This window comes from Taurulus bubalis, assembly GCF_910589615.1.
Source record: "Taurulus bubalis genome assembly, chromosome: 12".
NCBI lineage: Eukaryota > Metazoa > Chordata > Actinopteri > Perciformes > Cottidae > Taurulus > Taurulus bubalis.
The window spans coordinates 17,774,444-17,831,168 of NC_136600.1; the positions used below are offsets into that span (position 1 = coordinate 17,774,444).

Consider the following 56,725-nt stretch of genomic DNA (forward strand, 5'->3'; position numbering starts at 1 on the left):
CCTGGATTGTATATTTCCATGACAAGAACAACCATAAACCCCATTTAAGAAGACCAAAGAGACTCCTGATATTAATTGTTGGACAGTGAAATGTATGATTAGGAAGGACATTGTTATATATTCCGTTGACTGTTCAGCTTCACATGAATGAAAAGATGTGGGCTCCAAGGACCCCGTCCAGGCCAACACGTCTCCATATTAATATTCAGTAGCATGCAGGATAAGCCCCTCATCCCATCCCACCCCCTTTCCAGTCACACACTCCTCTCCCGTTGACTCAGACACATCAAAGACTACAGTGAGCAGGACAGACAGCAGAGAAGTTTGGAGGCAGATTATCGCCACATATTCTCCTCCAGGAGATATAATCATAATCTCGTGTCTGAAGTATTCAGACGGATATTTTATAATGGGAACGGAGTTTTTTCACCAAACTAATCCATGGAATATTACTTTTTCAGTGCCTCGGATTTGACTCTTTTAAAGTAGGTCTACATTTTTAGAAACATAAAGCGGCATAATTATTTACGGATTCATTGAATATTTACGATCAGATCTATAGAAGTAACGTGTAGATGATTGGCCTAAAGGACGGCATGCGCGTCTTGGGCCCAAACAAACACAGTAACGTACCGGGTAAAACGTTCAGATGATTTACATCTTACTAGGAAACCACTGTTCTCTCTTAATATTTTAGGTGGTCTAAATTGTTTTTTTTGTTAATTTTTTTTGCCAACAGTGCGCCCTTTTCAAAATCATGTTGAATTTGCCCGCGTACGGATTTATTTAGCGTTGAAGTTGTAGCAGGCCTTGTTTTATTGATAATATATTAAACTAATGCATAAAAACAGATCAACAGATTACATTTAATTCGTATGATTTGGTCTAAAGGTGCCGCCATGAATAGCTATGACACAGCTGTTATTTGAAGGGCCGGTGAGGTGGAGGCGCGCGGCACCGCGGGGGCTCGGCTGCTCCTGCACAGTTCAACAGGAGCTCTTAACCCCGGTGCAGCCAGCAGGGCCACCATGTGTCTCCAGGCCGCTTCTGTCTGCTTTGATGTCTCTGTACATTACATTTTGTAGGAAAATCAGTCTTGGTCAAAAAGTATTACAATTGTCTCGCGACTGCCAAAAATAATATAACAAACACATCGTAAAAATATATTACACTCTATTATTCTGGGGCTGCAAACATTAAAAAGGTCAGTTTATCTTTGAAAATAAAATGATATAAAGTCAAACAGTTCAGTCCTCCCCGTTGCGCCTCTCACGCACCGGTCCACATCCAAACCACCAATGCGCAAACACGCGCAACATAAACTCAGAGATCTAAACTCAAACTTGACCATTTGTATTTCATTTGCACGAAAAAAACATGTTTTCTCTTTAATATTGTGTCCTAATTAGCTTAATTGTTGTCCAACTGCTGACCTTAAGAAGGAACCGGCTTTGGGAGTTTCTAGATTTACAGCCTTTAGTCGAAGCCCTCCTACTCAGAAAATCCAATTATTTTACTAAAACCATGACAGCCCGCCTGGCTCCCAGTGAAACTATAAAACTGTAAACGCCGTGCCAACCAGAGCAGGTTTCAGCTACAACATAAACCATCCTGGTTTTGCTGACATTTTCATTTCTCCTGCATGTTTATATGACTTTATTTACTTTATCTGTGTGTTATGATTCACATAAATCACCTTGCAGCACCCCCAGAGATCCAAATCAGTTTCAGCTTTGTTGTCTATAACTCATTAGTCAAACAAATAAGAGCTCAAGAAACCAGAGAGTTTAAGAAGAAAGTATTTATGAAAACTAACCAAATGTATTTTTGTTCTCTTCTCCATCAGTTTCTTCCTTTTAAACCAACCCACCTCCTTCCTCTTCATTTTGTCATCTTTTACTTTGCATCAACAGACCATCTAACATTTACTGGCTGCCATCTTTGTAACATTGGAACCGTTCTAGAATTTTACATTATGAATCTTTCAGGTTCTTTGCCTCCACCATCCCCGTACACCTTCTCTATTAGTCCCAACTTCTCTGTGCCCTCCTCCTCTCCCTCCATCTCTCCGTCCCCCAGCTTGGCATCCACAGCTCTCTTCTGCTGCCTCCTCTCCCTCCTCTCCTTGCTGGGCATCACAGGAAACCTGTACACGATGGGCCTCCTTCTGAGGCGCAGGAGAAGTAGGAGAAGACGTGGAGCGGGACCGACCTGCTGCCTAATGAGAGTACCTGTACCAGCCTGCCTTGCCAACTCCTCCTCCCCTTCCTCCTCCCCCATCTCCTCTTCCTCCCCCACTTCCTCTCTTCACCTCCAGGTGCTCAGCCTTGCTTTTGCGGACCTGCTCTACCTTTTTACCGCTCCCTTCATTGTGTACGACAGCCTGGCGTCCGGCTGGGCCTTTGGCGAGCCGGGCTGCCGCCTCCTCCTGAGCCTGGACCTCCTCACCATGCACGCCTCCATCTTCACTCTCACTGCCATGAGTCTGGATCGCTACCGGGCTGTGGCTCATCCCCTTCACACCTCCTCCTCCAACTCCTCTGGCCTGCTGCGCGTAGGCCTGGCCTGGGGGCTGGCTGTGGCTCTTAGTCTGCCTATGATGATCACGCTGCACCTCGAAGATGGGGACAACCAGGAAGGCCAGCTGTGTGTGCCTGCATGGGACGAGCAGAGCTCCAAGGCCTATCTGAGCGTGCTCTTCTGCACCAGCATTCTTGGTCCCGGGCTGGCCATTGGAGCACTTTATGCTACTCTAGGCCGGCTTTACTGGGTGTCTCAGACCAGGCCCGCTTGGGCCAGTGGAAGCAGCACTGCTTGTCCTCCTCGCGCTCCCAAACCTAAAGTCCTGCTCCTCATCCTGGGTATTGTCCTGGCCTTCTGGGCCTGTTTCCTCCCTTTCTGGATCTGGCAGCTGCTGCCGCTGTACAAGCCCGACATGCTGCGGACGGTACCGGTAGGGACACAGGTGACAGTTAATCGGATCCTAACAGGACTGACGTACGGGAACTCTTGTGTGAATCCATTCTTCTACACACTATTGACTGGAAAACGAAGACGCAACCGGCAGACACTGACATCAGCAAATCAGCTCTCCCGTAAGAGCAGTCCGCTGCAGTAGTATGTGTCCCCAACAGTGTAGACAATAATGTGAGTGTACATACATGTGTGACAAGGTACTCTATATGAATGCTTTATGAGTTTAATTATAGGCACCAAAGACCATTGATTTATCCTTAGTCCACAAACTAAGGAAATAAGCAAATGATAGCACTTTTAAATACATGCTTGTTAAAATAACTTCCTGTTAGGAGACAATCAGAAAGACAATCTCCGTAAGATGTGTCACCTAATTAATGCTTTATCTGAAAATCTTTTCCAAACTTTGCTGATCAATTTTACATATTGATTATTTGGATTTAATGAGATTATAATTGCGGCTATGGTAAAGTAATATAATGCATTCTACAGTAATTACGTGTGCAAAGTAATTTACACAAATCAACAGATTTACTAACAGAGAGTAATGGTTTATTTAGTCACTGATAAACCTAAACTCTACAGTTATATTAGGAGTGCAAAGATGATGCTATATGTTGTGCATGCTAAAGCATTTCCAGTAAAACCCTGATGCACTTCTGCTTGTTTTCAGAGAACGATCAAAGACAATGTTTGTTTTTCAACAACGGGCTGTAACTGGTCAGAACCTCATTAGGACATTTTTCTGAGACATTGTTTGTTGATTTAATGATTTATGTTTAAATGGGTCAACAGTCTTTTGTTTGCCTCCCCTGAACCCCAACATATCTAAAACAATATAATTTGTTATGATCATGACCTGCATGTTGGGTTTGAACATGTATTATTATTTTGGAATCATGCAATGCTTTGCATGGCCTCAACTTGTGTTGATTGTAATTGATGTTTATAATAATGCATAATATATAGCCTTGAATAAAGAATATGCTTTGTGTAATTTAGTGTGTGATTGGATCTTTAACTGGGAGGAAAAAAAAGGAGAAAGTGACAACATTTAAATGTTTGGTGCTGAACAATAACAGACATGAAAAAGAAGAAAGATTTGCCAAAGAAGGCTGAGAAGGAGATGTAAAAGGTGAGGTATGTTAAAACAAAAAAGAAAGAGAAAAACCTTGTATCCATACTTTTTGTTTGTGTGTCTGTGTCAGCGTGTCAGTGACTCTGGAAGGTCTTCCCCGTCCTTGTGTATACACTCGCTGGCTGTGTGTCTGTGTCTCCCTGTAGCAACGGCCCGTCTCAAAGGCTGCACTGTGCTGCATCGCAAACCCTGCTGCTCTTTGACGCAGATGAGCAAATATTGTTGTTCGACAGAAAGGAGTAAGGATGAGGATGAAATGGTGGGACTAAAGGGGGCGGCTGGTATCATCAGAGCAGACATGGTGTTCCTTGGGGGTCCTTGAGATCTAGGGGTTTAACATGCTGACCATGTGGTTGTATGGGTCCCTGGTTCAGGTCCGACAGGTCTTTGTTGGACGTCGTCTTCCGTCTCTCTCCTCTTATTTTTCCCATGTGTTACTTGTTGGATATACCACATACTTCTAATTAAGTTTGTTTTAAATGCCATAAAAAGAACAGAAAAAGGTTTAGAATAACTAGGAAACATGTAGAAAGTTAACCAAAATGAAGAGACAAGCCTCAATATAAAACATCAGTGTGTCATGAATCACACATTGCAGAAATCCTACTCTGATTAATAATGGCAGTAGATGTTATGGCTTGTAATTCAAATACAATTCAGTTCATAGGCTCACTTTCTAAAGCTTTTTTGCAACTGTTGATGGATGTGAACGTTTCTTTAAAAAGAGTATGCATTTAACAATTTCTTGTTTACGGTGAAGATTTTTAATTTTTAATTTTTTTTTGTCATTTTTTTTTGTAAATTAAAATGTATTAATTTTTAAACACAGTAGAAAACCTGAGACGGCTGTAAAAAAAAAATCAACTGGTGTAAATCATGAGAATAAAAAAAATGCACAATGTATTCATCCTCATGACAGCAAACATGGCAGATTCTGAATGATAATCCAGACCTACTATTAATAGGTAATTTTGAGACAGCGCAGATAAAGAGTTGTTCAGTGATCCGTTAACATTTTTTTATTTCAGCGCTGGGTAATGGTGCTTTTCTTCGGCCAACCAAATCTCACAGAAGAACCATTAGGCTCTTTTCACTGTGGTTAACTGTGTTTTGACTTGACATGCAATAACTTCTGTGAGTACATAATCCCCAGGTAATGGAGTATTTGAGTGATTCCATATTAAATGTATTGTAAAATGAGACTTGAATTATGTGAGTAGAGCCAACTTAAAGTAATGGTTTATTCATTTGCACATTAAGTGCATGGAAACAATAGCTGAGGAGAGGAAAAGCTGAGAGCGGCAGGGGAAGCTGCAGGTTGAAGAGACGCATACCAAAAGCATTTGTCAAGGCAACTTTCTCTGCACGGTGATGCCATTACTTCTAAAGGCTGTAGAGCCATTCGGTAGACTACGCTGCCTAGCATGTGTTTCCATTTACCTGTCCCGGCTACCTCTGAGCATAACGTCCCCACTGCAGTTATTATCCGGAGCCCTGTGCGGTCACACCACAGGGGGCGCTTCTGTTGTGAAGTTAATGCAATATCCATCCACCTCTCACAGACAACTGTAGCCCTCTCAGCACATTTGTCCATTTAAATGGAATTCCTTGCAGACAAAGAGCCAGCTCCAGATACGTTTGAAATCATGAGCCCTCATATGAGACGTGGTGATTCTTAGACCCCTGGGTCGCACCAAAATGACAGAAGATGGAGGGTGAAGCTTGTGTAAAGACGAAACCTTTCCAAAAAAGACACTTAGCAATGGATATTAAAGCACAGAGAGCTTGTTGTTTAGTTTTCCGAGTCTGCATAGTGGACTGGTTATGGGTGTCTGCGTATTCTAAAACTCAACATATCAGATGATTAAGTCCTCCCTCGGATCTGCGGGGATGACTGAGTGTTTGATAAACTTCAAAATACGTGGTGTTTGGTCAACCCAACCAAATGGATGGAAAATATTGTCTCAGTTGGCAGGCTGGTCGATCTATAAACTTTGTGCCGTTTGTGATGGTATTGCCAGCGCCGACCGACTCGCTCCAATCATAACTTTTGTCCTTCTTTGCAACAGACGCTTTTTTTTATTTCATCAGGCTGTGTCCTCCTCCTCTCTAGTCCACAGGGAAAACACAAGAACAAATAAATTTCTTTTAGGAGCGTCGTTATGTTCTACCTGAAGATTTCATAAATCCAGCACATGTCCGTTTCCTGGAACTGCCAAGCATCTTTCCATCCCAGCACCCCTCGCCCCGCCTCTCAGCCTCTCCTCTTGACCAGTGTCTGAGGCTGCTGCAGGTGCCCCTCCCCTGGGCAGCCCGCTCAGGAAAGCACCCCGCTGTGTAGACGAGACGAGCCCGGCGCCCGGGCCAAATTCACGCTGTGAGGTGTATAAGAGGCTCTCATTCTCTCCAGACATACACAAAAAAGATTCCCTTCGCACTCCTCCGCCTGCCATCCTCTAAAATTCAATCTTCCCATCTGTTTTCCCTCTCTCAATCACTTTTTGTCCCCTCCACACTTTCTGCCGTGCCTCATTCCTCTGCACGGCCTCACCTTATGTGGCGTTAAGGACTATACGTTTCACAACTACTTTTTGGATTATGAATAACAAAATATCTCATGTGGTACTCAAATGTCCCAGAACTAACTCCGTCAATTTAACGAACTTCCTACTTTCATCTGTAACATCAGCCAACATCAAACACATTTAAGCTTCATGATACCCGCATAGGTCGACACAGTATTAAAAAAAAACATGTTTGTAATGTTGGTTTGACAGCAAACACTGAAACCAGGAGCTCACAGTGTTTCTTTGTTCAGCCCACCATGAGGCGCCCCCCACCCAACCGCGTCCCCTGGCTTCACACCTCGGTGTCAGCCGCCAGGATCAGGCGAGACCCAGGCTTGCGTGGCCTGAAGGCCGGAGGTTACATCAACCAACATACACATTACGGTTCACACTTGGGCTCTTACTAGGAAAGACAGTAAATATGGCACGTCTGCCCTTCTCGCTCCTTTTCGTTCTCCCTGTTTCACAGTTTCTCTGTGCTCCTCCTCCTCACCGCCAGTAAACAGTCATCCCTGTCAACTGAGGCGTCCAAGCTCCCCTGACCTCTGACCTGCTGACACTTCACGCATTTAAACCCCATGGTTTCTTCATGCAGGATGGTCATGGCAGAGGAGGAACATTACATGACACTGCTCAATATCAGACGAAAGCCTATGCAGAGTAATCTTTAGTGTGATTTTCTGACATTTCAAATCAAGAATATAATTTGCAGATTAATTGATGATCTGAAAAATTATCCGTTTATTGAAACCCTAATATGTATATTAATACTAATAGACTAGTGTCATTACTTCCTAGAAGACTAGCAGCTTGCTGTGCCAAATGTGCATTTCAAACAAAGGAACGTTTGCTATGAGCGACTTCCTTCAGTCTTGAAGTAAAATGTAAAAAGCAAGTTATGGCCTTTAGTCTAAACTGGTTTGTACAGCTGTAACATCAATACCACTTCCTTATGTAAAAGGTGGACGAGTGAACATTATGGTGTTTAGAATTATAGCGCCACCCGCAGGTGAAATATAAGAAGTAAACTTCATATTTGAAACCAACCTCGCTGCTGTTCAGTAGAGTCCAGTTCAGACATAGTTGACGCCTGTTTGTCGCCACAAATTTCTCCCTTTCTTTTCCTCAAAGCAATGCACTAACAAAAAAAGAAAACTTGTATTATTTGTTTATTTCCATTTTGCATATCTTCGATTTGTGTGTTATAGAAATGCCAAGTAACCAAAGACAGAAGGATGACAGTACACATAGATATACTTCACATTAAATACAATGGCTGGACATCACAACTAAAACTGAATTAATTTCTTTCTCTAATGACACTAATATGGATTGTGTCTGAACTTTCTCTTTCTGCGTCTTCTCTGCCTTACCTCTGACTGTGTGTAGACTTGCTTATTCTACAGCAAGCATTCGTCATGTGTACAAAGTTAGTGCTTTGGTTCACTATTGTCGTGGTGCAAATATAATACTGTGTACTTGAAATAGTTTTATACTCAGTTGCTAGTAACACCTAGAAAGTGGCTGCACGTGTTCCTCGCTACACAACATGTTCTTCCTCTTGTCTGTCTTTGCACTGGCTGACCTTCCAGCTCAGGTGGCCCAGTAACTGACCCATCCCAGTAACAGAGACACCTCCCATCTCTCATCCTGAGGGCTCATCACTGGAGAACAACTTCACCCAGAAAGGAGCAAACATCCTTAATTAAAATAAATATGACTTAATTCCTTTGAATACTGAGCTATTTCCATCTGCGGTTTATGACCAAGCATTTCACAGCACAATGTAGAGTGACAAATACAAAACTTTAAATATATACACTTTTTTTGGCGTAGGATCAAAAACTCCACATTTGAAAAGGAAACCAAAGAATCCTGCAAACTCTCCATCACTTTGAAGGGTGAAAATGAAGAGAAAAAAACACTACATTTAGTTCAAGTTGATGACACCTGTTGAGCAATAAAAATGTCTCCACAGTTGCCAAATCAAACAGAAAAAAAACATACTCAAACCATAAAATGTATCAATTCAAAAATGGCAGTTTAATTTACTGAAAACAATGAATTACTTCCACTCTCAAATTAGAAAGCAAACTAAAAACAACTCCAGTCATAATAGATGAGCATGAACAGAGCCAGTGCTGTGATTGAAAACGACGACTGAGCCATTTTTTTTTTTACACAAGCCATTTCCTCTGACGTACACATGAAAGACCTCGATCCTAATCAAAGGTTTTGCAGACTGTTGTCAACACACGGGACAAAAGAAATCCAACTAGGGCTGCTGGTTGTTCAATCTATTGATCCATGTCGCCCCCACACAGCGTTCTCACCTTCCACAGTAACCTGCACCTCCTCATGTCTCTACTCCTGGGTGGTCAGTAACTCAACACCTGTACCGGAGTACAGAGTGACTGAGGCATGATGCTGTGGTCTGTCTCTGCACAGGAAGCTGCATGTGGCGTTATGGCCTTCAGGACTGTCAGCGCTAAGCATATTGTACTGTGAGCGTACAGCTCGGACAACTCTCAACAAGTTCAATGAGAGAGGCTAAGAGGTGTAATCTATTTGCCAGAGAAGTGTTGATCATGTCTACATCAGCTCAAATGACAAATAAGGCCAGTTAATCACATTAGAATACAATGAAGAAATTGAGGAACTTGCATTTAAAAGTGAAAGGCAATTCCTTCAGTTGAGAACACAAGTCGTGTCTCGTTTATGAAGTCACAGTCACTACAATATAATTAAATATACAGGCCTTTTTAGAATTAGTGTTTTTCTTTAGTTTAGGCTTGACTTTCTAGTTACAACTAATCTAATGAGTTAAACTTGCCACACATACATACATTTTCCCGTCAGCAAACATGCTATTTGAGATTACTCTATGAGAAGACACTATAGTTCACTTTTTTGAAAGAGATTGGTTTTCAAATTCTGTAAGATATGGCCTAATATATTGAGTAAATAAGCAAACAGTGGGTCACATTTAATTCAGAAGGATACAAACTAAATGCTTCCTTGCATTTGTTTGCACTTAAAGAGTGACGCAAACAGCAAAACCCCCATCTGTTAAAACACGTCAAGGAGCCACAGCACAACACAAACTAAATCCTGACAGCTGATTTAAAAGCTACACGACACACGGATTCGTGCATTTTACAACACATCTTGAGAAATAGGGCACTTTTAGTCGCTCAAACCTACCTCGGACCGTCATGACGCGTGTCCTTCAGCTGAAGGCTTCTTCCTCCACTGGACACTTTGATGCCTCCTCCGGAGAACGTCGCCAAGGGTGGCACGGAAGTGCTGAAAGGTGGAGGACAGGTGAGGCGGCAGCGCCACACCTGAACCCTTCTGGATGCCATGCAGGAGAAATATGTGCTGGTATCTGGCGCCCCCTTGTGGCGCGAAGGCCAACAGACACGGTTAACCGGAGACGGAAACAGTGAGGTACGTAGCAGTGGCTAGCCGCCAGCACAGCCTCCTGTTCACAGGTCCGGAGGGTTTCCCCGTTATTCTAACACTGAGAGGACAATTTGCAAGACATTGATGTCATTTTGCGGAACTCAAAACGGCGGGTGAGTGTGTGAAAACGGGCTGTTTATTTATTTATCTGCGGCATTTGTCTCGCCGCTTCAGGTCCTTTCTTTTAGGCGGCCAGCTAGCCGACGTTAGCCCGTTTATGTAATCATGGCGGAGTGTTGTTGCTCCTCCGCACTGGTTCATACTGGTGGTCCTGTTGTCACACGAAGAGACTCGTTATGGGAGATACTGTAGAAAAGTGCACGCGAGCTCACAACGGGCCGCTGCTTCTGCATACACGGTCACGCGGAGAGGGACAGATAAGGGAGACAAAAACAACAACACATGGTCGATTCCCAAGACATCTACAACAACAGTCAACGGCAGGTTTCTTCTTCTTCTTCGGGTTGTTAATTCCCCTTTTCTCTGCCATGTCCTTCTGTCCTCCCAGTCGTCGCAGCAAGTGGGACCAGCCGGGTCCTGGTCCTGGTCCTGGTCCGGGTGGGATGGGGGAGGCGGAGGCGCCCACCGGGGCTCTCGATGCTGCGGCTGCGGTGGCGGCCAAGATCAACGCGATGCTGGTAGCGAAGGGCAAACTCAAACCCTCGCAGATCGGCGTGCCAGGACCTCCTGACAAGGTGAGGAGGACCACAATATTATTTTATGCAAGAGTCTTTCATAACAAAACCGGCTCTGATGCAGGAGCATCACAATATGTTGGTAATGTGTGGTTACCCATATTAAACTTTCACATACACCTACAGTAGTTCTGTTATCTGTTTGTCTGTGCACTTTATTTTCTATTGTATGTTCTATTGTAAATTGAATGTTTCTATTGTACATGGAATTTGACTCCGGTTTCACGTTGCTCTCGTCGTACATGTGTACATATGATATACAAATAAACAAGATGAATATAAAAAAGACGTGCAAGTAGTGCCGATGGAGGTGATTAATTGTTCATCAGAGTGACGGCTAGACATATCACTTCCAGTGTGAGCAAAATGTAAAATTTTGGTTTGAAATCTCTGTTTCTACTAAGCCTTTGTGGCAAGTCAAATTTATTTAATATTTGATTCTAAATATTATGTTTTTGCCCCAGTTTAGTGACCGTGGCCCTAATAAATGTGGAGCGACAAATATTTCATCTCTTGATTCCCTTCCTCTCTCAGGCTCTAGGTATTGGGAAGCCTCCAATGCAGGCAAAGGCCAAAGATGACCTGGTTGTAGCCGAGGTGGAGATCAATGACGTGCCGATCACCTGTCGGAATCTGTTGACGCGTGGGCAAACGCAGGATGAGGTCAGTAGCAATATGGACAATCGTATCTCCAGAATTAAGTTAATCACGAGTCTTGTGGAGTATTTATGGACATATTTCACTTGTTTGTCTGCAGATCAGTAAAGTGAGCGGTGCTGCGGTTTCAACCAGAGGGCGTTACATGACGGCAGAGGAGAAGGGCAAAGCGCTTCCAGGGTGATTTCTGTCGGCTCTCATTTTCAGACACTGATCATAGTCGACTTGGTGCTTTATTGTTTATGTTAACACGTCCTTTCTGCTCTTTCCTTGCAGGGATCGACCTCTGTATCTGCATGTGCAAGGACAGACTAGAGAGCTCGTCGACAGTCCGTACCTTTTCAGTCGTTTTTTTTAAATGAGTGTATGTCTTTGTATATCATGTGATTAGACTGATGGTTTTCTTCCCTCGTTCTGCAGGGGCAGTTAATAGAATCAAGGAAATCATCACCAACGGTGTGGTGAAGGCTGCGACCGCTTCGTCTTCATCACCTTTCTCCCCTAGTGGGGCTTCAGTCACAGTTTACCAGCAGCATAACCCACCTCCTCCCTCACTGCCCCCCATGACCCACCACAAACCACACTTTCAGTCTGGAGTAAGACGGTTTCCTTTGGCTTTTCATACCTCATGAAGTTAGATTATACTACTATAAAAATGTTGCTGATAAAGCAGGCGTCTTTTGTTAGAATTGCCTACAGTCATGCATATGGTTGTATTATTGACATTATGTTTTTATCTTTCTTTCTCTAGATGCATTATGTTCAAGATAAAATATTTGTGGGCCTGGAGCACGCTATCCTGGGGTTCGTGGTCAAAGAGCGGGTCGAGGGCCCCGGCTGTTCATACCTGCAGCACATCCAGGCTGAGACGGGGGCCAAAGTCTTCCTGAGAGGAAAAGGATCAGGCTGTTTAGAGCCTGCCTCTGGCAGAGAGGCCTTTGAACCCATGTACATCTACATCAGGTGGGTGTTGTCCTTTGATTGAGGAACGATTAAGAACCGCTGCTTCTCAGAAATTATTCCTGCTTGTATAATAACTAATGAATGAGCTAGACACAAAGGTGTTTGCAGCATTGTAGGCTCAGAATAACTAAATTAAGTCTGTTCTCTCTCCAGTCATCCTAAACCAGAAGGACTTGCAGCAGCAAAAACCTTGTGTGAGAACCTGCTTCAGACAGTGAGTGATTTATTGTTTGTGTAAAAAAAAACATGGTACTTTGTCCAGGCCTGTACGTTTTCTATTCCAACTACAATTGACATTCATCAGCTTACACAACTCCAAATGCATGCTTTGTTGGTGAACACTGCCATTGTTGACTGAAGAGCTAGCTTGAGGGCAGCTCGCAGTACAGCGTCATTTAAACCGCTTTGAAATTTGGCATGAAAGACCCACACATATCAAAGCATATATTCCAGGGATGTCCATCAACTTGGTACAATATATTATTGACTAATCAGATTATTAGCCATGAATAGGTAATTAATCAATACAATTGCTAGTGGCCACCTCTGACATTTCCTAATCGTGTTACGCTGTCAAACTAAATCATTGATACCAACCGACTGTGGCATGAATGGCCTTCACAGCTTTCACAGCAGAGTAAAAAAATTAATTGGCACACATCAGTTACACAACTGTAGATAGTAGTGCAAGTATTACAAGTTTGGTGCAGAAGTTTGAGACACTGCTTCCTGCAGAAAGTACAAGACACCGGTAGAAGCTCAAAGGAAGTTTTTATTTCTCCCAAGAGGGATCGATGAATGACATTTGATAATTTATGGTTCTAATTATTATACTCAAGTTGTATTCAATATTCTTATCTATAACATAGTGACAAGTTACATTTGTTTTTGCCGTCTTAATAACATTTCTTCCAATAGTACATTTTCATAATTCAGTTCCTTGATCCACTAACATTATGTACAATGTTTCTCCCTCTCTAGGTCCATGCAGAGTATTCTCGCTTCCTCAATCAAATGACCTCAATGATGCCATCACAACAAGGTAAGATATAGCCGGTTGTCTTTCTGTGGTTTAGATTTACTTGATTTGTCGATTGTCGAAGTCATTGGAGGAGCCTGATTTGATCTGTTTCCCTCCCCTTCCTTCTCCAGGCTTTGCACAGCCTCCAGTGGTGAACGGGATGCCTCCGCAGCTTCCTTACTACCCGCCTGCTGGATACCAGCCAGGCTACGCGATGCCTGTACCACCACCTCAGCCACAACCTGTCTCTTTACCTTACACTGTCCCACCTCCTCTACATCCCACAGTGCCTGCAGGTGTGCCTCCTCAGTACTCCCTCCCCCCTGCCCCCATCCTTGCTCCCGCTCACACCCTCGCTCCAACGCCAGCTCCTGTCCATGCTCCTGCTTCAGGCACTATGCCACAGGTAGGACCGAGCCATCAAAACCACTTGTGAATAGCATGCAAAGCAATAATACTTACTACATATCCTTCCGTCCCTGCAGACTCTTCCTCCTGTACCTTTTCCTTCATCAGCTGCAGCACCACCAAAAGCTCCGACTCCTGCCGCTCCAGTTATACCAACGCAGAAAAGACGCTTCACAGAGGAGGTCCCAGACGAGAGGAACAGCAACCTGCTCGGATACCAGGTGATAAACAGCTCTTCCACCATTACAGCCCCTCTTCCTTCTGCAGGTTTTTTTTGTTTTGTTTCCTTCTTTGCTTTTCTCCACCTTGTTTGTTTATTTCGCCTTTTGTTTGTTTGAGTGCAGTGTGTGACGAGTCACTGTTTCATCCAATCTGTGTCTAGAGCCGCTCTATTACTTCAATTCATCCTTCCTTTCTTCAAATGTTTTAAGTACATTGGTTGAGATGGCTTGGCTTGCTGTTGCTGTTCACTTACAGTTTACCTGTGTCTTTCTACTGGTAGTAAGGAGTTTCAGGAAAAGGTATTATTAATACTGATAAGCATCAAGTATCTTTCATAGTTGCTGGGGAAATTGTCAGTAATCAGACTTGTGGTAAGCTATTCACAAGGACAGTTGTTTCACTTTGGTCCTGGTATAGTTTTAAATATAGTCATATTAGGACAGGGTCTAGTAGAGGATGTCTGCTAATCGCGCCTGTGTGTTTTTCTGCTCATAGCATGGACCCATTCATATGACTAATTTAGGTGCAGGCTTCCCAGTGGGCAGCCCAGAGATTACAGGACCCCCACCACAGAGTTCCTCTGGCCTGCCGAGTGAGAGGGACAGGTACAGAGATTTTTTGAATAAATATTAATAGCATACAAGGGCCAGTAGGCAAAGTTAACTTAAAGTTAACCCCATTTCTCTCTGTTTCTCCAGTCGGCAGCTAATGCCTCCACCTCTGCTGCCTGTGAATGGAGTGAGACCCAAGATGGAGGAGCGAAGGGCAACGCAAGGCCTCGTGGGTAAGGGCATTAACCTGTGGACTGACAAATCCCTGCCCAAATCCAAATCTGCAGTTCCGTACTGTGGACTGTGTCCTTTAAAAGCTCAGCCTGGATCTATTCACAGCTTCAATGTCGAGCTGCAAAGAGTCGAATATAAATCCTCTCTTGGGCCACGAGTCTGTCTGAATTTAAGTTGTTCCACTTGAGATTAAAGAGGTATATCTGTTACATAAAGGCTAATCGGATGCATCAAGACGCAGAGTTGGTCAAAAATGTTTGTTTCTTTGGATTTGAGTACTTCCGCTTCAAACATGGCCTCATGCATCCATCCCACGATTCTGCTTCTGTGACTATAAATCCCCAGATAGTGAGGAAGAGCTATGACTCAACATCTTTTGTGCGTTGTTCAACCGTTTGTATAAAAAAAAGAGAGCAAGAAATCTGATATATCGAGTCCAACTTACCGTCCCGTTCTGATGACATCATCAGTCTGGGGTTGTCTGTTGTTTGTTTGCTTTCCTCACTAACAAGAATCTCTCCTGTTTTTGTGTTTTTCTCTTTTTCTCTGTGTTTTTCTTCTCTTCCATGTGTCTCTGGGGCGATGCTGGATTCTGATTGGGGGTGGGGCACGACTCGTCCTGTCACGCTGTCCTCCCGCTCGATTGGACGGCCATAACACTGTCGCTCCCCACCAACCAATGACTGCTTTCAAATGGCTGCCCCCTCCTCTACTCTTCTGACAAACTATATTTTGAATCTATTAACTATTTGTTTCTCCCAAAATGTGTAACGAATAATTAACTTGAACTTGTCCTATTTGAAACATGTTGCCGCTGTTGTTTTGTGTTTTTTTCTCTCTCCATGCTTCTCTCCCTTTCTCCCCAAATGTCCCAACCTCTTCCTTTCTTCTGCATGCTTCCCCTTTTCTTCTTTCAGAGCCCTCAATGAAGAGATTGAAAACTGGTTTGGTGGCGTACGCCGGCGACTCTTCAGATGAAGAGGAAGACCACCTAAGCTCCAAAGCCTCAGGGCCAGGTAACCCTGGGGCAGTTCCTCCCACCTCCTCAGCCTGGACACACGGCTATCGCTGCCCTCCCCCACCACCCCGTGCTAAAACACAACCACAGCAGCAGCCTATGCCTTTCTGGATGGCACCCTAAAACAGGGAAAATCTCCTCAGTGCTTTGTGCCGAGTCTTACGAGATGTTCACCCAAACTAAGCCTGTGTTTTTTTTTCCCATCACTCATCACGTGGATGATGCTTAACAGCTACATGTTGGTTGCAGCATAATCTTAGTGCTTCGGTCCAAATGGACATTCTTATGTTTTGGAAAACTACTTTGTTCTTTTGGTGCACACATCATAGTTTGAAGATGAACATTTGCAGGACTGATGCTTTAGCTATTTTGTGGATGTATAGACGGTCAGATGAGACACATTCTGCCCCTTTGAATGGTTTGAAAACAGATGCCAGGTGTTTAAATATTGTGTTGTTGTAAAAACAATATCACAAGCCGATGATCACTGATCACTTTTCATTTAATCCCTAGTACAGGTTTTTGTACATTGTCCCCTTTCCTTTGTCCCTGTCCAAGTCAGTGACACCATTCTTTCCTATTCTGATCTTTTTGTACAGATCATATTGGATTTATTCATGCTTTTATGAAATAAATAAACTTAATTTATTGCAGTGTTTGAGCTTGTGATTCTTCCTATATTTTACCTTTTTAAATCTGTTTTGTCATATTTCATCACAAACCAAGTTGGTCACATCTGCCAATTAGCTGTCAACAGCTCTGCCTGCCAAAATAGAAAGTGACCACCCTGCTGCAGAATTTACGACGAGTCATTCTCTTATGAAAACCTTTGCAAAAACATTCCTATGCTTCTGCAATTATGATACATTTTAGATTTAAATAAGTTTAATTTGAAACACAGCCGTTTGCATTCTTAATCTGTACAGAAATATTTTCATATTAAAACAAATGTACACAATGTCGTATAACACAAGCTATTATTAGTTATGAAGGACTGAATGCTGACATGGACACCTGCACAGTTTCAGATCATCTCGATGTCTGGCTCTCTTGGAGGGTTTTTCTTGTTATACTGAGCGATGCGACTCTCCATGACCGGCCGGAAGTGGCGGATCAGTCCCTGTAGTAAAATGAAAGGTGAAAAGGTTCAAATGTAAATTAGTTCATGTTTGAACTTGTCACCTCAGTCAATGTTTCAATGACAGCTTCATGTTTTGGAGACCGGTTAAAAGAAAAGAAAGCAGAGACGTCACCTGCACAGGCCAGGCTGCTCCGTCTCCCAGGGCACAGATGGTGTGTCCCTCTATCTGCTTGCTTAGCTCCCAGATCATGTCAATCTCTGAAGCTGCTGCTTCTCCTCCAACAAACCTCCACATCATTTTATCCATCCAGTCGACTCCTGAGGGAGGACAGGGAGAGGAGCGGGGAATACAGTAGAAAAGTACTCTTAACCTTTGAGCAATGTTTTGACCAAACACAGATTTTATTATACACATATCAAGAAAATACTTTCCATTTAGTTTTTTGCAGGTCATTAACTTGTTCAAGAGTATTTTACATTACAGTAGCGTTTACATTTTCTAAATATATTACTTCTCTCATAACTCAAATGTGTGAGAAAGATTAAAAGAGCTTTAATTCCAGTGTGCAGCTACTAGCTTTGTATTCATTGTTTTCCATCACCTGCTATCTCACAAAGGTGTTGTGGATGTGCACACGACTATTCTAGCCTATAAAAGAGAGTAAAGGCCACGAGGAAAAATATTGAAAGTATTAGTTTTAAGAAATATCAAAGGATGAGGTGATGCATATTCAGACCAACTCACTGCATGGTGACTGTCTTGTATGGATGGCTGGATTACTGAATGGACCTACCGGGTACAGGCCCAGAGGCCTCAAAGTGTCAGGGCCATATAATGCCAATCCAACAAACAAGCACCAACCAAGAGACTCAAAATGACCACAAATAAACATGCAATGACCTCAAGAAGACACCAGAGGGACCAAAACAACTAGAGAGACGCAAAACAGCTGCAATGAGACAACGAGATCACAAAGAAACCTGCAACGATCATGAAAAGGGGTAAAGAGATGCAAAAAAACTATAAAAAGGGGGAAAACATGGATGAAGTCTGTGTCTTGCTCCGATGTAGGAGAGGTGGTGGAGTTAAACGTCTGTGCTCAGGGGCCCATTGTCTCATAATCCGCCCCTGCTATCTTTTAGGTGATAGATACATTGTGCAGTTCCTTACCCTCTCTGCAGGGGGTGCACTGGCCACAGCTCTCATGTTTGTAGAACTCAACCAACCGTGCAATGGCTCTGATCACATCAGTCTGAAGGGAAAATGCAATTATCACATGTATCTCTCCAGACTGATTGTTACTGAAGCTGCAGTGCGTTTTCTCATCTACATTTTTCAGGGATCTGTTTACCGACTTATCCAGGACTATGATGGCGGCTGTTCCCAGTGCGGTCTCTGCACGGACCAGGTCATCGAAATCCATCAAAACATCGTTGCACACATGCTGAGGGATGATGGGAGTGGAGGACCCCCCTGGGATCACTCCTAATAGATTGTCCCAGCCGCCCCTCACTCCTCCTGCACCAATCACACCAGAGGAGAGAGGAAATCATGTCAGCATCTCATGAAGTCAACCAGCATCAACACAGCCTGGACTGTAAACACACACGCACACACACACACACACACACACACACACACACACACACACACACACACACACACACACACCTGCGTGTCTCTCTATTAGCTCCCGTAGAGGAATAGACATCTCTTCCTCCACTGTGCATGGTGTGTTAACGTGACCGGAGATGTTGAACAGCTTTGTCCCAGAGTTCCTCTCCCTCCCAAAGCTGGCAAACCAAGCGCCGCCTCGACGACAGATCGCAGGCGCCACGGCAACCGTCTCCACATTGGCGACTGTCGTTGGGCATCCAAACACACCTTGAGGTAGAGATGAAGCAGTGAATAATTACTCAGGAGCTGTAATTACAATACAACTCCAGTAGGAAACCAGATGTATCAGGCTGTGGTGTTGACACCTCACCTATGTCTGCAGGAAATGGTGGCTTGAGTCGGGGTTTTCCTTGTTTGCCCTCAAGAGACTCGATGAGGGCCGTCTCCTCTCCGCAGATGTAGGCTCCGGCCCCCCGCATCACAAACACGTCAAAGTCAAACCCAGAGCCACAGGCGTTCTTACCTAGCAGCCCTGCGTTGTATGCCTCATTTATAGCCACCTGTTTGACGAGTAACAGTAAGAATCATACAGCATCTATAGATCAACGAGTCACCCATCGGGCCTTCGCCTACCTGTACGTTTGAGGACTCATTGTAAAACTCTCCTCTGATGTAGATGTACGCTGCTCGAGCGCCCATGGCTCTCCCAGCGATCAGGCAGCCTTCTATTAACTTATGGGGGTCGTGACGCATTATCTCACGATCTTTACATGTGCCAGGCTCCCCCTCATCAGCATTCACCACCAGGTACTTAGGTCTAAGGACACAGGGAAGAAGGAAACACTCAGACTGATAGGCGGCATCACCAGAGTGTCATTGTGAGTGATGCTAACGCGTTTCTTCCCCTCTCCTACCTGCCATCGCTTGGCTTGTTCATAAAGCTCCACTTCATGCCGGTGGGGAAGCCGGCTCCTCCTCTGCCACGAAGCCCTGAGGTTTTCACCTCATTTAAGATCCAGTCCGATCCCTTCAGCATGATTTCCTTTGTCCTATACCAGTCTCCTCGTCTCAGTGACCCCTTGAGTCTGAAGAGAGAGAGATGAACAAGCATTTCTAGTTTCAGGTCATTCAAAACTTTGGAGGAAAGTTGTTTTTCTCCTTTTATGGTTTTACCTCCAGTCATGCCGACCATATAAGTTGGTGAATATCCTGTCTTCGTCACTCAGAGGGCCAAATGTGGTCTTTATTGGCTTCACCTGGTGAGAGTGAGAAGATGAAAGAGAAATATAATTGATGAGGCGCTGATGATATATGCATGAAAATTAGAGATGCCATCACTTAAGGGCTGAAACCGTTGTTTTCATTATTGATTGATAATGAAATGATGATTAATCAAATAATCGTGTTGTGTATAAAATGTCAGAAATTAAGGAAAACTCCAAGGTGACTTTTCCAAATGTCTTTTTTGTACATCCAAACAGTCCAGAGATGTTTAGTTTAATAATGTTTACGACAAAGAAAACATCAAATAGTCACACTTGAGAAGCTAGAAAAGACCATATTGGGGCATTTTTGCAAAGAAATTATTTAAATTACATTTTCAGCTGTTCAAATAATCGTTGCAGCTCTACATCATTTATATAATTACGTTGCTGACATGATAGTTAAACCTAGAATTAATGATATGGAAAATCATTTGAATTTAAGATATATTATATATTTTGTTGTCAATATGTGGAATTCTGTTATGACTTTGGAAATATGCTTCTTTAGTTTATATGTGAAATAGTACAATTTATTTCCATGAATTGTCTAAATTTGGGTAGTTTAAAATTCATGATTAAAACATTTTCCAATTCTCACGGTTTTAAAATCACCACTCTATGTTAAAATAAATGAAAACACGAAAATAACATTTAAGTAATATGTCTGGCTCACAGCATATTGAAAACGCTGTGCAACATAAATACATTTACAGGAATTAACATGGAATGTGGTTATAACTGGTATATTTACCATATAATAAAATGTACGCAAGACATGTTTAAACATGTAATTAATTATATTCTACCCATTTGATACTTTCTATGATCACAAACAAAACGTAAACTATATTAGAATAATCATACATATACAGCTACAGACACTTATGTCTATCCAATATTTTTGTATCTATAAAACAATGAAAAAAATACAGATTGACCCAAAATAGCGAATTAAAGAATATCATCATGTTTATCTTTGTAGCTCGGTTGCATAATCCCCTTATTTGGCCACATCAATAATCTGGCATGCCTGTATTTGAAAGTACGTTTATAGGTCAGTGTGCTGAGATGTAGAGTATATCGCGTGTTGCCTGTTTCAGAGTGTGTGTGTGTGTGTGTGTGTGTGTGTGTGCCTACCTGTGACTGTGCTGCAGTGCTGTAGGTCAGACGCTGAGCGACATGCCGCCCCACAGCGCCCCACAGCATCCGCCGAGGCAGCATCCTGCAGGAGACAGACACCTCCAACCCTCTTTACACACTTTTATACTCCAAAGCCTTTTCTGCCTGGATTCTCCGTTGGACTTCTACAATCAAATTGATTTCTGAAACTGAGCTCCAGTGTGGGCCTGCGGGTTTAGCTTAATTAAACTAAGAGGATTAGCTAATGCACTGCGTCACATCCGATCCCATCTGCCCGTGCGGCTCCCCACAGGTACCCAATCTTTCACTGGTGCGTGCTCGTGCCCATGCAAACAAACTAACAATTCATTGTTGAGGTCACACACAGACGCTATCATAAAAGGGACTTTGTGCATGATTTACAGGCTTAGAAATGGAGTGTTAATTTGAAGATAACCAATAAATATATCAAAAGGTCCACAACTCATTGACTAACTCATCTCACAACACGCCTTTTTCACAGCAAACATTTAGACTCATATCGTTAAAAGGCCCTGTTGTAAGAGTTAAATCGACAAGGTACATTATAAAGGGGTTATTAATTATATTATACAGTGTTACTAATAAGGTGTTATAAATAACATTAATTATGGCTATATTCTAAGTGACCCAAGTGTGATAGTGAATATGCAAAAAGTATGCAATTTGGGTAGCAGTGTGTTTAAGATTAAGAAAGTAGTATTGGGCAGGATGTGAGCAGTCCAAAAAATATGGAGTATTTTAAAATGGTTTAAATTAAAATAATGTAATCTACTTTCAAGGGGGGCTAGCATTACTAGAGATGTATGTACATCTAAGTTTATTTTAAAGAACATCTGCTTCTAATAGTCATATTGTCATAACTTACTGTTTGTCCACCAGAGAGCACAAGTCAGCTGTAAAATGTTCGACTCTGCACACATGTTGGTAAAAACGTTTTACTAAAGCCCTGAAAGAGTTGTTTTTGTAATATAAATCAAAACAGAAACATTGAAAAGATCAAGCTTAGATATGTTTATTTATTTTCTTTACATTAACTGAAACAAATGATGGGAAAATTAATTCATATCTCTGAGAAGGTTCCACTAAAAACGGAAAGACAAAAGTGTATCCCTGATAGCGGGGTCTCTACCCCATGTCCCTTCACCAAAGCCAAGAAAACAAACCGCTTAAATAGAAAGACACACTTCACAGCTGGCATCAGTTAACCCTCATTCATTCACAAAGCTCCGACCGGGAGCACCAACACCCTTCATGAACGAGACCAACCGTCACACTGCCATTCCAGTAGGACTCGTTCCAGTAAGGCCAGTAGTTTACCGTCATGCCTATTATTTCCCTATTTGTATCCATCAAATGATAACAAATCTACAAAATCTCTCATTCATTTTGTTTGCCAAGTATTTATGCACATACAAGGATTACAGAGACTTTAATAACATACATATTTTAAGATATTCTTATATATTTGTTTGATTTCATATTCTATCGTAAATTTCCACATTCTTAATTATGTCTTTTTACTATTGTATTTTGTCGTTCTATTTCTTGTATGTGCACACTTGGCAGTAAACCATTTCTGATTCAACTGATTCTGATGAAACTACTGGCCGTGTACTTTCACCTGACAGCACCAAACGATTGCTTCCCATTTTATATTTGTATAATCACTTAGTGCATTGCTCAAGATTTCCTGAGAGTAGTTGCAGCACAAACAAAAAAAAAAGATCTAAGGCAACTTCATCCCAATATATATCATATGGACTATAGACTCTGTACTATTATGCAGAAGGAAGAATATTCAATTTATGCAGGTTTTAAAGAAGTATTTCAATCACAATCTTAAATGTTATCGAGTGAGTTAATGAACTAGATATGGAAGGTCCGACAAAAAGGCTCAAAGCTCTGAAATCTCATTGTGCAAATAAACTACAAATAAAAATAAAAAAGATTTCCTACACAAAAAAGGAGCGGATAGTGCACACAAGGCCAGACCAGCGTGACTGCTACACCATGTTCTGACTGCATGGGTTTCAATAGAATTGGGAATAAAAAGACAACTGCCGTTGTTTAAAGCCATAAATGATTGCATCACACCCTGCGGAAGGCCTTAATGTACTGGTCTCGGGAAAGCATGACGAAACTAAAAAGATTTTTGGTCAAAGATAGATCAACAAAAAGGATAATGGCCCCTTTAGACACAGCGGTGGCTGATCTATAAGAACTGCTATGTTAACATATACAGGACCATATATGTTAAATTAACAACAGAAAAGCATGCGGAAAATGTCAAACAAAGTCATTTTGCGTTCCAGTTACATCAAAAGGTTTTAAACCCCCTGACTTTTCCCTTGCTCAGTTCCTTTCTCTTTACCCCGGATGGAATGTGCCTGTATTATTGCAGTACCTGACAGGGTTTAATGTGCAAAGAATGCATTCGAGGACGAAAAGAAGACAAGCAGCCCATTAAAAAAAGGCGGTAAGTTACATATGTTGAGTCAAAATCTTTAGCGCAATGCAGTTTTTTTTGTAAGACTTGTGATCTGTGTCCCCTCCTTGGATTTGGTCTCACGAGAGTTTCAGCAGAAGAACCATAATAAATAACAATAAATAAATAAGTATAGAAAAAGGGGCGGGGCGCATTCATCCCCTCACTTTTTTTGCCTCCTTTTTCAAACCAGGAATCTAAATGAGCGCATTGAAAGACTGAAATCCACAGCCTTTGGGAAAAGAAGAATTGTCTTCAACATAAATCAACATCAACTCATTGACCCAGACTTTGTCTCTTTTGGTCAGGCATTTAACACAGAGCGCCACGGCTCTGAAACACTCAAACATGGAAGCAGATTCTTTCTCATGGCTATCAAAACCGTTGGGAAGAGTCTTCTCTTAAAACCCAACATTGGCTACAATTCACCTCTCTCCTCTCCTGTTAACTGAGGATTTAAGAAAACAGTTCAACTAAAAATCTTTGGTTTAAGCACCAAATCAAAGCAGAGATTAACAACTAACAAGAAAAAACAAACATTATTGCTTTCAATGTACTGGATGAGTTTGATTACGCTGCATTTCCACTGGTAACCACCAGAGGACAGCGGGCATACAAACTCATTGTTGTGATCTAGGTGATATGACTTCTGAGTTGCACCTGAATCAATACATTTATGTTGAAACTACAATCTAACATCTTCAAAATTCCCTTCATGTTGCAGCTCTGGATTTTAGTTTGCATAGTGAAAAGCATCCCAGTTACCACACACTCAGCACACGCATATCCAGCTAGAAAAATCAAACGGCTCAAAACTTAAATACATCAAATTAAAACAGCAAACGAGAAATAAAACCTAAAAGACAAATGAAATAAAAAAAACGAAAAGAGCCAGAAGACAAACATTTAAAATAACTAAGAAAACCCGTTTTCCATTGTATTTTTTTTAAATATGATTTAGTTTTAGTTTTTATTTTGTAAGCGCTCTATGTGGGAGCAGCAGGTCATTAGTCCAGCCACCTGAGTGAGATTTTTTTTTACTGTGGATGCTCAACCACACAGACACACACACACACACACATACACACAGACACGCACAGACACGCACAGACACGCACACCCTCTTTTTTTTTTACTATTCCTCTTCCTCCTCTCCAATTTCCTCTTCAACTTCATCAGCCCATCGGTCCCGCTGCGCGGCCGGCGAGTGGGTTCCTCCTGGATCTTCTCCCTCCGCCTCTCGGCCCCCTCGCAGCTCCAGACTTCGCAGGAGGAGCTCAGGATAGCCGGCCAGCCTGTGAGGCCCGAGTTGAGCCAAAGCCTGAAGGGCGAGGGATCGCTCCCTCTCGGCATCACCTGGAAACATGAGCGGGGGGCCGACACCGGATCCACTCCCACCATCCAGCACCATGTGAGGGAAGAACGCAGAGGAGTGGGCCTGTAAAGACAAGGCCTCCAGAGGGTTGGACTGCTCCCTCCCGTCTTCATCGCCCGTCCCATCCTCCCCAAGCTCAGCCCCACGTCTGGGTCGACGTGTGCGTAGCTCCAGGCAGCTGTGTCCCTTGCGGTGACGCTGGAGGTGGTCCTCTCGGGCAAAGGCCTTGTGGCAGAGCGGGCACTCGAAGGGCCTCGCCCCGCTGTGGAGGGACAGGTGGTTTTTTAGGTCGTACGAGTGGAGAAACCGGGCGGGGCAGTGAGGGCAAGGGTAAGGACGCTCGCCTGTGTGCTTCCTCATGTGGATCTTCAACTTATCGTTCCTATTTAGGGGGAAGAAAGTGAGAGGCAGAAAGGGAAACGTGACAAAAGAAGAATGAAAGATTAAAATCAGGCCACAATACATCAAACTGTTTTCTTTGTGCACATTTTATGTGAGAAGTTCCTGTACCGGGTAAAACGGACTCCGCAGGCAGAGCACTGGAAGGGCTTCTCTCCAGTGTGTGTCCTCATGTGTCGGGGCAGTTTTCCGGCTCCGTGGATGATCTTCTGACAAACAGGGCACTGCTGGGGCATCTGAGACTTCCTCTTTCTCCCAGCTCCCGCTGCCGAGGCCACTGCTCCTCGATCAGCGACAGAGGAAGGTACAGAGGTGCTTTCCATCAGCGTACCATCGTCACCGAAACCCTCCATGTCCTCCTCCTCTGACAGCTTGTCATTCGAGGGCGGGGCAGGAGGTGGCTGGGCTATATGGGGGCGCTCATGCAGCCAGTGAGGAAGCCCTCCATTTGGTGTGGCCCCTTTCCCCGGCTTTCTGATCCCCTTGGGATCTCCGTTCTGCCTGACGCGAAGCTCCTCCTGTTCGGGGCTGGGAGGCTGGGTAGACGGCAGGGAGCGGAAGCTGTCGGATGAAGGCGAAGGGTGTGAGATAGGAGAAGCTGGTGGTGGGTTAAAGACTGAGGAGTTGATGTGATGTGACCCAACTCTTTTCATCTTCTTTTTGTCCATTTTTCTTCGAGACCCTCTCTCCACCCCGGCCACCCTCTCAGTAGCTGTGTTTTGGGCTCTCTGCTCCTCCGCTGTCACCCCCTCCGCCGTCTCCCCCAGGATGTCTCTGCACGCGTCAGCCACACACTGGATGCCCAGAAGCTGAGCCCCTCGCAGCACATCTCTCATCCCGGAGCCTGGGATGGTCAGAGTGGCGGTGTAGGCGAACTCCAGAAGGGCGTCCAGGGCGTCGGGTGCCACGCAGTCGAGCTGGCACACGCTGAAACCGCCTCCGCCCTCGCCGCCCCCCTCCTCTGCCCCGAACAGCCCGCGGAAGTAGAGACTGACGGCAGCCATGACAGAGCGGTGAGTTGGGTAGCGTGCCCCGCGGGATGTCAGAGTGAGGTCACAGAGAAGGCCTGTCCTCCTCTGGTCATTTAGGTGGGACAAGAGCTCGTTGCTGTGCTCCGGGAAGGGGATCCCAATCAGACCGTCCTCTCCTGGAGACATTGCCACCTAAGTGAAAGAAAAAAGAAGATGAGGTAAGTGGAGGAAATGAGGTCTGAGCAAACGGCGCAATTGACAGATTTATGCACGTCACAATCAGCCTTTAATATGAATACAATATTTTGCAATGACTTCTAGCATCTATTATCTATTCTTTCAGAGAGCCAAGCATAGACCGAAAGGTACTGAAAAGCAAATCTTCGGTAGCGTGACTGACACAAGGAGTTTATTTCACGTGAGGGACAATTTAAACCAGATTACTAAATCGGGAGGCGGGATTTTGGTCAGTGAGATGGGGGTTGGTGCACCGTAGGACGATTGCAATGGAAACGACGGAGCTAGCAGGACCAGCAAAAATACAACAGCAAGAAGGAAAAATCATCATGAGAGCAGCAAGATAGCGAGACAGAGACAGATAAAACCAAACGATCGATTACGATGTGAAAAGGATGCAGGATTATGCAATGTACGGTATGTGCTGCAGCCAAAGGGCAGTAGGTTAATTCCCGTGTGAAACCTTTATAGCATTAGCTGTTTGATTAAAATACCTGGGGAAGACAGAAAGGGAGAAATGGAGGAGAGCGACTAGAACGAAAATCAAGTGAGGGACAGGGAGGAAGTTACTGTGGGTGAAAAGGGGGAGTACCAGTGAAAGAATGAGGAAGGAAGAAACAGCAAGATACTAATTACAATCTTCACGAGGACTGGAAGAAAAGTACGTCACTCACAAACTTGATGGCCAATATATGCACTGTATACACCATACGGATAGTTAAAATATTTTATTTATTTCAAGCGCTTTTTTCAACCCAATAAAAAATATTTTTACGAGCAACTTTCTTCGATGCAAAAGTAGAAGTTTTAGGTAGAAGGGGAAATATTGTACTGCAAGTCAAATAAGGACAATAACTTTCTTTATTTCTCTTTGTGAGACACAACAAGTCTGTCGGTAATAAGACCCAACAACTCTCTTCTTTGACTCCCTAAACTCGCACCTCACCCTGTCCACACTATACCTGCTCAACAATCGCTCACACACACACACACACACACACACACCTGAGCAGACCAGATTTTCCACAAACAACTCACCCTCCAGATTCCCCCTCCTTACCCTTCATCTCCCTCCCATAGCAACTGGCAGCCCCCTGGCCATCCAATAACAGTGTTCACACAGAGCCCAGAGGGCTCTGCACAACGACGGTACATCCACCTGACTAACCTGCTCCAAAACACACCCTATTAAACACACACACACACACACACACACACACACACACACACACACACACACACACACACACACACACACACACACAGAAGCTCCCCCTCCCACTATTGTTATATTTAACCTGTTCTGTGATGATCTTAACATCAGTCTATTTAAAACACATACTTGTATAAATGTACTCCACCCATCAACGAAAAAAACAAAAAGACCGTCAGTTAAATAATTACCTCTCACGAATTTACCAACACTTTCAATATCAAACCTTCCTTTCCTCATCCCTAGGAAGAGCTAAAGAACCCAAATGTTCAGCCTACCTTCTCCGTCTTCATGGGCATGGGCACAGTCAGCCGGAGACGAGGCAGCGTGCGTCTCATGGCATCCATCTTTCTGCGCTTTACAACTCTTCTCCCTCTGCCGTCTTTGAAAGCAACTTTTTCTCTATTTCCTCCAACCCTTAGATGTTTAACTTAAAGGACTGATCTCTGTCAGAAGTCGGGGTAAAGCGTTCATCCTTGGGGATGTCTACCTCTTTCGCACACTTTCTGTCACTCAATCTCCTTCCTGTTGTATCAAAAGAGGGTTCATAATGACGAAGGCAGATTCAGAGATACCCCTCCCCCGCCCAGGTCGCCTACGCGCCCCCCTCTCGCCAAAACCCAACGGCCCATTTTCCGAACACTTTCCGATAAACACCATCTCCTCGTCGATCTCTCCCTGTTCAGAAAGAGGCCGACAGGTAGATCAGTAGCAGTCCATCTAAGGTCATGGCAGGACGGTGGATGATGCAGAATAAATAACCTTCAGGCTTCAGACTAAACACAAAAATGGAACTGGCTTGACAGGAAGGAAACCAGCAAATGCAACCAAAGCACCTCAGAAATACCAATATTTTTTGTTTTAGTCAACTGACATTGTCAAAGTTGAACAATCATGTAAGAACCAAAATCATATTGCCATTATGAGTCATCTTACACCCAACAACAAACATTCAGGTAGGTGCAATATGAGTTAAACCATATTGCACCGTACTACAGAGACAAACTGGTACAGAAAGCTCTTCCTTTGTAACATGCAAAACGTCACGCAGTGCTCTTTATATAAAAGAAAACAACACCACGCTTTCCAACAGATATTTGCTTTTACTTTTCAAGCCAAAACGGTTTTGTAAGAGTTCTCTCTACAACTTGAGGAAACAAGGACGGCATGCGTTTCTGCAGCCATTGATACAAAGAGTGAGGAAGTTTAGGGGCATGCGTTTGCTTTGTGACGCGCACACGCACACGCACACACACACACACACACACACACACACACACACACACACACACACACACACACACACACACACACACACACACACCTATCATTTAAGTCCCTTTTCAAGCAAAGACTCCAAAAATGATCTGGTTACAAATTAGACGGTTGATCTGCTTTCTTTCTGTCTTATACGATTATAAACTAAATATATTTTTGGATTTTTTGAACAAGATGTCCCCCACTCCTTAAAGAAAGTTGTGATGGGGCATTTTTTTTTACTATTTTATGGACAAATCTTCAACAGAAAAAATGATGTGTGGATGAATTGTTAGTTGCAGCCCTGCATAATACACATATGTATAATAACATGCTGGAAAAAAACATCACAGGGGGAAAAACCCCATCGGAAAGTCACCACCTTAGCCTCTGTAGGACAAAGTGTAAACGCATCCCTTGACCTTGCGTGCGTACAGTTGGTCTCAGTGTAAGTAGACACGATAACAGACCTGCATGTCTCACAGAAAGAAGACCATCAAAAGGTAAGCATTGTTTAAATGCATCCACAGGAAAACAGCATGGTTGCTAATAATTATTCTGTGCATAAATACACAAAATATCACGTTTTGCACAATTTCTGAAATCCCCTCAATGAGCGAAAAGTCACTAAAACACAAAAAAACTGAAATCTCGAGCAAAGCGGTGCCGACAAGCGAGACACAAAGGGGTTTCAGGAGGAGCGCACAACAACGCACTTTAAATTTCCGGCGCAGGGGAGAGAAAAAAAAAAAAAAATCAAGGGTGGTTGGTGGTTCGAGCTTGTTATTTTAGGCATATTCCTCAGAACACAGGCGTGTTCGGAAAATAATAAGATTGCAAACAAGTTGCAATGATTCCCATCAATTTTCTGTCTGTCAGTGAGTCACTGAATACTGACACACGATGACACGCGCAACCACACACACACACACACACACTGTTCATATCCCCTCTTCTCCTTCCTCGTTACCTCGTTTCGTTTTTTGGTTTTGTCGCTAACCGAGGACACGTCTGCAGAAGTTGTCCAATCTTCCGAACATATAGCAACTCGTGTTAAAACCGCAATACCGCAAACACATTTTGTCTTTCAAACTAAATGTTAGTTTTCAAGCCCGTATTCGACTATGATCATAAAACGTAATTAGTCATTTTATAGTTAAGTTTATTAATGTTAATGAGGGATCAGTACATTAAAGTCAAATAACTGGTATCGTCGTTTGCCTTTAGATGTCATTTCAAGTCATTGTTCATCTTTCCAAAACATGAAACCACAAAAAAAGCTCACTTAAAGAGTATTTTATCTTTTCTTTATCTAAAACTGCCATTTTAGAATCACTTTGTATGCATTTAACGGTACAGATGTTAAGATATTATTATTCAACTACTGGCTATTATTATGTTTTTTGTTCTCACCTCCTACTCTTTTTGTCGACGGTGGAGGAATTCACCTCCTCTGCAACTCTACGGTTTCCTCATCCCTTGCTTTCATTATGTGCACACTCTCCCTCTCTCTTAACAACAAGGATTGGTTCGTAACTTGATTTGAAACAAATGCCAATAACATCTGGACGTTTTTCTATGATTTTTAAGTTCTTCTATGAAGTGTCACAAACCCAAAGAAACCACTTTAGTTGTACGACCGGACCGTAAAAGTAAGAAAAATCTAATGAAACACGGAGAAGAGAATCCATCGAGGATTGGTTTTTACTGACGAGGAAATGGAAACTTAAATCCACCATTACTGTCCACTTCCACGACTCGGTGTAACTCATTTGACACAAATTTGTTTGGAAGCCAGGAAAATTACAGCAGCAGGATTGAGCAAACCTGCACACAAAGATGTATTCTTCAGTATAAAGGAGGTTACAGTATGCATCGTCTATATCATGAAATCCCTCTGCTCTCACTCAGTGTGTGATGACTGGAACTAGAGCTGCAAGTGTTATTTTTATGGGTCTTATTTTCCGTTCAAGGTTGTACGTTTTCCCAGTCCACCTCAATTATATCAGGCTGCAGCTCTAAAAAGGGGGAAAATATGACTTTATACTATTCACAGAAAACTGCGGGTGAGAGGAAGAAGGAGAAATGCTTTGTGAATTCTGATGTCAGATGTTTTCCAAAGTGCCTGTTTGTGACTGCGTGTGCGTATGTTGGTTAATGTGAGTCTACGGCTGGTTTCATGTGTTGTGACAGTACTCGCAGTACTAGAACAAAGTTTATGGAGAACTCTTAAGAGTTTAACAAAGTCATGAATTACTTTGAATGTAAATGGTAGTAATAAGAAAATCTTAATAGCAGATGTAACAACATTTAGCAATGTGTCCAAAATGTTATGTTATAAAATGCTAGTATGGAGATACATTTGTAAACATTATAAGAGCTCAAATACATTAAAGAATGTATTATAACAGTAAAATGTTCACAAATAAAGAGCAGTTGTCCATTCTGTGCAACACATTAAATAACTGTTGTCATTCAGGTAAAACCCACTCCTTGAGAAATTATTCATAACTACCACATAACAAATTATGATGCTGAAAGTAAGATGCAAGCTCATACCGTATCTCCTCGACACATTCGTCTTCCTCTCACCACTGTTCTTCTGTGGGACAGACTGATTTTAAGTGTGAAGAAAGAGTCACCCTCTTTACGTCTCACTTATTTTGGGGTAGTGAGTGTGGTGCTGGGATACCTTCTCTGAGGAAGAGCAGGGGAGGAGGAAACGTGGGGGATGAGAAGAGATGGGAGTGCACACGTCTGCCAAACCAAAGCTGCCCAACAGAGCACTCCCTCAGGACCGTCTGAGGGCGAAACGTTCATGTTTAAGCAACGAATATACTCAAACTACACCAGAATATGGCACAGCCAGGTCTTCTAATAAAGCAGCACGTCCCCGCCAGGACATAAAACACAAAGCTCTACCCGTTCTGCGTCCCATCAGTTCCCTCCAGACTGAACATTTGCATCCCCACCAGGAGATAAAAAAAACAGATGCAACCGAGGAGAATTTGAATCTGCATTTGAATTTGTCAAAGACCAGACTTGAGACACCATCATGATAATTGGAATGATTACACCCTGCCATTACAGGACATAAAGAGCAATGTAAAGATACAAGAGGAGAAGACCAGTGGGCTGATGTTACTCAGCAGAAGTTCCTACTTATATTCACAAAGACCCTGCAACCCAGCCCTCCTCTGTCCTTACAGTAACTGGGGCATTATATGGGGTGTGTGTGCGTGTGTGTGGACACATGCGCACATTGTGGTCTTAGTTCCAAGAGCACATTACATTATTCATCTGGCTGGCAGAGCAGAGGCCCTTATCCCCTCGCCCTCACACACCACAAACTCTCCACTGCGAGCTGCAGCAGCAGCCAGTTTGCATGAGCTGAGCACCAAAGTGAGGATGTCAGTTTGTCCACATAAATGGGGTATTTGGGTGCACATATACACTCTGTCCCAACACCTTCACCAACTTCTAACCTGAATTTTAAGTAAATAAGAAATCCACTCTTTGTAAGGGTAACAATTATCCAAAACATTTTAAATAAACGCCTTCAATTGAACCATTACGTTTATTTTTGAGGACGAATATTGGGGCATTGTGAAAGATGTTTTCTCACAAGACAACTTTGTAAGTAATTAAACTCAAGGGTTGAATGACTGCAGATAACCATTATATTTGATTGTAATTAAGCCTTTAGGACCAGTCAAGAATCCCGTGCCTCATATTACAAAAGGATACATCATAGATTATATTGATATATTACCCTGGTCTATGTGCAACCCCACATACTGGACCATCAATCTCTCATTTATTGCTTTTTTTTACTAAGATATTACAAAAGGTTAAACACATGACATTGCTCACTAAACACCATCTTTGAAGTTTTTTTTTATAAATACACCGAGTAGGATGCATCCCTTATTGATTGTTTTTTCCTAGTTCTTTTGTATTTTTACACAATGTAAAACCATTTCTTCTTCACAACTTTTTGATTCTGAAGAGACTTTGTATTCTTTGTAATCTAAAGCAATATTTAACATTCCTGCCCTGTTTGCCACTGCGAAACTATGAAAGAGCAGAAAAAGGAATAAATCTGAGGTTGGAAAGAGGTAAAAGATTTGAAAAGAGACCACAAAAGGAACATGAGTGAGGTATGTTTTCTAAAAACACACCTGTTCTTAGAAATCACACAAGAAAAAGGAGGTATGTGGGAGGAGAAACACATGAGAGTGAGTGAACGGGGAGTGGGTGTAGAGAGATACTCTGAGAGATAAAGTAAAGAAGAGGAGAGGTTAACAGGAAAATCTAGTCCCGGCCTTGAACAATCTGTGTTAGTGAGGAGACATGAAACAAGAGGAGACAGAGTTCGGTTACAAGGGGAGCAGGGGGGAGACAGAAAGAGAGAAGGGAGAGAAGCAGGACATGACGACATGACGACTGGGAGATAAAAAACATGCATGCAGACACAGGAAGTAGCAAGAGTCCTCGCAGGGGTGTGTGTGTGTGTGTGTGTGTGTGTGTGCAGATGTCTGAGGGAGAGATGTGGTAGAAGCCACCTCTATCATTAGCGTTGCCAAAAGCGAGTTTCACCCTCGGTCAAAATCATAATCCAAAGTAATTTTACATCGGGTATTTACATGCAGAGGAGAAAAAGTTCATGTTTTGTAGAAACATTTAAAGATTTTCTTGAAGAATATTTTTATTAGATAAGAATTCAGTTATCAGTCAGACCTTCTTTCAAGGCCAATATCAGACTCCTTCAAAATATGTTATCCATGTTATAAATACATATTTTGTATTTTTAAATACACAATTATCTTGTTTCACAAATTTGATGAAGCTATGAAACTTTCAAAAAAAGTCACAGAGGAGTAAGTTGCAAAGTTAACAATTTTAATGTTATTTTCCTATCTTTTTTAATTTATTTGGTTCATGAATTACTGCAAAATTATATGAAGGTTTTTTCATATTCTGAGCCGTTGCCATTTTCTAGAAATGTTTTGCCGAGTGCTCTCTTTATAATTGAAATAAAATGTGAGTAAGCAATTAATAAAATAATTTAAATGGATTTCACATGAACAAAACAAAAACATTTTAAGTAGCATCAGATTTTACCAAACGTTTTCATTTGTGCATCTATGCAAGTTGAAACTGAAGCTAATAACAACTGACAATATATTCAACATAATATAATAGCACTATACTTAATAAGTACTATGAATTTTAAAAAACAATGCAGTCTAACAAACTGCAAAAATGACTTCAGAACTCAATCTACAAGTTTAAACATTTAAAATAATAAAGTAGCTCAAGGAGAAAGGTTATTTAGAGCTTTTGCCACCACAGACGCTTCAAAACTCTGAATGTATTTATAGTTGGATACACTGTGGGTGAATGTGGGGATGTTTTGAAGATACAACTCTCTGTATGTTATTATTATTGCTGTATTTTTTTAAAAGTTTTCTCCAAAAATCTCAACCCGTAGACTTCAAATGAGACATAGATCATCTTCAGGGTTTGTTATCCTATAGGTGTTAATGCCTGCTCCAAATGGGCTGATGGATATATTACATATTCATTGTATGAGACTTACAGTTACTCAATGTGCATTTGACTCTACTCGGTCTGAAAATATATTCAGGCAAAGAATGAATAAAGCAAATAGCAACAAAAATAAACAGTGGCTGCAGAACACAACAGAATCAGTTTTTGAACTGAGCTTTTAAGGTTACACATAGCGGTTTTCTAATTTTTTTTTTCCTGTTCATGTGTCTTAAGTTGCAACATCACTGGGAGGGTCTCAACAACTGCTGATCCCCTGCACAAAATACGCTTTAGAGGAAGATATTGCAAAAGCACTGGACCCCCACCTCCCCCCACACACACACACACACACACACACACACACACACACACACACCGACAAATGACGCAAAACTAACTGATCCTGATCAGTTTCCTCTTCCTGTGTCTCAGTAAAGATGGTCGAGCACTAGAACAGATGGAGAGGTAAATGGAAGACAAAGTGATACATAGAGAAACAGCTCCAACAGAGATCGAGAAAGAAAAAAGCAGAAAGAAAAACATTAAGATCTTTAGCAAAAAGACAATCAAAGGCAGGAGTGAAAGATGCGTCACCGCCCTGATGAACCTTAACGCCGTGGTAGGGAGGGCAGGAGACGGTTTGTATTTACTGTAACTACATTCATTGAATTAAATCACAACTTAAGAATAACAGACTAGTGCACAACTGCATCACCGACTGCTGCGGTGTCAAAATGAAGTCTGGAAGTGCAAACACAACGACAGACTTTGGGTTAAACCAACTGATAACTTCTCCTCCAGATGGACGTCTCATAGAAATCATGATACTCTTTCACACTTTGTATGATGGATGTTTGATCAGCATTTCCTGAGGAAGAATAGATGGAAGAAGTAATTAAAGAAATGTAGATTTTATTAGAGAAGTTTAGGCCCAACAAAAGATTTTTCGAAATATGAACAATTGGGATCCGTCCTTTCTGCGCCCACAAAAATGTTTTTGTGTGTGTTTTTTTTATATTAACAAAATAAAAGTGACCCCATTATTCCAAAAGGGATGGTGTGCAGCCGTTTTCATTTTCTACTGGAGTTCCCCTTTGAACATCGCACATAAAAGGGGTCAGTTTCAACAGCAATGACTCCCTTTGCCTGCTGATGTTTGGGTGTTTATTCTCACTTTCCCTGAAGTGTTGTCTCACTGTACCTATTTATGATAACCACCCGCTCACTGTGTACAGAAACAAATGCACGGTTACTAGAAGAGCTGAATCATGATCAGTCCTTCAGCCTATAGCGCTTTTTTCTCAAGCCTGTATTTTCTCTCTTATCTGACTCTTTACAAGAAGAAGAAGAAGAAGTGTCACGGGCACCTGTCGTCTGGTTAGCGCTGTGTGGCGTGGGATGCGAGGCTGGTGGTCGAGAGCGAGGGAGGGCTGTCAAATGCTACAGAAACTCATGACTAAAAAGAGGAAATGGCAGATACAAAACTTCCTCTATTGACACAGATCGAGTGGGGGCAAGACTCAACTGTATTAGCAGCAGACTGGATTACGGACACAGAGTAGTCACCCCGTGCCATTACTGCCTCAATGTGGGGAAACAACCCACATTGATAGATATATATATATATATATATATATATATATATATATATATATATATATATATATATATATATATATATATATATATATATATATATGAATAGGCGCCATTTGTGCAGCGGTCAAAGCATCTGGTCATATATTATAGACATTTTTAAATGAATGGGACTTGTAATCATAAGGTTAATACATTACAGCAGTGAAATAATCACCACAACTTTGTGAAATAAACCATCCATTGAAATACATTGTTCTTTATTGAACAATTTTATATTGACAAGCGAAGCCCCATTTCTCGCATTGGATGAAACACACCAGTCTGACTGCAGAGGGGAAATGTCTCCTTGTTTGTTGCATGAACAAAGTAAGACTAGGGAAGTTTTCTCAGAATAAAGGTTGTTGCAACGTCGACAAAAAGCCTCCGAAAAAGGATGAGACACCTTCAAATATTAAAGATAGAAAAGGAAGCCTTTACTTCTTTTAACTCCTGCCTCCCCCGTTCGGTCTCTCTCTTCCCACCTCCCACCCTCTCAGTCGGTTTGTATGAAACTGAAAGAACAATGTATGAAAAGGGGGAATTTATATGGGTTCACATGTCCCAATTAAAGCATTTCCTGGAACTGTGTGCATGCATGTTTATATATGTGTGTATGTATGCATGTGTTGGAGTGTGTGTGTGACAGACCACTTAATGTTACTTCCCCCTACCCACCAGATCACAGACACATGGTTGTCACTAGTGTAGCGAAGCCACGGTCACATGATATAATCACACCAACTTGCCCACCACACCCGCGCAAAAAATAAATAAATTAAAATTCAAACTCAAATACAAGTGACGATGACTTTGTATAACATATAATACTTTTTTATGTTTAAATGACTTTCAAAGAGAGGATTTCCCACGACAGCATGATCATTCATAGACTGTAAATCTGTGCTTACATATTTTTGAAATAGTTTAGAGACAGTTCCATGTTGCCTCCAACTGCAATCATCAGTACGCAGGAAAAGGACAAAGGCAGGTTCGAAAATGTTTTACAACTGAAATCAGTGCGTTAAAAAGATAAAATCAACTCATTGTTGGAGATGCACTTCATTGTAAAAATGAAGTCGAACTTCAACATAGTAAATAATATACAAACATTCACATTAAAGACTTCAGTGATCTAGATATTATTTAGAGCAGTTAGTGAAAGATAAGTATTTTAGGGTACAGGCTACTCAGCAAGTCCAGCCATTTGAAGAAAGGAATATCAGAAATATGCATTCCTTGTGGTCCAGTTTTAAGTCCAAGAACCTGGAGTTATAATTTTTTTTTTCGGGCCATAGCTTTTCTCGGTTGAAGTAACTAGAATTAAATATTTGGTGTCCGTTTTATGATCTCTAATAAAGTACACTATTTATTACAAGGATCATAAATTGAGCATTAAGGCAATCCATAAAACTTACACATTGCATCATAATTAATATTCTCTCCATGTGCATTTTAAATGCAATTATTTTTGTATTATCCAGCATAGCTTCAACCTGAAGCTCAAGAAGATGGTAATGTTGTTGGCATTGGATAAATGTAGTTTAGTCTGTTACACTAACATCAATACAGCCTTAAAAGCTTCTCAAAAGCAGTGTTGCGATTATATCACATACCAAAAACCTATAAATATCATAAGCCCGTTTTAAACACAAGAGTGTATTTTTGGCATCATTCCCTAACCTTCTTTAAAAGCCGATTGCTGTTAGAGAGTGAATGCAGCAGACAAACTACAGAGGAGTTGACTTCCAGGTTGCCCATAAAATATTAAAAAGTTTGACCACTTTATTCAACTCATATTTATTGCAAATACAATTAAGTTTTCAAGTAAATTCTTCTCTTTAGCCATCCTGTTAAAAACACCATGTTTAATCAGGGTTGACCCCATCACAATGTGTTTGTGGTGTGACAGACTGAATAAAACAGACACACACATTTAGCCATTCTGGGTGATTCATATCAAGAAAATCAGTCAAGCACTTTTCTAAGTATCTCTTCTTAGGGTTACACAGAGGCTGAGCTCCATGAAGTCACATGAGTCAGTTCCTTTTGTATCATTTAGGAATTGATTTAAACTTGTTTTTAAAATCGGAAATCTCTAATGTTTTCAATAATTTATTATTCTTAAATACATCTGTATACGCGAGTATGTTAAAACACACATGGGCATGTGTGGCTAGAAATGCTCATTATACAATATAAATGAAAACACCAATGACCTTCACAAAGTAAGGAGATGGCATATCACTACAAGTTGAAACAACTTCCCAAATTCCCCCCAAAAATGACAGCTTCCAGCATTTTCACCATGGATGACTAAAGAGAACCGGAAACAGCGTTGGAGGCCGCCTCCTATTTATTCCTACAGAAGTAGCTAGGTGTACGGCTCATGCACATGAACGACAGCATGAAAATAACTCTGGAGGCGGCTAGCAGTGCGCTTTAAAACTTTTAGGACCCATTTAGGTGTTCGTTTTGGAAAGTTGATTTACCTAAAACAAATCCGCTGAGTCACAGATGTCCCTTTCCCAAATGTAAGTCTATTGGGAAAAGTCCTTTTGGGCCCCTGGCATCACACGACGGACACGGGAGATGTACTTCGACTGTTTGGCCACTACGAAAATGTTCTTCAAGTCCCAGCGTTCCTCCTGGGGTCTTAGTTTACATTATAGCCGGTAAATAAGAAGTGAACGTAGTAACTGCAATGTCACCCGCTGGTGTATGGACTACGGTTCTTAAGCCTCATTATTCACAGTTCTCAGATGGTCGTGACAATCTTGTTTTTTTGCAACCAGAAGTGGGTCCCATTTAAGAGTAAAATTGATGATTAAATAAAGTCCTAGAACCTGGACAGAGCGTTCCTTTTTTTAAATCATCAATTTTACTCTAAATAGGACCATCATTTCCGAAATGAACATGTTGTATTGAAGAAGACGTTAAACTAGCAATTGAGACCATAACTGTAGAATGTTTACTGAGGTAATAAACAAGTGAGAAGTACAGTCCTTTTTTCATAGACTTCTATACGTTCAGACTTCTTTTTGCAACAGAGGAGGTGCCGTAGACTGCAAGTTTACGGCACTTCAGCATTGGCTTCAGTTTCACTCGGGCGCGGAGGTTGCTGCCTGGTTTACATACATTCTAGATGTATCGTTCTGCCTGCAAGGGGTGCTACTAAACATACATGTAACATATTTTTAAGATCACTTATTTATATGATGAAGAGTAAGCATATTTTCTGCTCATAGCCACTGAACGATTTCCCAAAAGTATCTTAAAGACATCAGTATGATCAAACAAAGCACCGGCTGAAGCGAGAGTCCAAAAGCGTGTATCTGTACAAGCAATACGATTTCTGTCATCCCCTTGACAGTGTGGCCACCTTCAAGTGTGGCCATTTGGAGCAGGCATTCACACCTATAGGATAACAAACCCTGAAGATGATCCATGTCACATTTGAAGTTATGGGTTGAGATTTTTGGAGAAAGATACAGCATTAAAAATGTGTGTTTGAAGGAAAGAAAGAAGGACTGAGGTTTGGACTTGGGATAGCAAACTTAGTAATATATGAGGAGTGATTCCTACCTCCGGTCCATAAACCCAGGAGAAGATGGGTGCCGGATTTCTTCTGCCTCTCGCTTGTCCCCCTCCTCTTTGGTCCTTTGCTTGGAGGTCAGCAGAGGTCATACACCTGAAAGAAAAGGCACAGACGTGTTAACAAATTAACCTGATTTGATCCGAGTCAGGCCTTTGCCAGGTATGTGAACAAAGACATGATGAACTCATTGAGGTTTCTACTCTCTTGTAAAATTGGTCTCACACACACACACTCACACACTACGGGGTTCTTGTAAAAGAGCAGAAATAAAAAGACGCTGATAGAAACCGACCGCTTCCTACTTTGACTTCAACAGAAAATAGATGATCCAACAGTCAGTGAGGTTATGAAAGCCCACACACCTCTCTTTGAGTTGAATGTACAACTGTACGTACTGTACTATTATGATTTCAACAGAACTCTAGCAAAATTATTAAAATGTAGGCAAAGATGTGGAGAATGTGCCTGAAGTGCGGTTTCAGACTAAACACACAATGATGAGAGACGAGAGATATTGGCTACCAGAAGCATGCCTGTAGAAAGCAGAGCAGGACAGAGGTCGTGTCAGGACAGCAGGAACAAGGGATGAAGCACAGATGTCTAATTATGTTGCAGACAAAGCTAGGGCAAACAGAGCTGGCATCAAGAATTTAATTCCAAACCCTGATGGCTCCTCCATATGTGGAGAAACGTCCCAGCACGAGAGAGCGTTAGATGGCCACTCACATGATGGCGTGCACACAGGGAACAAAACAAAAAGACAAAAAGAGAAAACAAAACTCGTCTCCCCTTCATTCACCAGCTTAGGCCGTAGACTGAGGCCCAGAGCTGAGCCCCAAAAACTAAAAAGCTCCAACAACACTTGAGACTAGAGGGCATAAGGCATTAACTACCTACATGCACAGCTAAAGATTTAACCAAACAGGCTGTGCCCAAGACAGGGAAACCAAACCCAAGCCAGTTGAGCTTGTTAGGCCGGTCTGTCAGAGGGGCGAGTCAGCAACATATCTACCTATGTAATCACACACACACACACACACACACACACACACACACACACACACACACACACACACACACACACACACAAGCCCACTTGCATGCCAGCCCTCTCCACCCATGAGGCAGAAGCCTTAACCTAACATTACAGCCTGAACACATCCTATTGTAACTGACAGGATTACATTAAAACACTGGGTGCGCCAAGGGGATGATGATTAACAGGACCACTGAAGGGCGCTCATTTAGGTGCAAGAGGCTAAAACCAACAGATCCACTGCGTGCTCTGCGTGCCCATGAGCAGCAGAGAGGCAGGTAATGTGCGTGAGAGCAGGTTGGGTTTTGGATGTCAGCCGGTGTTCTCGGCTATAATTAGCAGCAGAGTCTCCAGAAATGTACCCGCCGACCTCTCTCTCTCTCGCTCACCTGGCCGACACTGACGAGAATACCTGACAGCGGCTGCAGCACCTGCTGCAACGAAACAACAACACCACCACCACCACCACCACCACAGAGCCTACGTTTTATTTTGTGCGTGTAAAAGTGCAGCTGTATTATAAACGGGAATGAATGTCGACGGGAGTTAGCCTACAGAGTAGGCTACCCGTGACGTAGTTAGTCCTCCCGTGACCCCGTTCGGGAGGGAGGAGTGGGGTGTTGAGGCAAGCCGGCGCTGTCATGGCAAACGGACTTGCCACTTAGCCTACACCATATATATATATATATATATATATATATATATATATATATATATATATATATAAATAACTTAAAGGTGTGTGTTATAATTTACATTGAAATCGACAGCAGTCAGGTGAAGCGGTTACCTGAGTGCCGGTGTGTCACCTGTTCAGACTCGTCGCCTCCCACCTGACCGGCCTCCACACTTCCTGGATTACTCCGTCCCACCCTGCCTACTTCTTCTTCTTCTTCTTCTTCTTTCTTTTTTTAGTCGTCCTCGCAGCTCTTGTCTTTTCTTCTGCACCGGGGGGTCCTGCCGTCCTCAGCTCCGCACACGCGAGGTTTTAATCTTCGCCAAATCGTGCGTCAGCGTTTTTTTCTTCTTCTTTTTTTCCTTGTGGGTCCTCTCGTGTCTCGTCTCTGCAGACCGCTGTGACCCCCCCTGTCTGCTGCCTCCGCTGGCCCACTCCGACTCCCAGCTCCTTCTTTCTGAGAACCAGGAAGCGGCTTGCCCTACTTACACCCAGCCGCGGATTGGCTCTGGCAGGGCTGGAGAGGAGACCGCCGGGGTGGGCAGGGCACAGGGGAGGGAGGGAGGGAGGGAGGGAGGGAGAGGACGGAGGGGGTCCGGCTCTGACGCGATAGGCCAAAAGCGGTGTCTGTCGCCGTGGCGGTGGCGGAGGGAGGAGAGAGGTGGGCAGGTTTGGAGACCCCGCTCCTCCTCCTCTCCCCCTCGGGCATCACCGCGCATAGGTGGGTAGAGAAGGGTGGGCGGTGAAAGGAGGATATCGTCCCAGTGCTTACCTGTCAAATGCAAAAGCATTTTCATTCCAAAATAAACGTAGTGCCCCTCTACTCCCCATACTCATGGCTCCGAGGTGACCACAGATGGAGAGACGGAAGTGCACTGGATGATTCGCGTTAAGCGGAACCCATTGTGATAAATGAAACTTTTACAGAGGATGTGTCACATCCAGTGTGAAGAGCAGCAAATGGCAACAACAGGGACTTTTTTTTTTAATGACTCACAAACTAAAAAACTATAGTCCACAGTTCGCTGAAGAGAATATTGCAGTAGATGGTTGAACTCTTTTCCTTTTTTTTCCCAGCAAGAGAAAAGTGTCACAGACACAAAACAGCAGCCCTTATTGCACTGTATAAACACACGTCACTTTCAACACTTACGTATCTGCCTCCTGTTTGAAGTGGTTAGGGTATGGGAATCACCTCGCTTTCTCAAATCTCATCCTCGTCTACTGTAGCTCCAAGAGAGTGTGTGTTGGTGGGTTTTGAAGTGAGGGTGCAGGAAGTCTATATATAATGTTGCGGTGCGCTCAGCCAGCCCACCTATTACCACCCCCTAACCTTAAATCTGTGCTTGTTCTGCGGTCGTGCTACCAGCCAGAGACGTACAACTACACGTGCACCACATGTTCCATACGTGCAACTGATTCCCCATGTTGGCTTGTTTTACACCGTGGGTTCCCAACCTGGGGGTCACGAGACGATTGAATGATAAACAACAATCGCTGCTGCTCCAAAAATTCTGTTTATTTGTCTGACTTTTTTTCTTACTCTTTTATTGTGAAATTCTGGATACTTTCATCTCTTCTAGTATCTAAAAAATATTCACATGATACAATCTGAGAATTCTTTGGTGAAACAAAATATGAGAACCGGCCATGAATAGACATTACACTGCTTTACAAGTTGGGAAAGCATGTTTGAAAGCATAAGTACCTGCACCCTCCAGTGTGGTTGTGGATGAATGAATTGAGGATTAATCCAGTGATTAAACTTGCAGGACAAGTACACGCAGACTGTGGCTATTACCATATAATGCAACACTGTATGACGAGGAATAGATACTCATAAGTGTCAGTTTTAGCCAAGAAACTCCCTGACACTAGTGTTTTTCCATCGTGGCCCCAAAGTGAAGACTTCCCTCTGAGTCTATTTCAGAGCCAGAATGACGGGCAGCAATTACAGTTTTGTTTCTCGCCCATCTCTATTCATGTCTGGTGATCCAGGCTGGTCTGCCACCATTAACGTCTTCTCCTTGTTCACAGCGGCTTCTCCTCCGCACATTAAAATGTCCCTCCTGATCTCGCATGTTACTGTAAAGACACAAACTTAAGACATGTAAAATGTTCTGTTGTGCAAGATGCTCCTTCTTCCTGCTGTGTTGATTATTAAAGTTTCATCGCCATCTAGCGGTCACTGTGCAGCCTGCAGACAGCCTAAGCAAACACATTTGTTTTGTCATTCGTTTGTTTGATAAACATGAATCAAGGATATGAGTATATGTGGTGCATCGTTATTCATTGTACTCTTCATCACATTATTTAGTCCATTAATTGTTTTATCATTAAGTCGTTTATTTTTTGTCTAGTAGTTTAGTTATGCAGTCATATTTAATTTATAAAGAACTTCATCATTTGATTTGTGTATATGAAATAATAGGTTACTGTACACTATGACAAAAGCTCCCTAGCAACCCTGAGATGGAGACTTAATTGATCAATATTAAACTTGGAGGTTTTCCCTATATTTTCCCAAAATTGGGCAGTTCAATTCTGTTATTTAAACTAACGGTATCTTGTGACTGAAGCTGAATACCATCATACATTGTTATAGCAATTTATGGTTTTATGATTAATAATTGAGTTATGACTAATCATTACATATTTGAAAAACAATTAATTGTTATTCATTAAATCTGCTATAAGCAATAATGCTATAGTGGACATGCAAATAGGTTTAGAGCCTCTCTTATGTCCCTAATTAGAAATGTTAGTTTAATTCCCAACAACATAAAACTAAGCTATATGTAGCTACAAGGCATCTCCCTCTTCCAGACAAATGAATGCTGCTTTGTGAGACTCAGAAGGGTCCATTCAAACAGTGATACAATAATAATAAGGGTAAATCCAACATGTTTATGTCTCTTAACTTGTCTACATGGGCTGAAGGGCTGTAAAAAAAACTTTGGACATTAATGAAAGAGGAGAGGTCAAATCAATGTGTGTGAGGGAGAATGAGGTACGTTGGGAAGGGGAGGCCGGTGTATCAGCGAGACAGTAATCTGCCCTCACAAAGGGAAGAGCGGGAGAGATTTAAGTGTCCCCACATTCACAAGCTTAACCTTGAAGGGATGTGAGTGTGTCTGCCCTCTACCGAGAGGCACAAGATTAGTGCTCGGGACGCTATTGTACTTTTATTGTACTCCATTGTATTTGACAGATATAGCTACTACTTACTTTTAAGATTATTTTTTTACACAAAGATATGATAAGATTATTTATACAATGTATATACATAATCAATAATTATAAACAATTTAAAGCTATAGATGTTCCCAATAAAGGAGTGTCCAGGTGCTCCACCAAACCTTTGTCAGTATTTCACAAAAGAAGAACATCGGCATACAAATTTATATTTTTTCTTAAGGAGTGATGGTTTCCAGCCATGCAGATCATTTTGGTTGTATATGTTTCACTTTTATAGATTACTGCCACTCCTGTACAATATAGATACATTTCATTTTGTTTAATTTTCTTTCAGGTCATATCATCAGGTTGAGTTTTTTTCTGAGAGTTGTTACAGCCCATAGTAAATGTACATAGTACAGTTTCATATGCTGATTCCTGTATTTCTGGATCCAGATAATCCAACTTGTAGTTTTACTGTTGTTCTAATTACTTTTTTTCTGATGAAAACTGTTGATGGTGTATTTTGTGTGAGGGGTGGTTATGGATGTCAGTTTACATCTAAAAAAAAAGTATAATAATTAAGGCATCTTGAATGAAAAAAATAAAAAATAAATAAAAAATCTCAAAAAGATCCAAAAGTCCAAAAGTTCCAAGTCATCAACGTTCAAGTTGAACTAAAAATGAAATAAAAAGCTAATCTATATTTGCTATTTTGTCAATACTTTCATACATCCTGCCTTTAGTTGATGTAGCATCATTTATATATAGGCTATTTACATGTACATATTTATTATATACATGTATGTTCACAGAACAGACATGCAAGCACAATGCCTTAAAGGAGCTCATGCCTCAAAACACTCAACAAGATGATATCTAAATCCGCTTTATTGTTACATCCAGATATACACCTTCATCATTACTATCATGGTTGTCAAGAATATAATCATCATCATCATCTTCATCATCGTCTTAAACGCCATGCTCAAGGTCATCATGGCGACAGCATTATTGGCTATTCTTTTCTGTTCAAAAGCTAAAGCTGTGATAAATAAAAAAATTTAACATGTGGTCCTTTAATTTATAGTCTAGGCAACATGGTATCAAGGGTTAAGACATAAATGTCTTGTTGCTACCCACACAAAACATCAAACATCACTGGGAATGGTGCTGAAACAATGTTGGAGGGCGACAGAAGGAAGAGCCACTTAAACATGAGGCTGACGGCAGCACAGAGCAAAGTGTCGGGCAAACCGAGAGAAAGGGAGAGTCTGTGAGCCAAAGAAGCAGTTAGCGACGGGGGCTGTGAAATCAGATGAAAGGCGGCGAGACAGAGAAGAGATGAAAGACAGAGAGGCTGAGGAGTGAGGAAGCTTACAACAGACCCACAGAGAGGCACATATTTACAGTTCAGGGTGAGCCACGGTGCACAGCAGAGCAGTATTGTTTTTCACACACACAAAAAACACAATTTACAGAAGTTGTCAGTGTGAACATGTAGGTTTAAAAGTTTTGTCTCGTTAAAAAAACTAAACACCACACACTTCGGACAACAAAACTACCAGTGAACTGCTCCTGATTACTCAAATTCCTATGAGCCTCAACTTGACAGTGATTTTATATTCTTATCATTATTAATATTCTGATGAGAAAATATTACACTTTGGTACAGAATGGGAGGCAAGAGGGAGTTGGAGCTGGAAAACATAAGTGTCTGCTCTGTTGCCCGCATTTGAAACTGACGTCATCCAACCGCAGAAAGGTCATTATTTGCTCACATTTATTATTATTGTCAATGTCATTTCCTGTCACATTGTGAGAGTCTCAAATGTTTCACATGTATTGCATGTATAGAAAATGGAGACTTGTTTTCTCAGCTATTGCTTCCATCTCATTTTACTGTGCATACTGTTTCCACTTCAGCTCCCCCGCTTGCTCCAACAATCACTAACACAGATATGTATGTATACATTTGGATGGTTTTTCAGACTCTACCATTGCCTGCAACAACCACTCAACACACCAAGAAAGTCCCCTCGAGCGATGGCTTGGTTTAGAGTCACACAAACACATGATGTTCTAAGACAATCACATCCTAGAGTGAATGCAAACAAGATGTACCTGTTGACACAACTCGGTATATACAGGGCTCTGCTAATCAGCAGCGGTCACGACATCCTATGAGAATTGCTTGTTAAAGGGCAGTTTGTGTCTTAGTCCCTCTGAATCTTTTCTGGCAAGTGATAGCTGAGGGTCTTTTTTCCCATCTTTAAGGGAGGTGGTGTTGGCAGAGGTGGCTGCATGCGCTGACTGATGAGTGATGTAGTGGTTGATGCCTGAGAGGTCTGGGCAGGGGACGAGGCTGTATGGAGTTTTGAGGAGAAGGAAGGGGCAGCTGTGGTGGTTGGCATTTGTTTCTGGGGGTGTACAGAAGCAGATTGTAAACTAGAGGAGATGGTGGTGGAGGAGGAGGTGGTAGTAAGAGATGAGGGGTTAGTAGGGCTTGGGTTTGGGCATAAAGTTGTTGAAGATGAGGTTGCAGCTGGGCTTGGTTTGGTGGAGAAAACGGAGCCTGATGTGGGAAATGGAGTAAGGACAGGATGAACTGTGAAAATGGTTTTATTGGGAGAGCTAGTCTTAGCCGGTAGAAGGGAAGGAGATGCAGTTTGGGTTGGGGTCTGTTTTGGGATCTGGCTCGATATGGGGCCTCTGTTTGAACTAGGGACAGAGGGCTGGAGACAAGGGGTTGGACTTTGGGATTTACTTAAGGAGGGAACAGGTGTAACAGGGATGGGAGAGGGAGAAGGTGTAAGGGTTAGGGTCTGGGTAGGAGTAACAGCTGTCAGGGTTTGCGTAGGAGTTTGGGCGGGGGTCGAAATACGAGCATGGGTTGTCTGAGTGGGAGTCTGTATCGGAGACGGGATTGGGGTTGGGGCGGGACTGGGGCCAGACAACGGAGAAGCAGAAGGAGGTGTGTTGGATGCCTTGGCTCGGGGGCTCAGGGGGCGTGGTGGGATAGAGGAAGAAGGGGGAGAAGAGGACGTAAAAGATGTCTTGGGCCCATAAGTTTGAGGTATTAAAACAGGGGTAGAAACAGAAGATGAAGGCGGTGTGGAGGAGGGAGAAGGAGAGGAGGAGCGGGGAGAAGGTGGAGGGATTGGTTTGGGACGAGAAGTTGATGAGAGCGACAGCGGGTTTGTTCCTACTGAAGATGGGGGGGAAGGGGTCATTGGGATTGGTTTAGGACGAGGTGTCTGGGGGTGTATAGGTGAAGGAGATGACAGAGTGGGTGCAGGTGAAGGGGTGGATGAGGAGAGTGGGGTCTGCTTTGGAGGGGAGAAAGAATGCAAAGAAGCTGCAGAAGGCATGTATGCAGCTGTAGGTGTGGGCACAGTGTGAGGGGCAGATTGAATAGGCAGATTGTGTGCCAGTACTACCTGAATAGGAACTGCGGCCTGTGCTTGTGCATTAAACGGTATATGTGTCACGAGCTGAACTGGAGTGTTACAGGTCAGCATCCCTGCACTGCCTCCCCTGGCTAACTGCCCTGCTAGGAAAGGAGTCGCCAGCAAATTACCACCTGAGGCCTTCCTGTGGAGAGGCGGGTGAGGCTGCACTCCAGCCCAGGAGCGGTGAGGCAGAGTGGGCTGCGAGGCCGACATCAGCCTGGCCTCCTGGGTGAGTCTGCCAAGTGCAGGCAGACACTGAGAGCTGTTTCCTCCATGACTTAACAGAGCTTCTTTTGCTCCCTGCTGGCCCGCCACAAAAGTGTTGTAATCTGACGGGGCACCACAAGCAGCAAGGGGGTTGGCTGCAGATACCCTGTGGAGGGGTGGAGTTTGTGGCCCGCCACCTTGCGATCCAGCAATCATTGAGGGGGGGTCAGCCTGGAGGCGGAGGCTGTAATGAAGATTCCTTTCTTGTTGAACAGACGGGACAGAGGAGGCGGGTGTGGATGGCGTTTTAACAATAGGGGGCGATGTCAACCCACCAGGAGGGCCCATGGATGAGGGAGAGGCAGGAAATCCTCTTGGGGACAAACCACCCATCCCTCCTATCCCTCCCATCCCTCCTATTCCTCCCATCCCTCCTATTGTCATCATCCCGATAAGAGAACTCACAGAGGGGCGAAGGGGCTGTAACACGGGAGGACGAGGGGGAGACAGAGGGAAAGAGGAGGAAGGAGAGGGCGAAACAAGAGGGGAGGGCAGGAAGAAAGAACCTCCAAGTGCATGCTGCTGCTGAAGCTGCTGTAGCTGCTGCTGCTGTTGCTGCTGCTGGTGCATGAGGGCGATGGCTACATTACTGGTGGCAGCAGCAGTCTGCAGAGGGGCGTGGACCAGCGGCGCCCAGATGACCGGGCGAGGCCGAGGAGACACCGTGCCACTTCCTCCGATGACTCCACTTCTTCCTGCAGCAGCAGCAGCCGCAATGGCATCTTGCATGGCCGACATGCTGTCGTGTTTGACAATCTGCTGCACCAGCATGCTGTCACAGGAACCCAGAGTGCCGGCTCCGGCTCCTGGACCCCCTGCACCACGGCCTCCACCGCGACCCATACTGCCCCCCAGAGAACCGCCCTGGGATGACTTCCGCAGGAGCATGGAGCTCTTCCGGCCTGGAGAGGAGAACATTCATATCAAAGTGTGAATTAAGTTCCAGAACACAAAGATGTGAAAGAGTGAAATGTTTTACTTTTTAGAAGGCCAAGTTGTTTACTGAACACATAGCAAACATCTTTTCTTCCCAGAGAACATTGCTCAACCTTTAATATTTCAGCTTTGGATTAATCAAAGAAGAGTTCCGACCTTTAAGCTGAGGACAAGGCGCCTGAGCAATTTTGCAGTACTGGATGGATAATTGCAAATAGTGGGCAAGGTCGTTACAGAATTATTGAGCTGAATGGAAAATCCCACACAGGATTGTTAGAGAAATGTATGAGCCATTCAGACATCCACGCTTTACCGATTCGGTCCAATCGGTCAACAGCGACAGTTTCAAAGGCGCGCCTCATCATCGGGTGTTCCTCCAGCACCTCGTTAAAGTTGTCCACGCTGAGAGAGTACAGGCGACAGTATGTATCTGCGCGGACGCTGGCTGTCCTCCGTCCACGAGTCAACAAACAAATCTCTGAAAAAAGGGAATGGGCAGTGAGATAAATTAATCCGACAGTATAAACTTGCGTATATTCTTCCTGTACACCTTCCTACACAACTTATCACCTCCAAAGTATGACCCATCGCTCAGCTTAGTTTCCTTGTTTCCGCGGGTCAGCACGCTGACTCGCCCATGCTGGATGAAGTACATCTTGCGTCCAACTGTGCCCTCGCGGATGATGAAGTCTGAAGGCTGAAACACTTCAAATCGAAGCTTGGTCAGCACGGCAGTCACAAAGTTGGGATCAGCGGTGGCGAACAGCGGCATGTTAGCCACCAGGCTGCGGCAGTTAAAGCTGACTATCTCCTATAGGAAGATGATGAACAGATAAACAGAGAAGTGAAGGAAGATATTTGCTCAAAGGAGCGTTTGTGGTCTCTAAGTGTAGACGAGTGAGTGTTTGTGAATTCATTACCTCTTTCAGCGGCTCGCTGAGCTCTGCCAGGATGTTCTCCTCATCAAACATTTTCCCCTGGAAGCGGTGCTCATAGTACTCGTGGATCTTTTGCCGAACGTCTGCAGGAAGCTTATGGAACGACATGTACTGCTCCACCTGCTTGTACTGTAATAACACACAAACATGCACGGGTCAGGGATATGAAAACAAACATGTGCACTTTATCAAAAGAAAAGAGCGCAAGAACAATGATGACCTTTCTGGCATGTGTTCGCTTTACACTTCTATGGCGGTTCACTTGTTCACTCGTTCACATATACACTCAATAGTTTACACAATATAACACTACATTGAGATCTTAGATACATATGTCACTACAATGTTCCTTTCATGCATCTATAAAATTGAATTCAATGCATTGTGGATTTGTAAGGAAATAGTACTTTTCTTTGTTCTATTACGGTACATTTTGGGAAACGATAATATTGCATAAATATTTTACAATCAGAATTTAGACACTCAAATAAAATTGCAGATTGTGAACGTATTTTTATGGAAAACAGGGAGGGATTTTGTACACAGCCTATAAATTGTGGGAAGTTTGAATAAAGTAATTTTTAGATTGTTTAATTAAAATATTTAAAAAAATCCATTCAGGTTTGGAGAGTCCTGACATCACCTTGGAAAAAAAAAGAGTTGCCTTTTGACAGAAAACTATTCAACAACAATTTTGATAATTCAATCATCTGCAAAAAATGCTTTGCAAATATAAAGATCCACTGTTTTAAATCATTGTACATTGAGCGTGTTTAGGTTTTTGATTGAGATTTGAAGATGACACTATGGGCTTAGTGGCGTTGTGATGGGAATCTTTTACTGAAATTTGATTGGTTAATAAACAAAAACAAAATAAAAAATATTATTGTCAACAGAAATTGATTGAATCGGGTTTGATGGCTAAACTATAAAAAGCATCGCGGTCATGTTTCACCTTTTCCTGGTATTGTCGTCTTGAGGAGTCCAGCGACTGGATGAGAGCGGTGGCGTGGCCGATGAACATGGCGTAGCATGTGGCACCGACGATCATACTGAGCATGGTGAGCCACACATCCGTCATCCCTTCTGGAGCCTGGGCACCGTACCCGATGCACAACATGTGGCTCATGGCTTTGAACAGAGCATAGGAGTACTGCACGCCCCATGTGTCATTCTGTGAGTGGGAGGCAGGACGAGTAAAAAGGAGTGTTAATTACCAAGGCGCTGCCATATTAAATTGTTCTTATTTTAGTTGTGTTACAGGAGCTTTTTTTCCTCTTAGACTCGCTCAGCCACACCACTTCAGAAAATACAGCTGAGATCATAACATGTAGCAGCCGAGCAATTTAACTGTCAAAACCCACTTTGCTTCAAAACAGAGTGTCTGCAGAACATTTAAAACCACACGGACAATAAAAAGGCAGTTAACTTGCATTAATAAATACATGTCTACCGACAACACAGACCAGCCTGTGCGTGTGTGTTTGTGTGAGTGTGTGTTTCCTTCTATTTTAAGGTGAGTCCAATTTAACTAAGATGTTAATAGTCTAAAGGACGAGGGGACTTTCTCTGGGGAAAATCCCAGCATCCGCCTGCTTAGCAACAGTCACCCAGGCAACCGTTAAGACATGAGTCAGCGATTCATACAGCTGTGTATCCATGTGCATTCATGGACGTACACGTCCGCACGCCTACATGCACGGAGACAAAATCTCCAGCGGGTCCCTGAGGCCTTCAACTTGCGTGCGTTCACACCTTCACCTGATCTCTGCCGAGGTTTTTAATTGGAAAATCTTTTTTAGTTTCGTGATGACGATGATAGTCAGTCTTATTCCAACTGGACATGTCGCTGCATGAGCCAATTAACACAGATAAGGAGCAAACAATGTCAAATCCGATAAACACCCTCACTCTGCACACACACACACACACACACACACACACACACACACACACACACACACACACACAGAATAACCAGAAACCAAGCTGCTTTTTGCATCTGTGATTTGCATTCATCTGAAATAAATACTGTGCCCACTGTTCAAACAAGTTGAGATAGCGCTTTGTCCTTTTCATTCCACAGGAACTGAATATCAGGTTCTTTTTTGTTCTCTGCACAATATAAAATCACTGAAACATATTAAAAATATTGTCACGTGCACACAGACGGCTGGTTAGAGACTCACCACCATCAGGTTTTTGGACACCCAGCAGTCAGGAGGGAAGTCCTGCAGCATCGGGACCAGGAACTGGAGACAGCCGTCCCAGTGGCACAGCAGCAGCATCATACCAATCAGATTAACTATCCTCACCATGGCACTGGCAAGGTCATAGGTCATATGGAAAATCTGAGGAGGAGCAGAGGGAAAGATGAGGAGGAAAATAAGAATGCAAGTGGGATGAATAAACGAGTGGAAAGGTCATATGAGGTTTACCTTTTCTCAAGGATTTAATTACAAAATTGTTCAAAGGCTTTTCTATCCGCACAATATAAAAAAACATGTTGGATTCTGTTGACGACATGATATTTCATAAGGCTTGTGATGAGTCATATCTTACATATGAAATGAGTTTTGAACTACCTCTTCAAAACAAATACCCGTTCCCTTCGACTTTACTCTCCGTTTACAGCCTCAGCTTCTCACCTCCTCCCACTGGTGGATGTAGCGGATGAGTCGAGAAAGGCGGAGCAGTCGCAGCAGGCTCAGGATTTTGGTGAAGCGGACGATGCGCAGCGCCCGGGCTGTCCGGTAGACCTCGGTGTCGAGACTGTCCACCATCAGGAAGATGTAGTCCACCGGGATAGATGACACGAAGTCCACCAGGAACCAGTTTTTCAGATATTTCTGTCGGATCGCTCTGAGTGGGAGTAGCATTGACATTTGAAATTTGGCAATCAGGCATTGGGGAAGTGATTCCAACATTTGGCCGGCATGAAGCAATTCTCATTAATATTCAACAGGAATACGACTGAAACGTGAACAAAGCTCTGCCACCAGCTGCATGTTACCTTTTTTTTTTTTTTTTACATTTCACACAAACCCAGCAGATGGCCCGAAGAGCACATTTAAATGAATGGCGACAGAGCAGCCGTATTAATATTCTTAACCATACAGATGCACATAATCAATGCAATCAAAGATGCTTCTAATGACCTGGGGTTCAGCAGTATCTCAGTGTTGTCTTCTTTGATGATGCCGGTCCTGAAGTTAAGAACCAAGTCGACCATGAAGAGAGTGTCAGAGACCACGTTGAAGATGATCCAGGAAGGAGTGTTCTCTTCTCTAAAGAAAGTGATGCCCACTGGCAGGATGATTAAGTTCCCCATCATCAACATGAGCATCAACAGGTCCCAGTAGAATCTAGACAGAGAAAGAAAGTGTTGAGTTTTTTGTTTGTTTTTGGTTTCTGTGTCTAAGGTTGGACTGGAAGTCTAAGTTATGTGTTTTTTACTCGCATTTTATTTTATTGCATCATGTTTCGTGTTTTCACTGAAGAGGAGACACATTGACAAGTATCCCACAATGCAATGCACAAAATAAATGGAGGAGCTGTTCACTGCTGGACATGTTTCAATTAATTGTGGGTGGGAGTGAAACAACTTTAGGTAGATGGAAAAATAAAAATGCACTAGCTCTTAGAAAATATTATTGAAATTCAAAAGTCCATTTCCTCAACTAAATTAGACATAACTAAACAATGGAAGACAGAAACCATTCATCCTGCTGAAGTGTGAGTCATCGATCAATCCAATCAATGTATTAATAAATACATTCCTAAAATATGGCAAAGAAAGTACACTTTAGGTTGGAGTTACAAGGATGTCTTTGCGCATGTGCAGTACACACAAAAATACACAGTTGCGACGCCATTTTCTCTAATTAGCCTGATCAAATGTATTATTTGAGATGGTCCAGCAAAAACTAATATTGTCAAGTTATGTTTAAACAAAAATGCTTTTCAAATATGAGTATTTGCTATTTTTCTGTTTTCTGTGGATTTATGCGTCTATAAATTGAACATCTTTGGGTTGTCAGCTGTTGTTGGATGTAAAGACATGTTCTTGGATCTGGTAAATTGTTAAGGCCAATCTTTTGTTCCACAATTTTAAATTAAGATTTAGTTCTTATAAACAGATTCTAAATTATACTATCCCTTTTTCTTATTTTGAGATATACTTTTGGATAATTGGGATCCATCGTTAATGTTATCAGTAAAACCAGCGCTACCTTCTTTTCCTTTTCTTTTTTTTTGTTGCAATAACTGAACCGCTAAAGCCATGCCAATACATGTACTTATTTTATTGATTTTCAGAAGAAGACCATGCATTTTACTCCCCTGAGATTCAGTATCTTATTTACATAACGCTATGAGACAGATTCAAGAAAGAAAGGGACAATTTTGAGGAGCAGAAACTGAGAAATGCTGACTTTTAGACTGTAGTATGGGTCCAGCTGCAAAGATACTGGATCAAATCCCATAATGCATTTGGATTGCGCCTTATCTTCCAAACTCCAGAACTGAATTTGTACACAAGCCCAGGTCGAGATAACCTGGATGACAAATCAAGGTAATTTTACAAGACTTAAGATATACTATTTTGAGAGAGAGAGACAGACAGAGAGGGACAAAGAGAGGAAATGACCAGTAACCTTGGGAGCCTTCATAAATCTGTAGTTTATGTTGGAGGGTATTATCGGATGACGCAGCCCTCTCATAAAAATGCTGTTTGTGATTTAAGTATGACAGAAAAGGAAATCCAATCATCTGGAGATGATGCCTGTCATCTTTCTGTCTTTTTTCTGCTAATCCCTTCATCCATCACCTTAACCTATATCAATGACTTGCTTTCTACACACTCGCTCTCCTTCTGTGAGAATGTACACTCAAGGTCTGTGGTCGATTGCTATTGAGATCTAATTTAGTAACACCACCTCATGTGGTGTGATGCTGCCGCTAGACTGATGAAGATTAAGTATGAGTCATGACTCTGCTACTTCTTCCTGACTTTGTCACTTATACTGATACATGTGTCACTTCATAATCACTCACAATAAATGCAGGAAGTATTTACAGCAACACAGATGCAGCAGTTCTGTAGCTGCTGTGGTGACGGGGCTGGAGATGTATTCTTCCTGATCTTGAGGACAAACTTTGGGAACTCTGATTGAAGAGAACGTTTCTGTAAATCATATCCTTGTAGTTTATGTCTGTCAGTGCTGTTCATTTATAAGATATTATTAAAAATCCAGTACTTTACAGTGGTACTTAATGAATTGAAGGAGGACTTTGCTTTTGCTAGTGCATGTACTATAAAGCTGAAACGACTCTAGTCTATTAAGCAATAAAGTCTATCAACAGTAAATTCTTTGACAACATGAATGGTCGCTCAGACAAAAAAACCAATTTGAGTTAGTCAACTTGGACTTTAGATGTTTTAGATTAATGATTAATGAAAGGAATCGTTTGTGGCAGCCCTATAATGGTAGAAACTAATTACACTTACTCAAAACTGTAAGACAGTTATGAGGTACTTGTACTTTACTTGACTTACTAGCTTTTTAATTTGATAATTCAACTCCGCCACATTTCACAATAACGTATTGTACTTTTTTATTACACTGTATTTTTTTGACTGCTCTAATAACTTTGCAGTTTTACACAAAAAAGCGTATGAAAACATCACAAATGCAGTGTGGTTGGAGCCCGTGGTTTTTACCTGTTTGAGGTCCAAAGACGTTATTCATTATTTCACAAAAAAGCATTGGCTTAAATGAAGCCATTTAACCTGTAATGCAATATGTTACACATTATTTTCCCAGAGAGTATCACTTAATATATATTGAATTGAGGGTTGAGTTTGGGAGCATTTCGATTGCCTCTCAGTGGTTCTCAACATGTCAACAGCGAGCCAATAGCTCGTAGCTAACGGTGACAGCGTGACAGCAAAGTGCGGACAGAGTTACCCGTGTTTACCCAAGGGAGGGCCGGAGGTTGGGTACTACACTTTCACGACGACGTCGTCGGTCTGGACGACATTATCCGCTGTAACCGCCATATTTGAGCAGTGTAGAGCTTTCGTATGAGCTAACAAGTGGGACTCGCTCACATGCACTAACATGCACTAAAAGCATTTGTGGCCGGCCCGGCTATGTCGACGAAGCTCGGATGACCACACACACAGAGGGAGAGCGACATCATTCTCTGTTTAGGTAGATATGAATCCACTCCATCTTTAGCAAATCGTTGATTTCTGCTCCTTTAATCTAATCTCAATGGGTTACAATACATCGTACATGTGACATTAATCAGCCCGTTGACGAGATTTCACTGCTGTCGTTGAGATGTGAGACCAAACAAATCAGAACAACCAAACAGACAAGAGAAGACGTCAGATCAAAACTGAGAAGGATGTGAAGGTTTGTCATGCTGGCTAAATACCTGACAAGACAGGGGACTGATGCAACACTGGCTCAG

General features: G+C 42.6%; 5 protein-coding genes across 6 annotated transcripts in view; 2 read left to right on the forward strand and 3 right to left on the reverse strand.

Moving 5' to 3' along the window:
* Window positions 1–1,975: 1,975 nt before the first annotated feature.
* On the forward strand, window positions 1,976–3,203 carry uts2r3 (urotensin-2 receptor 3; the record flags this gene model as incomplete). Its single annotated transcript, XM_079227561.1, has 1 exon — window positions 1,976–3,203. The coding sequence occupies one exon, from the start codon at window positions 1,976–1,978 to the stop codon at window positions 3,116–3,118; it is 1,143 nt and encodes a 380-aa protein (XP_079083687.1). The 3' UTR covers window positions 3,119–3,203.
* A 7,027-nt stretch (window positions 3,204–10,230) lies between these two features.
* Window positions 10,231–16,562, forward strand: khdc4 (KH domain containing 4, pre-mRNA splicing factor; the record flags this gene model as incomplete). Its single annotated transcript, XM_079227552.1, has 14 exons — window positions 10,231–10,259; window positions 10,655–10,841; window positions 11,376–11,504; window positions 11,599–11,678; window positions 11,775–11,827; window positions 11,919–12,094; window positions 12,250–12,461; window positions 12,615–12,675; window positions 13,443–13,503; window positions 13,614–13,888; window positions 13,968–14,111; window positions 14,608–14,717; window positions 14,811–14,896; window positions 15,815–16,562. 14 exons carry the CDS (start codon window positions 10,231–10,233, stop codon window positions 16,036–16,038), a joined length of 1,827 nt encoding a protein of 608 aa, XP_079083678.1. The 3' UTR covers window positions 16,039–16,562.
* A 377-nt stretch (window positions 16,563–16,939) lies between these two features.
* On the reverse strand, window positions 16,940–21,100 carry LOC306744863 (NADH dehydrogenase [ubiquinone] flavoprotein 1, mitochondrial-like; the record flags this gene model as incomplete). Its single annotated transcript, XM_079227560.1, has 10 exons — window positions 16,940–17,035; window positions 17,169–17,314; window positions 18,168–18,249; window positions 18,349–18,515; window positions 18,669–18,881; window positions 18,985–19,174; window positions 19,248–19,431; window positions 19,529–19,699; window positions 19,788–19,870; window positions 21,017–21,100. The coding sequence occupies 10 exons, from the start codon at window positions 21,098–21,100 to the stop codon at window positions 16,940–16,942; spliced, it is 1,416 nt and encodes a 471-aa protein (XP_079083686.1).
* Window positions 21,101–24,108: 3,008 nt separating this feature from the next.
* Window positions 24,109–41,985, reverse strand: zbtb7b (zinc finger and BTB domain containing 7B). 2 transcript variants are annotated; one of them, XM_079227555.1, is made up of 4 exons: window positions 41,609–41,985; window positions 39,751–39,856; window positions 25,411–26,462; window positions 24,109–25,282 (listed from the first exon to the last, which is right to left on the reverse strand). In XM_079227555.1, exons 2-4 carry the CDS (start codon window positions 39,850–39,852, stop codon window positions 24,661–24,663), a joined length of 1,776 nt encoding a protein of 591 aa, XP_079083681.1. In that variant the 5' UTR covers window positions 39,853–39,856; window positions 41,609–41,985; the 3' UTR covers window positions 24,109–24,660. The 2 variants fall into 2 exon arrangements, with proteins under 2 accessions (XP_079083681.1, XP_079083680.1); XM_079227554.1 differs by having other exon boundaries at window positions 41,590–41,985.
* A 5,163-nt stretch (window positions 41,986–47,148) lies between these two features.
* LOC306744610 (potassium/sodium hyperpolarization-activated cyclic nucleotide-gated channel 4) overlaps window positions 47,149–56,725 on the reverse strand; it is a gene marked incomplete at both ends in the record, with an annotated part of 12,460 nt that continues 2,883 nt past the window's right edge. Inside the window, 10 exon segments of the mRNA XM_079227290.1 lie at window positions 47,149–47,227; window positions 47,420–47,860; window positions 48,130–49,273; window positions 49,621–49,819; window positions 49,822–50,118; window positions 50,228–50,374; window positions 51,201–51,419; window positions 52,435–52,596; window positions 52,894–53,107; window positions 53,404–53,610. Of these exon segments, the coding sequence (XP_079083416.1) occupies window positions 47,149–47,227; window positions 47,420–47,860; window positions 48,130–49,273; window positions 49,621–49,819; window positions 49,822–50,118; window positions 50,228–50,374; window positions 51,201–51,419; window positions 52,435–52,596; window positions 52,894–53,107; window positions 53,404–53,610 (3,109 nt within the window).

Coding starts and splice junctions, on each gene's coding strand:
- zbtb7b (XM_079227555.1), bottom strand. CDS start 39,852: ATGACCTCTGCTGACCTCCAAGCAAAGGACCAAAGAGGAGGGGGACAA. Junction 26,463..39,750: donor CCTGGGTTTATGGACCGGAG/GTAGGAATCACT, acceptor TCTTTCACTTAG/GTGGCAATGTCTCCAGGAGA. Junction 25,283..25,410: donor TGCGGAGTCCGTTTTACCCG/GTACAGGAACTT, acceptor CCCCCTAAATAG/GAACGATAAGTTGAAGATCC.